Below are 72089 nucleotides of genomic sequence, written 5' to 3' on the forward strand. Positions count from 1 at the left end.
TAGTCATTACCACATTGGAAATGACAGTTATACCCTTATTGATTTTTTTTAATTATTTTATATTTAATTGATTATTTATAATATTAAAAACTAGAAATGGGCCCCACCCCCTTCACCCCATTCCATCAGATTTATCATGTCTTTCCCTCTCTCATTTCGGTGGAAGATCCCCCACGGAACAAACTTCCTCTTCCATGAAACCCACCTTCTCACCTTCATCTCCGATAACGACTTAACTAAAGAAATGCATATGGTCCCCTCTACTGAAATTGTCATATGCTCTCTCTCTCTTTCATGTATGTTTGAACCTCCATTGGAAACCAGAACCACTGTCAATTACCCTGCTCAAATCGATTAAACTGAAATCTCAAAACCAGAATCTGATGAAATACAAATCACAAAAACACAACAAATATGATGAAACATGAATCAAAACTCAAACAATGAATCAGGTGTTCCAGAATTCTAACCTGATGCGATAAAATCGCATAAAAACGTGATTTTGAGGTTGATTACTTAGGGTTATTGAGAAACAAACTTTTATATTAGTTCCAAACCACAATCATCCTAAATCTAATTAAATATAGAAGATGTTCTTCCATTTTTTTGTCACAATCAACCAGTAAACATAAATATTTTTTGCATCTGGTTTATTTGTAGGTAAGAGGAAAAAATGAGAGGAATGAAGGGAAGCTATAGAAACCCCATGAAGTGATGCTCCATGGATTTTTTATTTCAAATCCATCTTCAATGTAGTAACTGTTGCCGACGACGCTCTGACCATGAACCCTAACTGCCTCTCGTTCCAACCACAAACCCTAATCAGAATCAATCAGTGGAGATCCGACAGGGCAGTGGGGCAGAGAGAGGTTTTAAAACGGGAATCTCGAGCGGATAGGAGAGAAGAGGAGATGAGAGGGAAGAAATCTAACCTAGTTATTGGGTTGGCGTCAGTCACCGGAGGAGTGGTCATCGGAAAAGTGAGGAACTGAGCGAAAAAGAGAACCGGGTAAGGGTGAATGGGGTAAAAGTCAAAAAGTGAGGAGTGAGTTTTTTTTTTTCCTTTTTGATTTAAAAACGATAACAAAAAAATAGAAAATTAAAAAAGAAAAAAATATAAGGGTATAATAGTCTTTTTCCCATGTATGAAATTTTAAGGAAATGATGCATTTTTTAAGACCTACTCGACGAGTTAGAGGCCCCAACTCGACGTGTAGAAACTAAGAAGGCCGCATGATTTACAAAACCTATTCGACGAGTTGGAAGACCCAACTCGACGAGTTGAAGGCTGAACATGAAAACCCTAATTTTTAGGGTTTGCACCCTATTTAAACGATCTTATGTCCCATCACCGGCCTCCCTTATCACCCCTAGCCCAAAGAAACTGTATCGCTCTAAAAATTTCAAACAATTTAAACTTTTCAAAAACAACCCGGTTTCATAAAGTTATTACAAAAAGGTTTTCAATACAATTATTATCAGAGTCTTCCCAGAACCACATCATAAAACATAATCATGAGGAGCGGTACGATCACGCCTTTGCCTTTCCACGATCTCCTGAAGAACCTGAAAAACTTTAAATCACAACTATAAGCCCGAAAGCGTAGTGAGATACCCCCAAAATACCAACCACATATACCATACACGCACAACATGCCATGTCATAACAGAACACAGAACAGCCATGCACTTCGGGTCTACTGTGTGATTGATCCGCCACACCGGCCTTCAGTCCACCTGGTCCACCCTCCGAGTCTAGCCATATACATCGAGTCTACAGAGTGATTGGTCCGCCCGCACCGGGCCTTCAATCCACTTGGTCCACTCTTTGAGTCTACAGTATGACTGGTCCGCCCGCACTGGGCCTTCAGTCGTCCTGGTCCACTCTTCAAGCCTCGGCACGTCTGGTCTGCCCTCTTGGGACCTACAGCCTATCCGGACCGCTTGCTGGGCCTTCGGGATAACCGGTCCGCCCTGGGTATGTTGGCCTACAACACAAAGTAGGACCCGCCTCAACCTAACCCAGTCCAACAACCATGTGCACATAAACATTCAATCATATAACAATTCACATCCAATCAAAACGATCTAGAAGATCACATAGCATAACATCATCCTAACCAGGATACCGACCTAACCGGTCACTAGCATAGCATCATCCTAACCAGGATACCGACCTAACCGGTCACTAGCATAGCATCATCCTATATACCAGAATACCGGCCTTAGCCAGGTCTCTAACATATACCATCCTAACTACCAAGATGTAAACATAGCAAAGTATAACATAACAACGATACCCGGATTACAATCCGATAAAGGGCCCGCCTTGGTGCCTTAGATCCTGTTGATATAGTGAGGATAACTCACCTCGCAACTGCCGACTGAAAAGATAAGACCGAGATGCTCCGATCACTGACACGATCTCCACCACTGGCCAACACCAACACTGAACTCAAAACAAATGCCAACAATTACCAAAATGCCCCTGGAAGTCAACTGGTTAACCCTTGGTCAAAGTCAAAGTCAAAGCCAACCTCCTGACTGACTATACTCGTCGAGTCAAACCGATGACTCGTCGAGTCCCCATGCTTAGAACTTCCCCAATCCGTGACTCAACTCGCCGAGTCACCCCGAGACCCGCCGAGTCCAACAACTCTGAGTCCCCCCGCACTCAACTCACTAAGTCCTCCCCTGATTAATCGATTCACGGCTCAACTAGAAGAAGGTTAGGACCTCATGACCAGACTCGCCGAGTCCAAGAACAGACTCGCCGAGTCTAAGGCTATCTTCAACCAACTCGCGGAGTTGTTCTTCCAACTCGTCGAGTTCCTGCCCATCTTCAAGCAACTCGCCGAGTACACCCTTGTGACTCGCCGAGTACCCCTAGATCTTAATCCATACAGAAGCTTTCTAGGCCATGCAGATGATCCAAACCATAGATCTACTCTCCTAAAACCCATCCATCACATAAAGTGGCAAACTTTACGTGAATCCAAAGAGATCTAAGCATATAACACTCTAGGGTTAGGGTTTGGGACAAGATGGCTTCACCAATCTCTCAAGAACAGGGACTTCAATGCACTCTAGACCTTCTCCATTCCAAATCTGAGGTAGCAACCTCAGATCTAACCTCCAAACTCAAAACACCACATGCTATCTTTTCCAAAAACTCCAAAATGAAGAATAATAGCCCAAGCAACGAAATAATACCTCAAAGGAAAGCTCCAACAGAAGAGAAATCTGAATCCTAGCAAAGCCCCTTGCTCCAAGCCTCTTAACTCTCCAAGATCTCTTCCAAAATCTCTTCTCCAAGGTTCAAAAGCTCTTAAACCACTCACAAACGCGCCTTAGGGTTTTCTGGACTTCAAAAGAGGGTAAAGAGGCTAGGGAGAGGGTATAATGTCCTTTATATAGGGCTCATCCTCCGAAATTAGGGTTTTCTCCAATCAGCACCAACTCGTCGAGTCCAGCCGCCGACTCGCCGAGTTGGCCACTTAACACGCGACAAGAGTCGCGACCCTACTCGCCGAGTCCACCCATTGACTCGCCGAGTTGTTCTTTCACATTTACACTTTGAACCCTGAACTTGCACTCCTGAACTCGGGATGTTACAGAAACCCTAGTTCGAGCCTTATACCTTCTTGTGTGTGTATGAGAGAGACTTGGAGAGTGATATTGGTGTTGTTGTGAAGGAACTTGGAGCTTGAAGAGGTTTGAGTGAAGGGAAAAGTTGTAGATCTGGCATCTACTCTTTTTTGGCAACCATCTGGAGGTATAAAGCTGATACCTTGGCCATTTATTGCTTAGATCTCCTCTTATGAATGTATATTGTCATTTTTGGGGCACATTGGGGTCATTCTTGGATTTGAGCATGTTTTGATGTGAGCCTTCAGGTGTGGACACCTCTAAGCCTCCTTGGGCCCAAAGACTCAAGCTTTATCAAGCTTTGGCCATCCTCCATGCCCTAAACCCCTTATTAAGCTATATTTGAGTGTTTTAGCTCTTGGATACCATGCATGGACGTTAAGTTAGCAACTTTACGTGGTATGTTAACCCTATGGGACTAGATCTGTAGTTTGGGGCCTTAGATTTGACTAGAAGGGGCTGAATACGTTAAGACAGGAAAAATCGACAAATTGTCCTGACAACTTGACGAGTTGGATCGGGTTTTCCAGCTATCTGGATACTGAGTGAACTCGACGAGTTAGTGAGATAACTCGGTGAGTTGGCTAGGGTTTTCCCTGATTCTCTGAACACAGAAGGAACTTGACGAGTTGCTAGATGCACTCAATGAGTTGGGTCAACATGGACTGTTGACCTTGACTTTGACCATGGTTGACCAAATTTGACTTTTGAGGGTATTTTGGTAATTTGTGATTTTAATGGAATTAGTCATATGGTGGTTACAGGCAGTTGAGTTCGGAGCTGTGAGTTGGGATTAGATTTTATCGGTCCAGCACTACTTGTGAGGTAAGTTCTTCTCACTATACTAACATGGTCTAAGGCAAAAAGGTCGACTCTTATTGGATTGTATCCTGGTTTATTGTTTGATGATAAGTTTAGTGATTTGTTAGATATGTATCTTGGTATATAGGATGTTACGTTTAGTGATCTGTTAGATTTATATTCTGGTATATAGGATGATACTATGATTAGTGATCTGTATGACTGTATGTACATGCTAGTTAGCGTTTGATATCTATGTAATGATTGTGTTATTGTAGGTTGGTTGAGGCATACCTTCTTTGTGCTGGAGGCTAACAGACCCAGGGCGGCCCGGATAGACTAAAGGCCCAATGGGGCGTACCAGTTAGGCCGAAGGCCCGGAGGACGGTCCAGACATGCTGAAGGTTCTAAGAGTGGACCAAATAGGTTGAAGGCTGGTGAAGCGGTCCATTCATACTGAAGACTCTATATACATATTGTTTGTTATGATATTGTTCTGGTTGTATGGCATTGGTATTTTGGGGGAACTCACTAAGCTTCGGGCTTACAGTTTTGGATTTTGTTTCAGGTTCTTCGGATGACCGCGGGAAAGTGAAGGCTTGATCGTGTACCTCCTCACATTTTATATTATGATTTCTAGGAAAAATCTGATATTGGACTATTTTGAAAACAATTGTAAACAATGAATGGGTTTTTGAATATTTGCAAAGTTTAAAATTCTTGTGAAATTTATGGATGTTACACATTGGTATTAGAGCCTTGGTTTGAGTGAATTGGAGGAAGACTCGTGAGAATCCAGTCTCAAACTAAGGAAAATATTTTCAAAATGATTTTGAAAAGGTTTTCAAAATACTAAAGAAGGATGTGAAGTGTACGATCATCCGAAGCAAGTAAGTAGACCCTAAAATACCACGTTATTATTTGATATTGCGGTTTTTTAGAACAACATCATAGTGATAGGTTAAGGATCTTCAGGAATTGCATGATAGAATTTCCTGATTATATGATGCCTGATAGCCTAGGATCTTTACTTTTATGAAATTGAAATCGTTATTGTAGTTGCTTAGTGTATACATCATAGTAGTACATAATTAAGATCCTATAGCCTGAGAATGTTCGGTTTGGCCTTATTTCATGTTCTTGTTTGATGAAGGGCTTAGGGTAGGATTAGATATTCAAATGTCTATAGGGTCCTGCATTATGTATGGCTAGCACACACAAGTGTTGCAGGGTTGGTGGAAGTTTCATGGATGAGTCGTGCGGGGTCAGTCGACCTGTTGTCAGATGTTTAGCCTTCCTCTAGGAGTGAGGATTGAGCACTCACCTATACTTTTGTATACTGTTAGGGTGCTGTGATGATCCTTGAGATAAATTTTGGATATGCGTGGAAGAGTAGTATGGGCCCGTACTACTGAAAGCACAGGGGCATACGCGTAGCAAGGAAGTCACAACCCCTAGGGCTTTGTTGGGAGTTGTTTCCCCATTGTTATATGGAATGGATAATACCTTCCTGGTATATTTTCAGTATGGTGACTACGAGGCGATTTGAGACTGGATACGGGTCAAGATCAGGAGCTAACAGTCAGAGCGCGCTAGCATTACCAGGACCATTGGTCAGATGAGGTCCGATGAGTTGGATGCCAGGATTCGGGAGATCCTGCATGATGAGGTTGCTGCACTATTCCGAGCTCAGTTACCGGAGATGTTTGGGTCTATCAAGACCGTCGTTGTTGCGTACTTCAATGAGTGCTATGTAGCCATTACTGAGACAGCTGCCGCTGCAGCCTCTGCAGTCATAGTAGTTGTAGGTGGTGGGGCTGGTCGGTCTTTCCAGTACCGAGACTTCAATAACACGAATCCCCTGACTTTCGATGGGGTTCAGAATGCGATCATAGTCATGAGGTGGCTATCTGACGTTGAGGAATGCTTTTCCACATGTTTATGTCCTACTGAGCAAAAGGTAAGGTGCGCTCCAAACTTGGTGAGGTCCGGAGCGAAGGATTGGTGGAGATTGATGACGGGGTTCTATTCTTATGATCAAAGAGATACAGTCAATTGGGATCAGTTCAGGGAGATGTTCCGCACTCGCTACATTCCTTGGGTTAGGCGTGAGAGGTTGGCTCAGGAGTTTTTGGATTTGAGACAGGGTACGAAGTCGGTGACTGTTATCACCTGGTTGTTTACTGAGAGGGCGATGTTTTGCCTTGAGTTTGCTTCTGAGCAGGCTCAGATGACTCGTTATCTGAGCATTCTCAAGATGGACATCAGACAGTTCGTATCCACTCAGAGATGTGATACTTTGCTGGATTTACAGGAGGCCACTAGGCGGCATGAGCTGGAGATTGAGCTACAGTTGAGGGAGTAGAGACAAACCCCACCACAGGCTTAGCCGGTGCCGAAGCGGTTCAAGGCCGTTGATTCTAGGCCTGGAGGTCAGCATGGGCGCACTTGTAGGAAGTGCGGGAAGGTTCATGCCGGAGCTTGTCAATCTGGTGGTGTGTGCCGCAAGTGTGGCAGGGATGGGCACTTTGCGAGGGATTGCTGCTAGTTAGCCCCGGTTCAGGATATGAGGATTTGTTACCACTACAATTAGGTTGGTCGTGTGAAGACCAACTGTTTGTTGCTTGCCGCTAAGCCGACGCAGGCTCCCGCGCCAGCTCCGTTGAGGATCATCGATGAGTGCCAGGGTAGAGCGGAGCCCCAATGAGCTCGAGGACGCGCCTTCCAGCTCATAGCCGAGGAGGCCAGGACAGCACTAGATGTGGTAGTTGGTATGTTTCTATCCCTTATCTTATTGATTATATTTATTTTACGCTCATATGGTTGTACCTATGTTAGGTACGTTGTTAGTGAACTCTCTACCTGCTCTTGTATTGTTTGACTCGGGAGCAAGTCGGTCATTTGTCTCTCGGTCGTTTAGTAGGGAGTTCGATTTTTCCTTAGGAGAGCTAGAGTGTTCGTTACGAGTCTCCATCCCCAACAAACATGAGATTTCTACGTCTTCAGTATATCGGGGTTGCGTACTAGAGATCTTCGAGGTTTCCTTTCCAATTGACTTGATTCAGATGCCCATGGGGTATGTTTGTGTGATAGTGGGTATGGATTGGCTGAGTCGTTTCGGTGCCATGATCGACTGTGAGTGTTAGTTTGTGGTAGTTCGAACCCTAAGTGGGGGAGAACTAATTATCTATGGTGAGGGCACCAGGTTGGGTTTAGGGTTTTGCTTGGCAGCCAGGGCACGACAATATATTCAGCACGAATATGCGGGCTATTTGGCATATGTGGTAGATACGTGGGTCAGGGATCAAGTCTCGGTTTCTGATGTTCTAGTCGTTAGAGATTTTGCTGATGTATTTCCGGAGGAGTTACCCGGAGTGCCTCCGGAGAGGCATGTCGAGTTCAGGATCGACCTTGTGCCACGTGCGGAACCAATCGCCAAGGTTCCGTACCGATTGGCACCGCCTGAGATGCAGGAGTTGTCATCTCAGCTACAGGAGCTGCTAGGAAAGCCGTTCATTCATCCGAGAAGTTCTCTGTGGGGAGCATCGATTTTCTTCGTCAAGAAGAAGGATGGTTCACATCGGATGTGCATTGATAACCGGGAGTTGAACAAGTTGACGGTGAAGAATCGTTATCTAGTTCCACAAATTGATGATCTATTCGATCAGCTGCAGGGAGCATCTTGGTTCTCCAAGATAGACCTGAGATCCAGGTACCATCAGGTCAGGGTGAGGGAGGAGGACGTGGAGAAGACCGTGTTCTGGACTTGTTACGGGCATTACGAGTTCATGGTGATGCTGTTTGGGCTCACCAACGTGCCGACAGTATTCATGGACCTGATGAATGGGGTATGTAGACCGATGCTCGATCGCTCAGTTATTGTGTTTATAGATGATATCTTGGTGTATTCCAAGACCAGATAGCAACATGAGGAGCATCTCCGCGAGTTATTGGGAGTTTTGAGGCGAGAACGACTTTATGCCAAGTTCTCGAAATGTGAGTTATTGTTGCGAGAGGTTCAATTCCTTGGACATCTCGTTAGCCATGTGGGGATTTTGGTCGATCCGGCCAAGATCGAGGTAGTGATGTAGTGGGAGGTTCCGAAATCTCCCATGGATATAAGGAATTTTCTAGTATTGGCAGGGTACTACCGGAGATTCATTCAGGATTTCTCTAAGATTGCAGTACCCCTCACTCATTTGACGAGGAAGGGGGTGGATTTCCAGTGGGACCCTAAGCAAAAGACAGCATTTGAAACACTTCGACAGCGACTCTGCGAGGCGCCAGTTATGACACTCCCTGAGGGAGTTGAGGATTTCGTGGTTTTTTGGGATGCATCGATCATTAGATTGGGAGCAGTCCTCATGTAGAGATGATGGGTGAAAGCCTATGTATCACGACAGTTGAAGCCGCATGAGACGAGATATCCCACGCACGATCTTGAGTTGGGAGTTGTAGTGTTCGCTCTCAAGACCTAGAGGCATTACCTCTATGGGGTTCGTTGTACCATTTACATGGACCATGAGAGCTTGAGGCACATTATGTATCAGCCGTACCTGAACATGAGACAACGCAGGTGGCTGGACATAGTCAAGGATTATGACTGCAGGATCCTTTACCATCCTGGTAAAGCAAATGTTATGGTTGATGCCTTGAGCTGTAAAACGGTTGGATCTTCTGTTTCAGCGTCATGTATGAGGATATATGTGGATTCTCCACTTGTGAGATTGATCAGGGAAGCTCAGACTGAGGGTGTATGGCAGGGGAATTAGAAAATTGAGAGGATTAGGGGCGATATCACCAGATTCGTGCAAGATAGTCGGGGACTGTTAACCTGTTGCGGTCGGGTGTGGGTTCCGATTTCTGGTCGGGTTAGAAAGATTGTACTGGAGGAGGCTCATAAGTCTCTCTTCTCTATTCACCCAGGGGCCACCAAGAGGTACCGGGATCTGAGGTTGAGTTACTGGTGGTCGTGCATGAAGAGAGAGATCGCCTGGTACGTCGAGAGGTGCTTGACCTGCAGGATGGTCAAGGCTGAGCATCTGAGGCCGCATGGCAAGTTGTAGCCTCTGGAGGTTCCCATATGGAAATGGAAGCAAATCACGATGTATTTTATCACAAAGTTTCCGAGAACGGAAAAGGTTTTTGACGTGATATGGGTCATTGTGGATCGATGGACCAAGAACGCCCATTCTCTGGCGATTCAGGAGAGTTCGTCGGTCGAGAATTTGGTGGATGTGTATATCCGCAAGATCGTTGCTCGCCATGGGGTAACGGTCTCTATTGTCTCAGAACTTGACGTTATGTTCACCTCCCGTTTCTGGAAGAAGTTCCATGAGAAACTGGGCACGCGACTGCATTTCAGTACATCATATCATTCGCAGACCGACGTCCAGAGCGAGCGGACTATTCAGAACCTCGAGGATATGTTACGGGCCTATGTTATTGACTTTGGTGGGAGCTGTGACTCCTACCTACCCTTTGCAGGGTTCTCCTACAACAGCTTTCATTCCAACGTTCGTGCCCCACCTTTTGAGCTATTGTATGAACGGAGATGTCGTACTCCAGTCTGTTGGGGCAAGGTTGGTCACAGGGTGATGGGTCGGACTGAGGTGGTTTTGCAGAACACCAAGATGATTTAGCAGATCAGTCAATGTTTTCAGACTGCCCAAAGTCGGTAGGAGAGTTATTCCGACCGGCATCGATCTGAGTTGGAATTTCAGGTCGGTGACATGGTGTTGTTGAAGGTCTCACCCTGGAAGGGTGTAATCCACTTCAGGAAGAGGGGAAAGTTGGGTCCGTGATACATTGAGCCATTTCAGATTACTGCCAAGGTTGGCAAGGTGGTGTTTAGAATGGATCTCCTGGAAGAGCTCAGTCAGATCCATAGCACATTCCACGTTTTGTAGTTGTGAAAGTGTGTATTGACTGAGGATGTGATTGTATCATTGGACGACATTCAGATTGAAGAGTGCCTGAATTATGTTGAGAGGCCGGCGGCTGTCTTGGAGAAGAAGGTAAAGATTTTGCATAACAAGGAAATACCTTTGGTAAAGGTACAGTGGCAGTACCAGAGGGGATCTGAGTGGACCGGGGATCCGGATGCTGAGATGCAGGAGCATTATCCAGATATGTTCACTGTAGCAGGCTTCGAGGAAGAAGCCTAGTTCAAATGGGGAGAGTTGTAACATCCTGATTCCCAGGTATGAAATTTTAAGGAAATTATGCATTTCATAAGACCTACTCGACGAGTTGGAGGCCCCAACTCTTCGTGTAGAAACTAAGAAGGCCGCGTGATTTACAAAAGCTACTCGACGATTTGGAAGTCCTAACTCGACGAGTTGAAGGCTGAACATGAAAACCCTAATTTTTAGGGTTTGCACCCTATTTAAAGGATCTTATGTCCCATCACCGGCCTCCCTTATCACCCCCTAGCCCAGAGAAACCCAAGTTCAAGCCTAATACCTTCTTGTGTGTGTGTGAGAGCCTTGGAGAGTGATCTTGGTGATGTTGTGAAGGAACTTGGAGCTTGAAGAGGTTGGAGTGAAGGGAAAAGTTGTAGATCCGACATCTACTCTGTTTTGGAAACCATCTTGAGGTATAAAGCTGATACCATGGCCTTTTATTGCTTAGATCTCCTCTTATGAATGTATATTGTCATTTTTGGGGCACATTGGGGTCATTCTTGGATTTGAGCATGTTTGACGTGAGACTTCAGATCTGGATACCTTTAGGCCTCCTTGGGCCTAAAGACTCAAGCTTTGGCCATCCTCCATGCCCTAAACCCCTTATTAAGCTATATTTGAGTGTTTTAGCCCTTAGATACCATGCATAGACGTAAAGTTAACATCTTTACGTGGTATCTTAACCCTAGGGGACTAGATCTGTAGTTTGGGGCCTTAGATTCGACTGGAAGGGGATGTATACGTTAAGACAGGAAAACTCGACTAGTTGTCCTGACAACTTGACGAGTTGGATCGGGTTTTCCCGCTTTCTGGATACTTAGTGAACTCGACGAGTTGGTGAGATAACTCTGTGAGTTGGCTAGGGTTTTCCCCGATTCTTTGAACACTGAAGGAACTCGGCGAGTTGCTAGATGCACTCGACGAGTTGGGTCAACATGGACTGTTGACCTTGACTTTGACCATGGTTGACCAAGTTTGACTTCTGAGGGTATTTTGGTAATTTAAGATTTTAATGAAATTAGTCATATGGTGGTTACAGGCAATTGAGTTCGGAGCTGTGAGTTAGGATTTGATTTTATCGGTTCAGCACTACTTGCAAGGTAAGTTCTTCTCACTATACTAACAGGGTCTAAGGCACCAAGGCCGACCCCTATTACATTGTTTCCTGGTTTATCGTATGATGATATGTTTAGTGATATGTTAGATCTGTATCCTGGTATATAGGATGTTGCTATGTTTAGTGATCTGTTAGATTTGTATCCTGGTATATAGGATGATGCTATGATTAGTGATCTGTTAGATCTATATGACTGTCTGTACATGCTAGCTAGTGTTTGATATCTATGTGATGATTGTGTTCTTGTGGGTGGGTTGAGGCGAACCTGCTTCGTGTTGGAGGCTAACAGACCCAGGGCGACCCGGATAGACTAAAGGCCCAATGGGGCATACCAGTCAGGCCGAAGGCCCGGAGGACGGTCCAGACAGGCTGAAGGCCTGGTAGGGTGGTCCATACATGTTGAAGGTTCTGAGAGTGGGCCAGATAGGCTAAAGGCTGGTGAGGCGGTCCAGTCATACTAAAGACTCTGTATGCATACTGTTTGTTATGATATTGTTCTTGTTGTATGGCGTTGATATTTTGGGGGAACTCACTAAGCTTTGGGCTTAAGTTTTGGATTTTGTTTCAGGTACTTCGGATGACCGCGGGAAGGCGAAGGCTTGATCGTGCACCTCCTCATATTTTATATTATGATTTCTGGGAAAACTCTGATAATGGACTATTTTGAAAACAATTGTAAACAATGAATGGGTTTTTGAATATTTGAAAAGTTTAAAATTTTTGTGAAATTTATGATTTTTACACTTTTTACATTATTTAGGGACCAAAGACACAACAAAATCAAAACAAAAAAAAACCGTCCAAGTTAAAAAAAAAATTGGTAGGGACCATCCATACTGATTACCCTAAACCAGATGGACCATTTGTGCAATTTATCCTTTGTTGTTGGGGAGAATTTCATCTATATCCTTATACATTATTACGTGTATATCTTTGTAAAATTTTAAATTTTATATATATATATATATATATATATATATATATATATATATATATATATATATATATATATATATATATATATCCTTATAAAACCTATAAAATTACGTATATATCCAAATAATTAATTTAGTCCTATTTAATATATTAAAAAAACAATAAAAACACAATCTTTAAATTAATTTTTTTATTAAAAATATAATTATCTTGTAATATTACAATATTATTTTTGTCCCACGTTGCTATTCTAACATATTTACTTTATGAAGCTTTACAAAAATATTGAAACCTACATTGATTTTTTTTCTATTATTTACCTGTGTAGTTATAACTGAAAGAAGGGGAATAAAAAAAATTGTCACACCCCAAAACCGGAACGGCGGAAACGTTCTAAGGTGGATGACGTCATGTCTAGTATCATAACATATGAAGTATAGTAATCAATGTACAACAACCATTGCATTAATAGTAATAATTTTACATAGGTTACATTTTATAGCAACATCAAAGTAAATACATAACATAACATAGATGCAGCTCGGTACTAGGCTGTCTCCGCAAAAGCTCCCGGGATGTACCTGTCTAAAGATGACCTAAGAATACAAGTTATTTTGAACACAAGTATCAACATTTTTTATAATGCTGGTGAGTCCATAAGTATTTAGTGTCATTTGTATAAATACACATTTTTATTCAAAATAACTTTATGAAAGATAGTAGTCTAGAATTTACAGTGTATTAGCGTTCTTTCCAGAAAATCCTATATTTTCTAAATAAAATCACTCTTCTACCAAGACCCGACAGATTTACGTTTTAAGGAGAAATTTTCCCCAACATACTATCATTACCAAAATACAGTTTTGACTTTAACGGAATTATGAGAAAATCACAAGTAAAAATACTAGGGGAAAATAACATATACCTTAGCAGTAATACTGCTGACTAAGGCAAGGAAAACATAGACTCCAGGAGAGTATCGAAGAAATGATACGCCTGGCTTAGTCTAACACAAGGAAATACAGACTCCAGATGGTATCGAATGAACGATACAGCTAGCAAAGTCTAAAACAAGAAAATACAGAATCCACACAGTATCGAATGAACGATACACATATCAAAGTCTAAAACAAGAAAATACAGACTCCAGACAGTATCGAATGAACGATACAGCTAGAAAAGTCTAAAACAAGAAAATACAGACTCCAGACAGTATCGAATGAACGATACAGCTAGCAAAGTCTAAAACAAAGGGTGAATGTGAACTTGTATGTAACCATGCTGATCGACGATAGAGTATCCGATGACCCTCCAGGTCACGCGTAGAGTTAGTGGCATTATGTCACCCATGGGCCTTACCGGCGCGGACTGTAGCTAGCAGTCATGATGCGGGAGTGTCAGTCCCGTATAGATCTATACTCATGAAGTTCGCTGTCCCTCCAAGAGACTTTGGTTACACGGTGTTGGCGCGATGAAACGTCGTAGAAGGAGATAGGGTGTCACATTCTAAAGTATTATCATAATAGTATAGACTCGCAAATGAACTGACTCCCGAGTAAATCTTTGTACTAGAGAGAGAGAGATAGAGAGATAGAGAGAGAGAGAGAGAGATGGAATCTCCTAACTATTCCTATAATAGTTACTAATGTTTCAGGCATATGAATAATGAATGGAAGGATGCCGTTGCTACCCAAGGGAAATGAACTGGTTGATGGAAACCTTTATGTCTATACATGTATACATGATATATAACTAATATTTAAACGACCTTCGGACGGATAATCGATACCCACCAGACCACATCCCAACGAGGAAAAGGAAATAGGGTGAACTAGCCGTTCTAAGTCCTTTAAACATTATTTATATAACTATACATATATAGGCATGCATTTAACGAAATAAAAGCATAGAAGAAAACTTTGGTAAAACCTTTGGAAAATCTTTACAATTAAGAATTTACGACTTGATGTCATTTTATAAAACAAACGTTGAAAACCTTTGAAAAACCTTCGGAAAACCTTTCGAATACTTATGATAATCTAAAAGAGAAATTCATACTTTAACAAGAGTTGAAAGCGAGATTGGAAAACCTTTTGTTAGATGAAGCAGTTTAACATGTAAAAATCCATTTGCTATACAGTTATTAATCACATGTGATTTGTCTAATAACTGTATAGTTCAACTTGTATTCCCCCCCCCCCCATAAAAACAGTTAAAAATCATTTAAAAGGTTGATTTAGGGGTATGAACTCACCTGACATGGTTTATTCGGATGAACGGATGGTATAGGATGCTATGTATCAATTGAGGACTTGAACACACACTCGGATCCTATTTAACAAGTAGTGATAAATTTAAGTATCTAATTAGTCATTTAACAACCAATTATGCAAGTAAGGGTGTCCTAATACATGAAAACACTTTGCTACAAGTGCTAGGAGTACCAAGGGTTGCATATGAAGAGAGTATGGACTCACATTGGAGTTTACTCTTCAAATGATGGCCCTTAGGGGTGTTTACGGTTTTGGAACCATAACCCCCATGAGTTTATGGCCGTAAACTCATGGTTGTGGTGCCATTGGGTGTTTGAAGGTCTTATATCACTCAAGGAATTATGCTAGACTCGAATCAAGGGCTAAGGAAGTGATTGGGGCTCAAAATGGACACAATAGGGAGTTTACGGTCCTTGGACCACCCCCTTGGGTGTTTACGGTCATAAACACATGGGTTTACGGCCGTAAACCCATGTTTGTACATTTCTTTTGTGTTTTGGGTGGTTCTAACTCATGCATGCAAGAGTCTAGACACTTATACAAGCATTGAAAGGTGTTAAGGGCACTTTAACCCCCTTAGAAGGTGTTTATGGTTTTGGGAGACCTTCCCAAACCGTAAACTCATCTTTACGCTCTTAAATTCATGTTCTTGGGGTCCCTAGTTCATGCAAGTAAGGTTATACTCCATTACACAACCATTAGAAGGCATTATGGGCATCTAAACACCTTTTGGAGGTGTTTACGGTTTTTGGGATGATCTCCCCAAACCGTAAACTCATGTTTGCTTGGGAAATGGATGATTTTCGAGTGTTAAACTCATCAAGAAGGGATCTATGCTAGTTGTCAAGGGTTAGAATGAACCAAGGCACACTTTGGCACCCATTTTGGAGTTTACGGTCCAAGAACACCTTGGACCGTAAACACCTTGTTCTTGGTGTTCTTCAAGGTTTTGACATGCATTCTAAGCAAATAACTAGCTAGGAGAAGTATACTTACATATAGGAAGCTTGAATGATCGATTTTGGCGGATTTGACGGGATGAATTTATGATAGTTGAGAGAATCCTTGGGTGTTCTTGAGGTTGGAAGTTGGAAAATGAGAGGAAATGACTAAGTGTCATATTTATACTCTCGGAGGTTCTCGGTCAAAAAAAACTCCGAGTTTTCATCCGTAAATTCCAAATTTTGGAGTTCTGCGACTTACGCTAAACACGACAACTCTAAATTTATACTTCCTTATTTTTGGTTCGCTTGACGAATACTATATAAAATATTCCAACGGGATTAAATTCGGCCAAAAATATTTTGGGATAAATTTGGCTAATTTTTGATGTGCTTAATTACGGAGTTAAAACAAACGGAAATTTCGGGTTGTCACATCATCCCCCCGTTAGAGTGAATTTCGTCCGGAAATTAGAGTTTAGGCAAGGAAATAGGCATGAACAATAAAGTAAAGAGATGAGGGTACTTCCTATCCGGTTGGTCCTCGCGCTCCCAAGTGAACTCCGGTCTTTGCATTTGTGTTCCAGCGAACCTTCACTTAATGGGATGCGGATTCGTTATGCTCGTTTCATCTCTCGGTTCGCGATTGCTACAGGTTCCTCTACGAAGTTAGGGTTCCCAATGATTTCTATCAAGACAAGTGGGATTTATGCCGGGCAAGCACTTTTTCATGTCTAAGACGTGGATCGATTTAGGGTGAAACTTATGGAATTCTGAAAGTATTCGTGGTCTGACAATGGTTGGACCAATTCTTATAAAGAATCTTGGATGGTCCTAAGCTCTCGAAAAGATAGAGCTTTTCAGTACTTAGAACATAATAAATTCTATGGTGGGATCATCACTGGTGTGATCGTCATTTTGAAGTTCCAAACGTTCTCTCATATCGGGGGTGTAGTTCTTAGAAGGCTCGGGTTATCCTCAGATTCGTGTTTCCCGCCGATTGGCTTTCATAGGTTTTCTGGATCATCGGGTGTATTGGCAACACACTGGCATGTAATTGGTTTTGTGGCATCTATCTCGACCTAGTGCAAAATGGACCTGCACTTCTGATTCTTGAGGTGTTTCTAACGGAAACTCTCAAAGTTAGTGAGATAGGGTTTTACCAGACGATGTTTAGAAAGTTTTAATTTTTCATCATCGTCTAACAGATTCTTTCACAATATGATTCCTAACTGGAAAGAATCATGCTCTTACTCGCTTCGCTGTTTCATGGATATCAGTCTCTGATCAGGGCTAACCTAGCCTTTAAATATTTTTTGAAATGTTGGGCTATTTCAGGAGGTGATTCTACTATCTCTTGAGGGATAGTATTCTTTGGAACACCGAGTAGCCCAATGAATCTCTAAGACATGCCCTATTTTCTAAGGTGTCGGCTCCTTTCAGTTTGTGGGAAACGCATGTTCTTGTATAACCCTTCGACTAACACCTAGATTGGTGTTGAGTCTATAATCTCTTCGGGATCTGGGTTATAAGGCTTAACGCAATCTACTTTCGTACTTTATTCAGGTATTCTTGGTTGCGGAGGTTATCCTGTGGTTCTTGGCTTCCTAGTATTCACTTCGGAGAATGCAGTCTATCGTTTACAGGGCGACGGTGACTTCTCTCGCATGAGGAGATGGTGTGTCCTAGACACTACTCGTCGGTAATGGGATGGACGAAGTGTCTGAGTAGTGCGAGTATCCCTCGCAACTACTCTTTTGGTGATTCTGAGTTTTCTTGATCTAGATTAAATACAGAGAGTTTAGGGTTCCGTCGCTCAGAACTTTTAATTTCCTCATACACTCTTCTCAGAGTTCAACCTGTTACAGCTTCCAGGTTTTTTGGGAACTCTTCTGAGATGCTTAATTCGGGGGATTTAAGCGTGAATGGATGGTCGTAGTCAATGTTCTTGACTCTTACGACTTGAGTTACTTTTCCAACTGAGGGTGTTAGCTACTATGTTGGCTTAACCAGGATGACAACAAATTTCGGATTTATGGTCACTTTAGTAGCTTAACCCACAGTGGTTCTCTTCACTCCAATTCCTATTCTATGGGATAGGGTGAGGAATTTCACTTTAAGGTTCGTGGTAGAGCTCATACGTGGCTTAATCACTAATACTTGGTGTACGCAAGCCGTATATAATTGAGATTGACGGGATGTTCAGTTGTGTGGCCCCACCCTAGACCTACAACCCAACGAGGAACAGGGAGTAGGGAGGAAACCCACATCTTAAATCGTATTGATCTAAATTATATACCACTCTAATTCATGTACTCAGTAGTAGCAAGTTAATCCCCATGAGTTTCTTTTCTTGATTCTCGAATCTGATTGTGAGGCGCTAAGGGTCTTTCTGGGGGATCTACGGAGTAGTTTTCAGGTGGTTATCGTCTTCTGGAATACCTGAACTGTCTTTCGCTTTGGTTTCTATCTTTCCTAAGGAGAGGTTGGTTAACAACGCGCGATACCCTTCTCCTGGGTATTTCAGAGGGTTTTAGATAAGGGAGACGAATGACGGATTGCATTAGGTTTTATTATTAAGTTCGGAAGAACTTTTATTTGCCGAAATGGCCACGGTGAAAGTTCTTTTTACACAGCACTAGGAATTTACACATGGTTGTACTAAGTCGAACCATGATTGATAGAGGCGTCGAAGTTGGCATACATCGACATGATATAGAATGAGGGTCGATAGGGCCATGTGCTGAACGGGCACACAAGTTCTTGGCGTCTCGGGTTTCATCCATGGTATCACTGTCACGGATACTTGGACCGATAGAGTCGACGCGGAACTATAGAGGGTCCCGAGGTTTCGGGGTAATGTACTTTTCATGAATGGATTTCTCACGAGGCCTCTCTATAATCGCCTAGTATACACTAGTCATGTATAATTAAGGTGGAAAGGACTGTTGACTGAGCGACTCCGCCCTAAATCCACAACAGTGCAACTTTTAACAGAGTTACAGTACAAGATTTACTACAAGATTAATGTTGTGAACTAGGTATACTACAAAGGCAAGTATACGCAGTACGAGGGTCCTTTTACTAACGGGATCTCGCAAAAGATAAGACTCTGGCTGTACTAGTTTTAAACAGTTTACGAGTCTGATACAACAAACGCTTTAAATACTTTAACGAGGGTCTGGAGTAGTTTCTCCTGCAGCAGTGATCCTTAGTATCTTCCTGTCTACGCCGGAGTTCTTTATTATTGGACAGTCCTTTTTGAGGTGTCCTATCTCGCCGCATTGGTGACATGTCTGGTTCGTACTAGTATTGGTGGTGGGAGCGAGGTGTTTAGTCAGAGTTACGTGGACACGGGTGCCCTCCTCGTTCGTCCACTTTGAAAATTTCCTTTTAAAGAGTCTGGCTTTATCACCACCTTTGTGTGTAGGGTTGGTCCCGATGCCCGGGACTTGTGAAATGGGTCGTGCCGGTGCTAAAGGGGCAGGGGTTGCCGCTTGCTGCTGTTGCATGGCAAGTCTTTGGAGTCGTTGGCGCTCCTTTCGAGCTTGGCGTTTTCGTTTCCTCCTCTCGGTTATACAACTTTGCATGTCCGTGACTGTTGCCATTTGTTGGCTTCCTGGATCGGTACAACGATCAGAATTTTCCATTCCTTTGCCAGTCGTGATTGCATTGCTAGCGTTGAGGTTTGCAAGGACAACTGTCACGGCAGCTGTTACTGCGGCTTAGAAGGTGGCAGCGTCGATATGAAGGATAGGGGTTTCGTTGTTCGGCTGACTATTTCCGGATGACGACATGATTCTGTAACACGAAAGACAAGGGGTTCGTGAGTGACCAAGGTTGGCCCTAGATTATTTGATTTTGACTAAGAGATGAGTTATTATACATGAGAACTTAGCTTATACGTGTTATGATATAATCAAGACTGGGTGGATAGTAAAATGTGTGATTCTACTTTAGTTTCACATCCCGACGAGGAAAAGAAACTAAGTCAGCAACCTCACATTCTATTGTCTACCAGGTCTTCATTATATATAACTTGGGAACGTATGACCGAGGAAATCATACTAATAACCTTCTTACTAATCCTTCACAATTGAACTAGAGTTCCTAGTAAAGGCTATCTTTGGACCCAGATGTATTTCAATCATTCACCTATGGAGTAGAAGTATGTTCTCGAAGGTTTGACCTACATCCCTATGATGCAGTCCGGGTATCAAGGTAGGGGTAAGAGTATCGAAAAGCCATAAGATGGGGGTCATTCCTACTAATTTATCTTTATATTGGAGAGATCCGCTCTCCGGTTTTGGAAAGATTTGAGGACAGTTTGGAACGAAGATCACGGAAGAAAAGCTCATGAAAACTTATAGCTAAACACCCTCAATCGAGGTTTTGAAATCCGATCTAATCGTATTACTTGCGACGGGAAAAGGCGATTTACCTAACACATAGTGTGAGTAGTGTAATCACTAACTTACTAAATTGTATTATTACATGGGTGTATTAGCGCAGCGAATACGAGGAAAAGACACGACTCGGGTTCCATGTATTGTCTCCCTCTGTCTACCTCTTATCCCTAACTGGGACTGGCGTTGGTTTTCTTCGGGTAGTTACCTAGGGTTCTTTTCTCGTGTAGACATATTGAATTTCTACTCCGTCTTACTTCCGATCCTGACTCTGAGTGTCATCGCTGTCTTACTTCTGATCCTGCCCTTGAGTATCATTACTTCATGATGGATGGCTGGAAGTCTCGGAAGTTCAGGCGAAGTTCCCACCGATGTCCCTAAAAGGTACAGGCACTTGGTGGTTTCAATAGTCTCATCCTAGTTCATTTATTTCCGAACTGGAAATCTTCTCAATGAACTTCTTCTGGGTCTGAATCAACTCTTCTGTCGAACACTGAAGTGGATAAGGTTTTCTACATGGTTCATGCGAGAATGGAAATGTCTAAAGAATCCTAAGAGATTATTAAAACATTTCACTGGGTGATCCATATTGAGTCCGGCTACAATTACATAGCGTACACAAATTATATATAACATAGATCCGATAGGCCTTCAGATATGTGATACTACTCTATATCCACATCCCAACGAGGAAAAGGAAGTAGAGCGAAACCACACATTCTTAGTCTATGGGATCCTTATTATATATAACCTTGGAAGTATACCCTCTGTAATCATAGGTATATCAATAAGGATCTTTTTAGTTTTTCACACAAGGTTATCTATGGATCCTAAAATACCCCTATGGTATTTTAATTACTTGCTTGATTCTCAACTTCTGAATATGATTATGGGATTAATGTGAGTCTTTTAGTATTCCAAAATACTGCCATGGTATTTTAAACTTTATGTTTGGCTCTAGCATTCCTATTTGGTAAGTTTCAGATTCGTTGCAACACCACCGTCACTCCCAAGCACACGTTGGTCGCATCTCGAATAAATGTAGTTGATCATGTTACATTTATTCCAGCTTACGATTACATAACTGCCCAAGTTTGACGGTAATGGTCAACATCCAAAGACTTTTATTCTTGTTCTTCTTGTGATACTTTGTTCGGGTGTTTAGATTCTGGATGTTCTTATACTTTGGTAAAATATGGTTATATTTTAAAGTATAATTCTTAGTCAGAGTGTTTTATCCCAAAGTATTTATAGGCTGTATATCTTTTATGAATTGATGTACTGAGCTCACTATAAACAATGCTCTGATACCAATCTGTCACACCCCAAAACTGGAACGGCGGAAACGTTCTGGGGTGGATGACGTCATGTCTAGTATCACAACATATGTAGTATAGTAGTCAAAGTACAACAACCATTGCATTAATAGTAATAATTTTACATATGTCACATTTTATGGCAACATCAAAGTAAATACATAACATAACATAGATGCAGCACGGTACTAGGCTGTCTCCGCAAAAGCTCCTGGGATGTACCTGTCTATCGATGACTTGAGAATACAAGTTATTTTGAAAACAAGTATCAACATTTTTTATAATGCTGGTGAGTCCATAAGTATTTACTGTCATTTGTATAAATACACATTTTTATTCAAAATAACTTTATGAAAGATAGTAGTCTAGAATTTACAGTGTATTAGCGTTCTTTCCAGAAAATCCTATATTTTCTAAATAAAAGCACTCTTCTACCAAGACCCGACAGATTTACGTTTTAAGGAGAAATTTTCCCCAACATACTATCATTACCAAAATATAGTTTTGACTTTAACGGAATTATGAGAAAATCCCAAGTAAAAATACTAGGGGAAAATAACATGTACCTCAGCAGTAATACTGCTGACTAAGGCAAGGTAAACATAGACTCCAGGAGAGTCTCAAAGGAATGATACGCCTGGCTCAGTCTAACACAAGGAAATACAGACTCTAGACAGTATCGAATGAACGATACAGCTAGCAAAGTCTAAAACAAGAAAATACAGACTCCAGACAGTATCGAATGAACGATACAGCTAGCAAAGTCTAAAACAAGAAAATACAGACTCCAGACAGTATCGAATGAACGATACAGCTAGCAAAGTCTAAAACAAAGGGTGAATGTGAACTTGTATGTAACCATGCTGATCGACGATAGAGTATCCGATGACCCTCCAGGTCACGCGTAGAGTTAGTGGCATTATGTCACCCATGGGCCTTACCGGCGCGGACTGTAGCTAGCAGTCATGATGCGGGAGTGTCAGTTCCGTAAAGATCTATACACATAAAGTTCGCTCTCCCTCCAGGAGACTCTAGTTACATGGTATTGGCACAATGAAGCATCGTAGAAGGAGATAGGGTGTCACATTCTAAAGTATTATCATAATAGTATAGACTCGCAAATGAACTGACTCCTGAGCAAATCTTTGTACTAGAGAGAGAGAGAGATAGAGAGATAGAGAGAGAGAGAGAGAGAGATGGACTCTCCTAACTATTCCTATAATAGTTACTAATGTGTCAGGCATATGAATGTTGAATGGAAGGATGCCCTTGCTACCCAAGGGAAATGAACTGGTTGATGGAAACCTTTATGTCTATACATGTATACATGATATATAACTAATATTTAAACGACCTTCGGACGGATAACCGATACCCACCAGACCACATCCCAACGAGGAAAAGGAAATAGGGAGAACTAGCCGTTCTAAGTCCTTTAAACATTATTTATATAACTATACAAATATAGGCATGCATTTAACGAAATAAAAGCATAGAAGAAAACTTTGGTAAAACCTTTGGAAAATCTTTACAATTAAGAATTTACGACTTGATGTCATTTTATAAAACAAACGTTGAAAACCTTTGAAAAACCTTCGGAAAACCTTTCGAATACTTATGATAATCTAAAAGAGAAATTCATACTTTAACAAGAGTTGAAAGCGAGATTGGAAAACCTTTTGTTAGATGAAGCAGTTTAACATGTAAAAATCCATTTGCTATACAGTTATTAATCACATGTGATTTGTCTAATAACTGTATAGTTCAACTTGTATTCCCCCCCCCCCCCCCCATAAAAACAGTTAAAAATCATTTAAAAGGTTGATTTAGGGGTATGAACTCACCTGACATGGTTTATTCGGATGAACGGATGGTATAGGATGCTATGTATCAATTGAGGACTTGAACACACACTCGGATCCTATTTAACAAGTAGTGATAAATTTAAGTATCTAATTAGTCATTTAACAACCAATTATGCAAGTAAGGGTGTCCTAATACATAAAAACACTTTGCTACAAGTGCTAGGAGTACCAAGGGTTGCATATGAAGAGAGTATGGACTCACATTGGAGTTTACTCTTCAAATGATGGCCCTTAGGGGTGTTTACGGTTTTGGAACCATAACCCCCATGAGTTTATGGCCGTAAACTCATGGTTGTGGTGCCATTGGGTGTTTGAAGGTCTTATATCACTCAAGGAATTATGCTAGACTCGAATCAAGGGCTAAGGAAGTGATTGGGGCTCAAAATGGACACAATAGGGAGTTTACGGTCCTTGGACCACCCCCTTGGGTGTTTACGGTCGTAAACACATGGGTTTACGGCCGTAAACCCATGTTTGTACATTTCTTTTGTGTTTTGGGTGGTTCTAACTCATGCATGCAAGAGTCTAGACACTTATACAAGCATTGAAAGGTGTTAAGGGCACTTTAACCCCCTTAGAAGGTGTTTATGGTTTTGGGAGACCTTCCCAAACCGTAAACTCATCTTTACGCTCTTAAATTCATGTTCTTGGGGTCCCTAGTTCATGCAAGTAAGGTTATACTCCATTACACAACCATTAGAAGGCATTATGGGCATCTAAACACCTTTTGGAGGTGTTTACGGTTTTTGGGATGATCTCCCCAAACCGTAAACTCATGTTTGCTTGGGAAATGGATGATTTTCGAGTGTTAAACTCATCAAGAAGGGATCTATGCTAGTTGTCAAGGGTTAGAATGAACCAAGGCACACTTTGGCACCCATTTTGGAGTTTACGGTCCAAGAACACCTTGGACCGTAAACACCTTGTTCTTGGTGTTCTTCAAGGTTTTGACATGCATTCTAAGCAAATAACTAGCTAGGAGAAGTATACTTACATATAGGAAGCTTAAATGATCGATTTTGGCGGATTTGACGGGATGAATTTATGATAGTTGAGAGAATCCTTGGGTGTTCTTGAGGTTGGAAGTTGGAAAATGAGAGGAAATGACTAAGTGTCATATTTATACTCTCGGGGGTTTGCGGTAAAAAAAAACTCCGAGTTTCGTCCGTAAATTCCAAATTTTGGAGTTCCGCGACTTACGCTAAACACGACAATTCTAAATTTATACTTTCTTATTTTTGGTTCACTTGACGAATATTATATAAAATATTCCAACGGGATTAAATCCGGCCAAAAATATTTTGGGATAAATTTGGCTAATTTTTGACGTGCTTAATTACGGAGTTAAAACAAACGGAAATTTCGGGTTGTCACAAAAACTGTTTAGAAAAAGAATAATGGGTAAACGTCATTGAAGCCCAACCAATTATTAGGTTTTGTTCTAAATGGCCACTTATGTTTTTTTCTTGCAATTAAAGGGCATAAATTCATATTAACCTGTTTATTAAGGACCTAAGACTTGTTTTAACCGGTACTATGCCAAATCAGATGCCACGTATATAAAATTTAAGGCACCTTCACCTTCAATGCCAAATTACCATTCAATCGTCCCCATCCTAAGTTCTCCTTCATCAGTGATTTTTTTTTCTTTTCATCTGAATCACAATTTATCTATTCAATACATTGATTTCTCCGTGTCATTGATTCAAGAAATATTTTTGCTATATCACATTCTCATCTGATTCAATCATATGGATTTATTCACGATTTAGATGTTCTTCAACACATGTTTGTGGAATTCAAACTCCACCACCAACCATCTCCTACTACCAGTTCTCCATCATCATCCGCCTACCACCGATCATCATCATCGTTCACCTACATGGGATTTGAAAAATGATTTAAAGCACAACACGGTAACTCTTACAAGAGGAGTGATGCACACAAGAGAAGAGGTTGAAGGGAAGAGGTATAAGAACCATAGGTTGCAGATTTAAAGCAACGAACATAGATCAGACACATGTTCGACATCGCGGTCTGTCGTCTTCAAACCTAATATTTTTCCGAATTTCCAGATTTAGGTTGTGACGGAGCTGAGGAAATTCTGGGATTCTAGGAAGAGTCGTCGTCTTTAAACATCGTTAAACTGATGGGTTTCATTTCAAGCAAAATTGAAGAGGTTAACTAGATCTTCTCTATCAATTTTAGGGCTTCTAAAATGTCTTCTTCACAGATCAATTTGAGAACCCTACAAACTACAGAGCTCTACTAGGTCTGAGATATGGGATGAGACAAGAGGCAAATTACATGCTTTTGTTGCAACTGTAGGGACAGGTGGCACTGTAGCTGATGTTTCTTGATTTTTAAAGGAAAATAATGTAGGGATAAAGTGTTATCTTATGGATCCTCTTGGTTCTAGCTTGTTTAACAAAGTAACAAGATTAGTGATGTACATAAGAGAAGAGGCTAAAGGGAAGAGGTTAAAGAACCCATTTGACACGGTCAATGAAGGAATAGGGATCAACAGATTGACTGAGAATTTCAAAATGACTTAACTTGATGGAGAGTTCTAATATTTTTGTTCCTTTTATTAGATTCCTTCTAAGGAATGATGGACAATTTATTAGTTCTTCAATAATGAAATGTGTTGGTCGTATATCGTATGTTGCTGGTGGTGGTACTGTTCGTGATGCGAATAGTACAACCCACTACTATTGGTGTTATTGTGACTTTTATTTAGTTTGAAACACAAGCTTCACATACATAATCAGATAGTTACACAGTAGATGTTAAAAGTCAATGAGCACGTAGGCAAAATAAGAGAGTGTATGGCATCATTAGACCATATGTGGAACATAAACCGGATAAAAAAGGTAAAAGTGCCCAAATTGGCCGGTAATAATCAAGTTCATGCCCTTATAATGCAAAAAATTTAGACGAGGGACCTTTTAAACCAAATCATGTTATTTTATAGGGTTATAATGACATTTACCCAAGAATAATTGTAGTTTTCGTAAATCAATTAAAGAAGATGAACTATATTGTTTAACAATTTTAATATGGAATCATTGAGTTTTTCTAATCGGTTATGTGTAGATAACCATATCGTGATTAAGATGATTGATTATAAAAGAGATTGCAAATAAGTATTTTGGTAATTTAGTTATAATTTAATTTAAAAGTAATAAATTAAATATGATTAAATTAACTATTTGGATATATATATATATATATATATATATATATATATATATATATATATATATATATATATATATATATATATATATATATATATATATATATATATATATATATATATATATATATATATATATATATATATATATATGCAATTTAAAATTTTACAAGGATAATTATGAAATTTTATAAAGATATAAATGAAATTTTCGCTTAGTTAATTTTTAATGTTTTGCAAAACAACCAGAGACTTGTTAATTGGTTTTCACACGATGAGTACCGATGGAATCTGAAACTTAGAAGTCTTTATTTTATTAATGTTTATGCCAATGATGTTACAACTTACAAGTATAAATGGAATATACGCAAGTAGCAATATAAAACCTGGACCCTTAAATTATTCACAAGTGAAAACATATAAATTTGGTTGTTGTGATCCATTTGTTCATATTATATTAAATTCATGCTTTATTAATTCATTTAAAAAATACAGAAATAGTTTGAATATGTTTACATTGTAAAATATAATTTCCAATTAAGACTTGAAGAAAACTAAATTACATTTTCTAAAAGGACGAAATGATTATCAAGTTAGTCAATTTGACGAGTGACGAATCTTCTGGTACGTTCTTGTGAAAAAATATACCAAATAATGTTTATTTTAATCGCATGCGTATCGTAACACATTTACGATTTTAAAAGGTTAAATATTTATTACCTAAAACTCAATCATATAAGCATCCTAAAAATCACTTGAGTTTTTAGTAATTCTAAAATCTAACATCAGCAAGTTTTAATCTCTAACAAATGTTATATAAATATAATTACCACCCTATAAAAACTTTAGTATCCGAATTTCATGATAAACCAACAAAGATTATAACAAAAATATTAAAAACAACATCAAATAATTTTCATTCTCAATAATTATAAATATATACCAAATGCAAGTTTTCGTCTGTGAGACAAACTTACTGTAGTAACATTTACAACGCACATTGTACAACAACTTCTTCCGTCCCTTCTTTCTGTCAGGGATGAACAATGGAACTAGGTACCCGCTTTCGGAATCGGAACCGCCTCATAACTGCAAGTTTTGAAACTGAAACCGTCTTAGACGGTTTCGGTTCCTAAAGTTATGGAACCGTCATAAGTGATTCCGATTCCGGTTCTCAGTTTTTTCGGAACCACTACCTGACTGAACCAGTTTATATATATATATATATATATATATATATATATATATATATATATATATATATATATGTGTGTGTGTGTGTGTGTGTGTGTATGTGTGTGTGTATTAGTATTTCATATGCATATGTGTGTTATTTAGACTCGTTTAAAATTTATTGGTTTGATTTTGTCCAAATTGATTCAATTTGGACCGAACTGGATTGTGGTTTTATTAACAAAAATTTAAAAAAGATTCATGTAACCGGGTAATCCGTTCTTGGAACCGGAACCGCCAGTTCCAAAAAATTAAGAAATGCCTATATTGGTTCCAATTTTGGTTCTAACTTTTTAGGAACCGTCGGTTCCGGTTCCGGTTCTCGCCAAATGAGGCGGATACCCATCTATGTTCGTCCTAACTTTTTGTATTGAAAGCCTGATCATGGCACTTTCATTTCATTTCCCATCTTATTTCTCATATTCACGTGCTCTCTCTCCGTCGTTCACAGTGTAAACCCCAACAACGCTTCTTCCGTTTACTCATTCACATCAGTCTCCTACATCTTATCCGGTAGCTTCTCATACACTTCTCTACCTATTACATTATTCCAAAACCCTATATTTCATCTTCCATGGCTGCCTTCTACACCATAATTTGCCCATATTTCTATCAACGAACACCTGCCACCACCACACTTAGCCACCTTCGCCCCCATCAAGAAAGCTCTATACTAGCGTTTCCGCTACCACTCATCGCATCCCCTGCCACATATTTCCATTTCTCTTTCCATCAAATCGTTTCATCGCACCAGTTAACTCCCATTCCGACCAGAATGAAACGACCTTGCTTACCACAACTGCTGGCCACCACTAACGTCTACCATCACATCATTGATAGTCCAAAACCTCACACTTCTATTTAAAATGATGGAAGAACATGTTAGAATTTCTTTCTCCCGTGTTTTATATTCACATATATAACATACACAATGAAGAAACATAGAACATATTAGAATTTCTTTCTCTCGTGTTTTATATCCATGTTGCATACACCTACACCCTCCTATTATCCCTCATGCGCCCCCACTTACACCGTTATACCCTTTACACCACCCCTATGTAAGCCTATGCCAACCCATTACATATAATTCTCTTTTTCTTCCTTTAATTTTTTATAAAGCCAATTTTTTTTGCTTTATATATTATATGAAAATTTAAGAAACAATCACATGTTTGACCAGGTAAGAGTTTCGTAAATTAAACTTTGAAGTAATTGAAAAGTTAATTAAATGATTTTTTTTCTTTTTAATGAAAATAAGAAAATCTTCAAAAAAGGATCCTTGTGTTTTCCAAAAAAAAAAAAAAGTCGAGTTCAGTCTTAACTTTTTTGATCATCAACGTTGGTACCTATGGTTTTAAAACTTTTAAAGAATGGTCCTTAACCCTAATTATGTTAGTTTTTTTCTATTAAGTCTAATAAGGTAATGGTATAATTGTCTTTTCCATACCACATGGATAATCTTTGAACAGTTTTCGATTTTATTATATATATATATATATATATATATATATATATATATATATATATATATATATATATATATATATATATATATATATATATATATATCCCTGTGGTATGAAAAAGACTATTTTGTCCTCATCTAAATGGACTTAATAAAAAACTAACATAGTTAAGATTATTTTTTTAAAAGTTTTGAAACCAGGGGCACCAACATTAATAACTTAAAAAGTTAAAGACTGAATTCAATTTTTTTAGAAACCTCGGTGTCTATTTTAAATTTTTGTGTTAATAATTAGTATTAAATCAACAAAAATCGACTAAAGAGCATTTGTGTCGTATACTCATATTACATAATTTAATTGTCAAAATTCCTTTCACAAATATACAAATCAAAAAATTTTGCCATGTTTTTCAATATGCCAATAAAGAATTTTAAAATATATCATTTTATTAATTAAGATACATTTGTTAGAATATATTATATTAATAAAAATACATGTGTTTTTTAGAAAGAAACTTCATGGATGTTGATCGTAGGTCAATTAACTAATGTTAAGTATAAACTTACAAAGGGAAAATTTTCTATTTAAAGGCATCAGACTGCTCGGCATATCATCCCAAGTCCCAACGCTCTTTTCTTTCCTAATAAAATCTATAGATATTAGCAACTAAGCAAGTATCTAACTACTTTTTTCTTATCAACCAAAAACCATGGCAAATGTTTCAGAATTTGTCTCCAGGTAACCCTATATTTTATTGAATTAATATATAGATGTCCAATCTTAGTATATTATTGTTATTTTTACTTTTATTATTATTATTATTATTATTATTATTATTATTATTATTATTATTATATACATGCACACATATACGTAATACCTACACATATAAATAAATATGAGCATATGTGCACAATTTAATTCCCCATATTTTTGGATATATGATACATATAGTCCTTCTACCGGTTAAAAAAAAAAACAAAAAAAAGACAAACTAACTGTTCCTGAGTAAAATATAAAATCTAATTTGCAAAATTTCAATCTAAAACAATTACAAAATTCTACTCTCCGTTTCCCAAGTTCAATTAAGAGAAAAAAAAAAATGGGTGTAAGTGAAAAGAATGTAAAAAAATTGAAATTTCGGAGTTTCATTGAAAGAAGAAAATGGAATAATTATTTTTCCGCCTAACATTCTTTCTGATTCGAAAGGATTTAGAGAAAAAGAAAAAAATATTTAATTTTCCTTCCATTTCTCTCCGATTCAGATACCCAAATGACAAATTTATTTTCCTTTTCCTTGTCTTCTTTTTCTTTTCTCTGCTACTCAGGATTATTTTTTCGAATTTTGATATAATACTACGCTTCATCAGGTATTTTCATTGCAAATTAAAGACTTATTATTGATATTCTACACATAGCAATTAAACTTAATTAAACAATAAATAAACCGAATATAGTATGTAAGATCAAAAAACAAAATTAGTGACCCAAAATTTATAAATATTTTTAACATAACAGATAGAACTACGTTCTTTTATAAATATCTTTAGATTTCACAATGAAAATAATGTAGAATAAAGTTCGATATATGGGATTTCTAAATCTTTTTTAAGTTTAAATTTAAAATAAAAATACAAGTAGAATCATTCAAATTTCATGTTACGGTTGTTTAGATGGCTTTCAAGATATAATTGGACGTATGGTTTTCATTATACAAAATTTCGATGTATAGTAGGAAGCATCAAAACTATGTTGTAATATGTTATTTGGATGCTTATTGTTCGTTTATATGTTTCATTTCACACTTTAAAATAATTAAAATAAGGTTCGGAGTAATTGATGAACAATTCCTGTAACCCTATTCCTATTTTGTCTTTAGGTTGTCAATGAAAGTAGCAATTATCACTGGTGGAGCTCAAGGAATCGGTGAGGCAACGGCAAGACTATTCATAAAACATGGAGCCAAAGTCGTAATTGCTGATATCCAAGACGACTTAGGTCAAGCAGTTTGTAAAGATATTGGTCTTGACAACGCTTTGTTTGTCCATTGTGACGTGACTGTTGAATCTGATGTTGAAAATGTCATCAACATCACACTTGCCAAATATGGTAGGTTGGACATAATGGTCAACAATGCAGCCATTGTAGATGATGGAAAACTCAGTATTCTCGATAATGATATGTTAGATTTTGAAAGGGTTATGAGAGTAAACGTTACCGGCGTGTTCCTAGGCACCAAGCACGCAGCTCGAGCCATGATCCCAGCTCGTAGAGGTAGCATTATTATGTTGGGAAGTGTGTCTGGGAGCATTGGAGGAATCATTTCTCATGCTTATTCGAGTTCAAAACATGCGCTTGTGGGTCTCACTAAGAATACAGCTGCCGAGCTTGGCCAATATGGGATTCGTGTTAATTGCTTATCACCTCATTTTATCCCTTCACCTATGGCTACAAATTATGTACAAGATCACCCTGATAAATACTCCAAAGTTTATACAAACCTCAAAGGGATCTTGCTGCGTATAGAAGATGTGGCAGAAGCTGCTCTTTTTCTAGCAAGCGATGAGGCCCGGTACATGAGCGGGCATAATCTAGTACTTGATGGAGGTTTTACTGTTATTAATCCAGCTTTTGGTCTATTTGCTCGAGCTTCCCCTATCGAGTAACTTTGATATCTGTACAATTGTTCTATTTTGATTTGGTTTTAAAAAGTCATGTTTGAACTTGTAAGGCTTCTACTGTGGTACTGTGGCGCATTCCTCCTATATAAAATACAATAATTACCTATGGAAATGCTCTAAATAAATGGAACATATCTGTATAGTAAGTTCTCTATGGAAATTAATTATGTGCATGCCTTTCGTTTATTTGGTGTAGCTGCTCAATGTCTAAGGATTTATTTAATTTGTATTTTGTAACACTTGGTGTCTTATGTCGACTAATATAATCACATGTTCAATATATTAATACTTTATTTAAAGATAGTTTTTTCTTCTTATTAGTTATTTGATACTCATTCAAAATAATATTTTTTACCATAAAAATAAAAAAATTTCAATCTTACTTAAGTAATGATATCTTTGTTATTCAAAATAGAGTAAATTACACGAATGGTCCTTATGGTTTAGGGTAATTTACGCGTTTGGTTCATAATTTATTTTTTTTAACTCAGAATGTCCCTACTGTTTGTTTTTGTTACGCGTTTGGTCCCTGTCTTAGCTAAAAAGACTATTTTGCCCTTGATTTTATTTATTTATTTAGATAAACACATCCCCAACCCCACCCCTCACCTTACCTTACCAAACCTCACCATTTTTTCCTATTTAAATAATAGTATTTTTAGGTAAGAAAGAGACAAAACGCGTAACAAAAACAAACAGTAGGGACCAAACACGTAATAAAAGCAAACAGTAAGGACCTTCCGAGTTAAAAAAAATAAGTTAAGGACCAAACTTGCAAATTATCCCAAACCTTAGGGACCATTCGTGTAATTTACTCTTCAAAATAAATAGCTTCTAGTCGAGAGGAGTGATACGGAAGATGGAATTTATTGAGAATCAAGTACCTGAAACTATAGAGTACTCTTCGTCACAAGTTCCGGCTAAAAGTCTGACTCCTTTGTATTTTGTACACCTTGCTTCATACTTATTCCACTCTTCTCGGCCTTTGATGATGGACAATATAATGTAATATGACTATATATTTTACAGTTGAAACATCCTCGTCCCCTTTCGCATATGTTGGCACAGTACATTATTTCTAAACATTTGTGACAAGTGACCTCTTCGGATAGTTTACTTTTCTCTTGTACTCTTCCCTTTTATGATGATACTTATTTTTCCCTCGTATTCACTTTCTTGCACTTGCTACTTTGTCATGCATGTCTTTTTGTTGTATTTGCTTGCACCTTCCGGTTATTTCTCATGCCTTGGAGCTCCTTCTCTATGGGAAAAAATATAGCCACATAACCATAATCTTCACAAATAAACATTTTGTCTCATTAGTACACAAGTTGAAGTCATGTCCCTTCTCTCCACACTTGAAACAAATAATGTCTTTGTTTTATCATAAGTCACTTCCATCATTTCTCTTGTTGCATTGGTTACTTTGCTCATCTTTGTCTCTATTTTCCAAGGTCTTCTTATATCTCCTAAATTTTCCATTAGATCGAGTTGAAGTAGTCAATTCATCATTCGCTAATTGGAAACCCCTAACTAACTCATCAATAAATTTATCTACTTTTGTTTTTCATTTGGAATTAGTCTTTTCGCAAGACTTGTGAGTTTGAGTAACTTTGTGTTATATTCCACAATCGCCATCCCTTTTCCTTTTGTATGAGAAGATCTTCCTTTAATCTGAAATTTTCTCTCTCTAAATTTTTCCTTCAGATTTTCCAAAAGTTGTTTCATGTTAACACTATCTGTGATGTAGGTACTTGTGGTTTTTTTGAGTTCACTCCACCATTTTGATGCCTGGAATATTCAAGTTTAGTTACTGCGAACTTTACTTTTTGGTCATCCTTACCATGACATGCGCAAAAATGCATCTCCATTTCCCTAATCCATCTGTGTATTTCGATTGGATCAATGGCCTCGTCACAGGCCGGCCGCCGGTGCATGACAATGGTTGAAATCTTTATATACACATAATTTTTCTAAATTTTTTAGAAATATCCTTTGGGTGGCTATTCATTCTTTGTATTTTCCGAGGATAACCCGAAATTCTTTTCACTTGTCTCGTTCATCTTCGAAGTTAAATTTTCCTTAATTATCCTCTCCATTTCTTCATCTTTATTTCTTACATATTTAGCATTTATTTAAATATTTCTTACATCTCCTTTCCTTCACGAACAATTATACCTTGTAGTTTTCCAAACATATTTTCTTCTTGTTTTCAATCAATAAAACATGAATCTTCTCCAACATAGTTGGTTCAGATTGTACTTTCACAGTCTCTTCAATGTCGTTCTCCTCTACAATTGAAGCTTGACTTTTAGTTCTAACCATTCTAAAATATCTACATGTTAGTTCTTATATGATAATTAAAAAAATTAGAATTCTAGACACATAAAATCTCACTTTGGAATTTTTGACAAACAATTACCTCAAACTTGTAAATCCATATAGACAACTATAGTTTAAGTACAAGAACAATTCCTACTACCTATAGTTCACTTAAGCACATGCTCTGATATCAATTGTAACACCCAATGTTAAGGTAGTTTTAAAAAATAATTATAAAAACATGTGGCTTTATTTTAAAAAGGTTTAGAAACCAAAATATGTGGAAAATACGATCCCAATGTAGTTCAAAATACTTTAATAAAATTTGTGCGAAATTAGGCCCCAAAGTCCCAAAACTATGTAATTTGTTTAAAAGAGCAAGTAAGTAATCAATTTAATATCATCACATAGTTCAAATGTAACCATGGCCTTCGGAATATCCTTGCTACCTTCTAAGCTACACTGAGTTTTTAATCTGGGCACAAATCAAAATAAGTTAGGCAATTGAATGCATAGTGAAATACCTGAGGTTAACTCATTTTAAGTATATAGTGATGACAATCATTACACTCGAAATAAACTTCCAAAATCAATATAAAACCAACAAAATACCATAGGTTTTAATAAACCAAAGTGTATAGTACTAAAGACTCAAATATCCAAGATCTAGTAATAATCAGAATCATTTCTATATCTGTGTTCATGTTAAGGTTTAGGATGTAGATGTGTTTTTTGGTCTCTTAGGTCCCTTATGCTAGAAGCTTTTGAGTTTTGAAGAACTCCATAGCATTAGACTTTTCATTTTTGGACTTCTGGACATTTCTAAGACCTTTTGAGTGCATGTTTCGGGTTCCTTTGGAGCCATGCAAGAAAGAAAGTCTTTTTAGAACTCATTTTGAGTTAGGGTTTAATATTTGTGTAACATACACGTTCAGTTATCGTGTATTGTAAAATATAAAAGATAATAGTATTATGTGAAATTGAGTGTTGAATTCTAACAGATAGTTTTTACTAATAATGAAGTAAAACTGTGTTTAGAATCACTCAAAAAATATTGGAAGTCTTATGAGATTTCAATTAAAAGTCAAGTAGTGAAATTTAGCGAAAATATAAAATTTTAAATAAGTAAAATTTTATTATTGAAAGTTGTAAATAATCTCGTTAGAAATGTTTAGGCGAAAACCTCGTCGAAATCGAAGTTATAACGAAGAAGTTATGACAAATCGAAGATCCGCGACAAAACCGGCACGGCGCCGAATGACGTAAAAAGTGAGTGTTTGATAAACTACTTTTTAGCCTTAGTAATCTAAATGAAATTCGTAGTATTCATTAAACCGAGAAGTTCTATAAAAAGAACGCTAAAATCTGACTTCGTAAGAGGAAGTTATGATTTTTCTAAGTTTCGGATTAGCAGTAGACAGCTAAAAACTCGAATTTTAGAGCGAGCGATATTCAGCCGATACAATCTAAACGAGAATTGAAGATCTCGTCATTTGTAGTACAACGGTAAAAAGTCTGACGAAAACGGACGTCGGATGAAGAAGTAATGAATTTTTAACGGACTTTTCCTGTCCCGGTCTGTTAAAAATATAATAATAATAATAATGAAGTCAAAATTAGTCGATAAAGTCTAAACGAAAGTTGTAGAGTATATTCTCACCTACGCGTGCATATAAAGAACGTCAAAAACGGAGTTCATATGTGAAAGATATGAATTTTTGAAGTTATTAGATAAAAATAAATGAAAAATCAAAGTATTATCCGGAGCCGTACCCCCCGCGTACACGAGGTTACGCCCAGCGTACCTCGCACGTATCCGGTCCAAAGTCAGCCACGTCTACCGTCTTCGCATGGTCGCCACATAGAAGCCACGTCCGAGGCCCAAAGTCCGAGCTGGTGACACCTCGCGTACGCCCAGCATACCGATGATGTACGCCCAGCGTAGTAAGGTGCTTCGCACCCTATATAAGGGATGTGAAGGTCTCCGGAAATGTTTGCTCATTTTCACTCTTTTACACCCTCTTTCACCCATTTAACCCACTTTCAACCCCTCGAAATCCCGGTATCATCCCCGACATCTGAAGCAAGCCCCGACGCCCCGAAGTTCCCGAGAAAATCTTATTTTCAAGTCGAAACTCTGCCCGAGTAAAGTCCGGTTTTCAACTAAAAACCCCGGTTTCGCCCCAGAAAGTCGTATTTAGAGATGAAGTGCTGCTCAAATTACTATTTTAACCCCCGATTATTTTAAGGTGAGTTCAATATATAGGAACAATTGTATGTTATGTGTTATATGTGCTATGTGCTTTTCAGTGTTATTATTCCGAGTTATTTTCCTGTGTTATTTTATTCGCTATTTTTAATAGCAAAGTTATACCTTTGACCATGTGATCAGTGAAAGGACTTAGATTCACGGTGGTACTGGTATGTAGCCTCTGGCCATGTAGAACATGTCTCGTAAGAGAATGACTTCTATTCTATGGCATTGACAGAATGTTAGATAGGAATGGTATGTAGCCTCTAACCATGTAGAGCATGACTCCGTAAGAGAATGAACGCTATTCTATGGTATTGGAAAATGGTTAGACAGGGCTATAAGCCTGAAATCTACCAAAATGTTAATCAGAAATTATATGTCTTCTGTGCCATTTGGGCCAAATCTTTATTGATGCATATCAAGTATTCAAATCGTTATGTCTCATTGATCGTAAATCTTTGAATCAAATCTTGAGTTGATATTGAAAGCCTGACATATGATACGCATATGCTATTGTTGTTCTTGTTCCCTGTTGCTTCTGTCATATTGGTATATATAAGGCATAAGATTATATTGTATCTATTTATTGAATTCACTAAGCGTTATCGCTTATCCCTCTCAATATTTATCAATTGCAGGTGATGAGTATCCAATATAGTTTTATATTGCTGAAAGATTTAGAATAGTTAATACTATTTCTCTGTATTTTAATGTTCATGTATGTATATGAATAATAGATTCCTGGGTAGATATGAAATGTAATAAAACTTAGTCGGTTTGTATCCAATCTTTTGTAAATCACTTTATCAATATAAAATATTGTTTTATAAATATGCATGTAGCATGTTTTGAGGAAGTAACTTAAGGATAATGTCGGAATAGTATGAAATTTTGGGTCTTTCATAAATACGAAAGTTGGGGTCTTTCAATTTGTTTTGATTTAGGCAGTGGCATGGATAAAGTTGGAAACTTTATCCATTAAGACCTTCATATGTTTAAGATATAAGAATTCTTGATCTTGGCTGAAGGGATTAAGGATTTAACGACTGACTTCGATCATCCGAGAATCATGGAGTGGCCTTTTGGATGGTCGTGACATGCATATGGAAGGATTCATGACTATTTTGTCTCCTTGTGGTAGTGGCACGACCAAGAGTTGGTGGTGATGCGTCAACCTGTTTCACCGTTGACTTTGACTTGACCATTAACTTTTTAACAAGTTTGACGTTTGGTCAAACTTTGATGGATTTTAGTAATTGACTAAGGATTGGTATTAGGTGTTTCATACCGCCTGTTTCATTCTAGAGGTTGCTTTTGAGATTCTACTAATTGATTCAAGTAAGTTCTCTCATTATGTTATTTATGGCATTGTATGTATATATAATGTGGTAAGTTGGTTGAGTACTATTAGAGTATAGTTTTGTGTTTAGTTTGGTTATTCCATTTGCTTGGAATGTATTGATTGTAAGGGATGACGGGCACATGCCTACAAGTCCACTAGAGTGGTAGCTAGAAGTTCAACAGGTCTTTGGCATTATGTACTTATACCTATAGCCCCTCTGAGTTGTTGACTATAAGCTGAATCACGGTTGAAAGTTCAATAGGTCTTTTGGATGATGGTCTTGTGCCTATAGTCCTTCTAAGGTGTTGATTATGAACCGATTACGATTAGAAGTTCTTCAGGCCTTTGGGATGATGGCTATAAGCCTACAGGCCCACTTTTGACTATGAGCCTACATATGTATGAATTATATATGTGATGTGATATGTAGTATATTAGGGAACTCACTAAGATTTATGCTTACTGAAGGTTTGTATAGATCTGATACACTCAAGTATGAATAAGAAAGAACAAACAAACAAAGCAAAGATTAAACAAAAAATGGAAGAACACATATGATCACAAAGGTAATTTCACTAAGAAATTAAGGGTTCTCACAAAGAGAACGATGTCACAAAGACGACACAAAAGCTCTATTAGGGTTTAACCCTAATAGTACATTATATACAATTACAATAATGAAGATCCCACTACTTAGGGGATGTATACTAATCTACGTAAAGGTTTGATCCTAATCACTAAGATTATGGATTAGACATCTATCCTATATATACAATTTATAACTGCCTAATATACATATGATCACCAAGATCATGTAGTTCACACTAGCGTTGATCATTCTGGAGCTGGCACTGGTGCTGGTGGTCAGCATGTAGTGTTTGACTCATCAGATCATAAGGTGTGACCTTACACTCACCCCTATCTGATAATACCAAAATTAATCTTCAACAAGTTCTTTAGCATTTTCTCCCCTTGAAGATGAGAACTTCCTTTCTTGTATCTTATGGCAAAGTCTATTCTTCACTTAGATATATTTTCCTAGAAAATATCTCCCCCTGAGAAAATGAAGGGTATCGGTATCTCCCTCCCTCTGAGAATATGAATATGTCATGAAAGTATATTTCCCCCTTTTTGACATAACAACATTGTAGTACTAGCGGAAGCGATCATCGTATCAGAGTTACTCTATCAGCGGATCAAGGATATAGCTGATAATCAAGTAGATTGTGAAGTCTCTTGATAGCATCGGTTTGAACTATCATTCACTAACATAGTATTGCGAGGTTTCACCAGCGTATGGTTTTATATGAATCATCAACTTCTTTTATTAGATTAATGAAAGGCAAGAATGGAATAATGCGTGTAATACATTTCGGTATGAAATGTACCCATCGGAAAAGAGTGTCGAAGTTTTGTCAGTGTATGGAAAATACAATGAATCATTAACTTCTTTAATAGAAGATTTGTTGGGAGAGAATGGGTAGGTGGGTGTAATACATCACGGGACGTGATATACCCATCAGCATGGAGTTTTTGAATTCTCATCAGCATCTGGTTTCATATGCTGAATCATAGAATTCTAAAGAAGAATGTATGGCGAGAATGGATTGGTGCGTGTGATAAGCTATGGTACATAACCTAACCATTGGCATAGATTTTTCAAGCTCTCATCATCGTATGGTCTCTTACGTTGAATCATAAAGCTTTTAAGAATAATTTAAGGGAAAAAAGGATTAGTGTATATGTGTGTGATGACCTATGGTACATAGACTAACCATCGACATAAAACTTTTATCAGTGTGTGGTATATCATAATGAATCGTTAAGTTTTATGAATAATGCATTAAAGGAGAGAATGGAATGTTTCAATCATGTTGAGGCGGAATCAGCGTGAATCATAAGCAGTGTAAACTTATCAATGAGAGGTGGTTTATCTTCTATATTATTAAGTTAAGTTTCATTCTAGAATTTATAATCCATCATCAATTCATTTAGTATGGTACATGAAAAAAATGGTAAGAGGGTAATAGCGTAAGATATGGTCAACGGATGAATAGTTTAAAAAGGAATTTACATCTTTTTTAGAGGAGCTGTACGTAGCCTTTTTCAGGAGAATTATAAAACGGATGCTAGAAAATCTTTTGATTTAAAAGCTCATGAATTTGTTTCCTTTCTTCGAGATATCTCCCCCTCAACACTGTTTATAAAAGAGTACACAAGCAAGAACAAACACATCAATATAAAACACAATTCACAACAAACCAAGAGAGAAGATACCTTTACAAGCTTCATGTTCACTAAGAATAAGAGAAGAACAAGAACCAATCTTTGTAACCAACAAGTTAATGAGCTTTAATCTATGTAACCATTGAGTTGAAAGGATCAACATGAGCGCACTCGAGGTTTTATCAGATTATGAGTCAGTAGATGAAAGTAAGACTTATTGTATTGATGGTGACTTTTTGCATCCATAATTGTGAGTGGAGGAGAAAGAAGGTATTGTTAACAAGAAGAAGAGATGATGAGAACATTCTACTCATCAATCGGAGCAATCAAAACATTCTGCATGGCCCCAACTCTTTCTAACTCCAAAGGGAAGATATACAGATCAACTATAGATAAAAGATTGATAAACTTGAAAGAGAGAATAGAGAGAAAGGAAAGCACTTGTAAACAATAGATATAAAACTTAATCAAACTATGTAAACTTCTTGGATAAGAACGGGATAAATAAAGCACTTGTGTTTGTGTGTTTGTGTTTTAAGAAAGCAAATAAAAGCAAAGTTTTTCAAAGCAGGCTAGAAGAAAATTAAGTCACTGAAAGCATGCCAAGATCAACAATCAATTTATCCAATGCCTTAGACAAAATATCAGCTAGTTGATCAGTGGATGGAATGTAGAACAATTCCATTTTTCCCTTTTCAACTATGTCCCTGATAAAGTGAGGACGAATGTCAATGTGCTTGGCCTTAGAATGTTGCACCGGATTTTGTATCATATGAATGGCACTGGTGTTGTCACAACAAATGGGAGTCTTTGAGAAGTTGAAATCATAGTCTAAGAGTTGATTCTGAATCCAAATAATCTGAGCACAACATCTTCCAGGGGCTACATATTCAACTTCAGTGGTAGAACAAGCCATTGATGTCTGCTTCTTGCTAGACCAACTCACCAATCTATTTCCTAGCATTTGAGACCTTCCTGAAGTACTTTTTCAATCAATAACATATCCACCATGATCTGAGTCAGTGTATCCCACCAACTTGATTTTAGAATCATGAGGTTGCCATAACCCAAGATTGGGTGTATGTTTCAAGTAACAAAATATCCTTTTTACAGCGAAAAGATGAGATTCCTTGGGATAGACTTGATATCGAGCACACAATATGGTGGAGAACATAATGTCAGCGTGACTGGTAGTAAGATAGAGCAGCGGTCCTATCATTCCTCGATACATGGTTGCATTCACATCAGCGCCAATTAGATCAACGAAGATAGACTTGTATGAAGACATTGGAGTCTTCGTTGGTTTGTTTTCAGAAAAGTCAAACTTCTTCAATATGTATGCAATGTATTTATCTTGGTAGAAAAATATTCCATCAGTTAGTTGTTTAACATACAAACCTAGAAAGAAAGTTAGTTCACTCATCATGCCTATTTCAAATTTCTTAGCCATAACCTCGGCGAACTCATAACTCAGCTTCTCATCAGTGGATCTAAAAATGATATCATCAACATACACTTGAAAAACGATAATCTTGAATGCTTAATGATCAAAGTGTTGTCAACTTTGAAGTTCTTGAATGAAGCAAAAGCAAGGAACAAACGGATTGCTTCAAGTCTAGCAACAGGGGCGAAGGTTTCTTCATAATTTAAACCTTTTCCAATTCACAAAATCCTTGAGCCACAAGTCTTGACTTGTTTTTAAAAACAATTCCATCTTCATCCATCTTGTTCCTAAACACCCAGCGAGTACCAATAATGGTTTTTCCTTGAGGCTTGGGAACTAGAGTGCACACTCATTCATCTGATCTTGCATAGCTTTGATCCAGTAAACTTCCTTGAGGGTATCAACAACATTATTTGATTCGATCATCGAGACAAAATTCATAAACATGTAGAAGTTTCTGCTGCCTTTGCTACGAGTGAGTATCCCAGAATTGACATCTCCAATGATTTGAGATCCAGGATGATCTCGAAGAATTCTAAGATGGGTACTTTCATTCAAATTATTTGGGACTGAATCTTCCTGATTTGAGGAGTTGGATGGCTCAGCTTATTCATAGACAACAACTTGATCTTCAAAGTTAGAATGAGAATTGACAATTTGATCAATATTAGGAACAAAAGGCCCAATAACATTTGGAAATAAGCTCGGAAACAGATTCTGATGGACTGAAGGTAAGCTCACTCAAAATGGAATAAGGATCATCAATTTGATCATGGATGAATGAGTCTTCATTGAACGTGACATGAGCAATTTCCTCAATAGTTTACCTTAAAAGATTGAATACCCTAAAAGCCTTGGATACACTAGAGTATCCCAGAAACACTCCTTCATCATATTTAGCTTTGATCTTTGAGCGTTGATCTCTTTGATTCAAAATGTAGTAGACATATCCAAACACATGAAAGTAAGAAATGTCAGGTTTTCTCCCCTTAGGCAGCTGATAGGCAGCTTTCCAATGACGCTTTACAATAATGGAACAATTTTTAGAGTAACAAGTTGTGTTGATAGCTTCATCTCAAAAGGATAGAGGAAGGCTAACTTCAACAACCATATTTGGCTCAGCTTCAAGGAGAGTTCAATTTCCTCTTTTAGCAATGTCGTTTTGTTGGGAGGTTCTAACAGTAGAGAAGTTTTGAGAGATTCCTGAATTTGAGAAAAAATCTCTAAGGAGGAATTTATGAATTCAGTGTAATGATCGCTACGTAATTTACTAACTTTATGATCATAAAGAACTTCCCATTTGATTTCATCGGCAGCATGAATTTTCTTTCTCAAAAAGATCACCATGCAAATCTTGAATATTCATCAATGATGACAAGGGTGAACTTTTTCCCAAATTCAGACTTAATTGGGACCGGTCTAAAAAGGTCCATATGGTGGAAATGAAAGTGTTTGGTGATGGAGGAACAGGACCTTGGCTTGAATGATGACTTGGTTTTCTTTCCCTTTTCACACGTTGAACATAGTTTATCTTTAACAAACTGCATCTTAGGAATTCCTTGCATAAGCTGATTCCCAGAAATATTTGATATGTTCTTGAAGTTCAAGTGAGATAGTCTCTTGTGCCACATGCAATTCATATGAGACTGAGAATGAGAGAAGAACCAACATCAAAGAGAGTTGTTAGCAGAAAACATGTCCAGAACATAGATGTCATTAGATTTGAAAACCCTTGTTTTAGTTCTGGATCGAGGAGTGTCATCGATGGTGTGCTCAAATGATGTTTTTTCATGGGACACAGATGAAATGGAAGAATCATCTGAAATAATGAGCTTTAATTGACCTCCAGATTCAATGTTCCTAATAGATCAATGAGGAAACATGCTGAGAATTTCGTTTATGGAATGAACTTCACCACTAGAAATGGGAAATTTCAACAAGATCTTAGTAAAGGGAAAAAACATACTCGTGTGAGGAGGTTGATGAGAAGCATCAAAAGCAGATAAACGAGATACACATTTGGTATTGCCATTAGAGTCAGTAGTACAATGTGTATTAATCGGAGTCTAATTTATGTAATAGGTACTGACAAATCTAGTTTTAAAATCTTTGTAGAGACTATCAGTGTTATCAAAAGTTTGTTTAGGCCCAACCTTTTTGATTAAGGAAACATCACCTTCAACATCACCACCAAGGATTTTCTCATGTTGATTAGGAATTTGATCATTGATAGTTCTTGTGACATTACAGTGAGAAGAAGCCCAATTATTTAAAGTAAGTTGAATGCTTCTTGCACGGTCGACAACTTTTTCTTTTTCAGCATGAAGAAAATAATTGGTGAGTGAGATTCTAGAGTTTTTATTAGAGAGAAAGGGAGTTCTAAGAAAAAGAGAGTTTTTCTTTAAGATTTTTTAACTCTATATTGAGATAAGATTTTTCTTTATTGCAGACAGAAAAATCAAAACGTAAATGATCAAGCATGTTAGTTTTTCAATAGATGAGTAGTTAACGAAATTCTTTACCTAATACATTGAGGCTAAGTCCCAGTCCTGAGACTTAGAGTCTGTAGCAGCTTGAGAAAGGTCAGTGTCAAAAGTATTGATGTTGTCCCTTGGTAATTCAACATGAAACTTGATGATTTGAGCCATGAGACACTTACCTTTTGTAACGTCATCGTTAGAAAGTCCTTCTTGGTAAAAAGTGGTTGATAAGGTGTTCATCATCTCTTGTAAAGTTGAGCAGTTTTGAACCAAACGATAGACATGATATGGAAGAGAGTTTCCAATATCAATCATCGCCTACACATCGAGGTTTAGAACTCTTTTCTCTTCCTTATTGTATCCCGACACATACTCATGCATTAGTCAACTACGGGATGTGTATCCCGACACATACTTCTGCCTTAGTCCACTATTGGATGCATTGTCATTGGAGAATCGATGCATAGAGATGAGAATCGATGCATAGAGACGATAGGACCCTTGTTAATGACATCAGGCATGTCATAATACATGATCTCGACAACATCCATAGCCTTTGATTTCCATATAGAAAAGTTGAGATCATCGAAAGGATGGATCTTGCCAACAGATATGATTTGGGATTATAGGAGCTTGACATGATAACTTTAGTGTATCGTACACCCACTCTGATACCAATTGAAGGATTGTATCGATCGGATACACTAAAGTATGAATAACAAAGAACAAACAAACAAAGAAAAGATTAAATGGAAAACGGAAGAGCATGTATGATCACAAAGATACTTTCACTAAGAAAGAGGGTTCTCACAAAGAAAAAGAGGTTACAAAGACGGCACAAAAGCTTTATAAGGGTTTGGCCATAATAGTATATTATATAAGATTACAATAATGAAGATCCCACTATTTAGGGGATGTATACTAATTTATGTAAAGGTTTGATCCTAATGACTAATATTACAGATCAGACATCTATCCTATATATATAACCCAAACTGCCTAATATACATATGATCACCAAGATCATATAGTTCACGTTGACGCTGATCATTCTGGAGTTGGCATTGGCGCTGGTGGCCAGCATGTAGTGTTTGAATCATCTGATCATAAGGTGTGACCTTACACTTACAATTGTTGATTAAATGTTTTTCTAGGTTAATATGCTTTTATAATGAAGGCCTTAGCTTGACTGTACCACACGCATATCACTGTTGACTTATGAATTAAACTTTTGTTGATTTTCTGATACTACTCAATTTCGGAAAATACGTTTACAATGACTACAAAAATTAATTTTTATATTACTTTTGGGAATACAATTTGACAATATATTATATTCTAAAAATTTAAAATTTTTGTTTGAAATTTGGGACGTTATAATAGTTTTGACATCCACCACCTTACCCCTTTTCAATGGGATTCATGGGGAATGTGGTTTTTTCTATTGTATTTGTTGTTGTAAAAACAAAGCATTGAATGGTGACCAGTTAGCACACCTCTCATCTATTATCTATTATATAAAACTATATAATGGGGACCATCATAAAAAGCCACATAAGTGGTAGCAAACCTCGCTTGTGCACGTGAGGATTTCTAGAATCCTACTCACAACCCACATCGTGGTTATTCAATAAAACAAGGGATCATAAAGTTTTGTGGCCACTCAAGTCAACCTAATACTAGATGCATGCACAAATAGGATTCCTCGATAACTTTCAAAACTATGCATAAATGTGATCAAAACATTAGATATCTCATAACATATTTCATGAATGTAGATAAATACCATTGGTACATAAATAGCAAGGAAGATCATATTAAGTGATTTCAAACAAAATATGAAATTAAAAAAATAAATCAACATCAAAATAAGTATAAGGACTTGTAATTGCGATAAACTCACCTCAAAGATCTTACTTAAGTGATATTTTAATACATTTCGACATCACTAGTGTTTTGGTCAAAAATTAATAGACTAATTTCATAACCAAATTAGTAAGTGTGGTGTGATGTTTGAAATAAGATGTATAAAATCGAAGTGCTTAAGATCTTCAAATGTGCTAAAGATCTTGGATGTGTCCAAGATCATAGGAAGAAAATAATGATATTCAGGAAACTGTTGATTAAAAGTGTATTATTTTGGTTATGTAAATAAGCATAATTGAAGTGTTCGGGACAAAAATAGTGTTAAAGTAAGTTAAAAAATGAAGTTGTATAATAAATCTCAATATACTAAAAAAGATACCAAGATACCACAAAATATCTTAGTAGTTTTGACAATGAAAACCGATTAACAATCAAGTGAACTAGAGTATATGTTGTTATCAATCAAACAACAATAAATAAATGAAAGTAAGTTCAATAAAAAAACGATGTACAAGGAAATCCCTTAATCATTTTGGATCTCCGGAATGAAACCTCGGGAGGAGATGAAATAATCTGCCTTCAAACTTATATTAATCGAAATAAAATTAAAAGTGCTAGTTGATATTTTAGTAGATGTAAATGTGATCAGGTGTCGAGAAAATTAGAAGGAGAGTGCAAGTGAGAACGTGTGTGTGAATGATGATCAGGTAGGCTTTTATACATAGTGATATAACAAATATTCTGACATTCTAGGAATCTTCCTTGATTCATGCTTAGCCCCAATTTTCTCGATAGTCTTCAACGTTCACAAGACTTTGACCACGTTCTTTTGACCCGGTATGTTGCTTTCTATTCAAGTTTATGGTTATTGCATAACATATTACAAGAAACACGATGGCAGTCGAAGATATTGATTAAATCTAAGATCTTGGGCTTGCCCGAGATGTTAGTATAAGTTCAAGGTAAAATTAGTAAGGTGAAAATTCTACCCATAACAACTAGTTAATCTACAAGTCATAATAATACAATATAAGACTTATAAAATCTCTTCTCAAAGCATTCCTAAGCTTTTAATATTAACACGGGTCGTACAGCCGTACGTTACAATTATCCATTTGTACACTCTTGGTGTAAAAGTGTACACTTATTGCGCATAATTGTACCATTTTAAACAAAATACCCTAAAAACAATACACAACTTCACAATAGTGGCCCCAATGTTACATGAGTACACCTATTTTGCACATATCTATAAGTCACACAGTATATTTTTATCAAAATTCACAACAAGAAAACACACATACAAAACGATGTGTACAGTTGTACAAATCGAGTTGATGAAATTACTTCATGAAATTGGAGTGTGTTATGCCTTATCACAATTCTCGGATAATCTCTAACTGTAGATGTATGTTGTAAAAGTCGAATAGTGTGTATTGTAATGATTCGCATTTGTATGTTATTTTACTAAGTCAATTTTGTATGCGAAGTGAAGTATGCGAAGTGTCAATGTATAGACTTAGTATATTTTTTGTATGCTCCCTATAAATAGGGACTTAGGCTTAAAGTAGATAGAAGATATCGAAACACAATATCTCTCTTCAGCTTACTTTGTAATCAGTCTTAATAAAAACGAGATCTGATTAATATTTACTCTGTGTGTTCATCATCTTTCATCATTCAAATCCATTGTTTCTTTTCTTAATTCTCGATAACAATTCACATCAATTGGTATCAGAGCAGGATTCAAATTGCTTAGATCTGATTTTCGTATAAGAATCATTTGCTTTTTGAGTTGCAAAATTTACTCAAAATTTTCCGCGCAATTTTGGTTTTGAAAATCACTTTTGATCTTCAGATTTGAATTTTCTGTATTTGAATTGTTAAGTCGAGTAATCGATTAGTGATTTGTGATCAATTCGTTTGATCGAATTCTGAAATTCATCGAGTTCTCAAGTCTTCAGATATTTTTCTGAGTTCATCAATGGCGAACTTCAACATGAATACAATGACTTCTTTCTCTCATTTGCTTGGTTCTTCAACCAAAATTCCGATGTTGATTCCAGAATACTATGATCAGTGGGCTGATAGACTGGAAGATTACTTAAATGGAATTAATGAAGAACTTTGGAATTGTATCGATGGAACAGTACAAGCTCCTGCTAATGTTCAACAAATTGGATCATCCACTGGATCTCCTGATGTTGAAGATCAAAGAAAACGACTGAAGGATAATGAAAAGAGGTGCATGAGGGAACTAAGAGGTGCTCTACCTCCTGTGGTTTACAATTACATTCGTAGTTGTAAAATAGCCAAAGACATCTGGAATACTCTAAAAGAAAAGTATCAAGGTAGCGAAAAGACGAAGATCAATTCTGTGAAGCAATGTCTGATTGAACTGAAGGAATTCAGACAAAAGGATGCAGAAACTCTCGAAAGTTACTATGATCGTCTGAATGAGCTTATGTTTCGCTGCAATAGGTATGGTATCACTAGATCTATCATGGAATTCAATTTAACTTTCATTATGGGTCTTCGCAAGGAATGGCGAAGTGTGAGCATGATGATTAAGAATCAACAAATTTTTGATACAACTAAATTGAATGATCTCTACAATCAACTGAAAGCACATGAAAATGAGGTCTCAGAAATGTATGAAGAATCAAAACTAGCTATTGGTGGTCCTTTGGCTCTAGTTTCAAAGGTATCAGAAACTGATGAAAAAGATGGTTCAGATGATGAAGGATTTTTGATGAACTCCGATGATGAAGCTGTAGCATTCTATTCAAACAACAGAGTTAAAAAGTTTTTCAAAAAGCCTTTTAATCCAAAAGGAAAGATTAATGATGCGAAAAATGTTGTCACAAGGACTGGAGGGGATGAGAGGAAGAAAATGGAGAAAATTGATGAAAAACAGAAAAATGCGAATGAAGAGAAAAAGTTGAAAGGTGATTCAGGAATTTATTGTCATTATTGCAATGGTGCGAATCATTTCGCAGCTGACTGCATGTTGCGAAAGAAAGAAGAGAAGAAAGAAAAATTCAAAGTTGAAGCATACTACTCCGAGAAGATTGAAGAATTACGTGCTAAGACCAAAGGAGTGTCATTGGTTGCTAAGGGAGAAACTGCTGAAGAAGAGAGTGGAACTTATCAGATATGGTCTTCAGGATCTGATGATGAAGAAATGAGGCATCCCACACATGGAGCAATGTTCTCAAGTTTTGAGGATTGCGAAGAGAACATTTCAGGGAGATGTTTTGTGTCTAAATCCACTGACAAGTCACCCATGACAACCAAGGTACGTGCAATTCTTGAATCTTTTAATATTCCTTTATCTGCTTATGATGCTAAAATTGTTTCATTTGATGATACTGTGGCTTATTTTGATTCTGTTATTGTGTCTGCTAGTAATGAAGCTAAGAAATTAAATGTGCAACTTAGTGAGACACGAAGAGATTTAGAAATAAAGAAGAGCAGAGTTGAAAAATTGGAAATGCAAGTCAAAAATATGGATTGTGATAGGAATAATCTTACTAACAATGTTAGGTTATTACTAGCACAGAGAAACATATATTGTAATTCTGCAAAACGTTTGTATGCAAATTAACAGTTTTACATCATTCTTCTGATATTAGCAAAGAACAACATAGGAAACTTTTACCTTTTCTTGAGTATGAACGTGAAAAAGTTGATGTTGTTTCTTATGATTGCGAAAGCACAATTGCTCAATTTGACAAAATACCTGATGATAGATATTCATATGGTATTGTCAAAATTGATGAATTTCTGAATGCTGATGAGTTGGTTAACATTGTCAATGAAAGTTTGACAAAGAGTGAACAAGTGAAAATCATAAAGAAAACTGAAAATTCAACTCTTGCCTCACAGTTGAATTATGTTGATATTGATGAAAATTCTGATAATGTAAGTGAAATCAGTGAAATAGAAGAGAAAGAAGAGGCTGATTGCTCTCAATTGTCAATCATTAATATCACATCTAAGATCAAAGGTAAAGAAATAATAGTTGATTCAATAGTAGAGGATGAAATTGATAAACCTTCAACTTTGCAACATTGTATGTTTGATAATGTGGAAGTTGAAAGCTGGAAATCCGATGACACAGATGTAAATAAAGAAGAAAAGAAAGTTTCAACTGAAACACCTCAAAGGGTTGTAGTTGATCAAGTGTTTGAAAATACAAAAGAATTTGATAAAATTTTAAATGATAAAGGCGCACATTATTTGGAAACCAACACTGTGGTATATCCAAATTTTGTATGTATTGATAAAACCATTTTTCCAAATCAAGTTTTTGTCACAACTGGAAATGCTGAGAAAGTTCTTCCTGAGTTTAATAAAATGATTGAAAAAGATAATCAAAAGTCCACGATTGAAGGTTTTTTCGCAAATCAAAACACAAAAGAAAATAATTTAACCAAAAATCCTTATGTGTTTCAAAAACAAAAATCAGCACAAAAATGGGTGGTTAAAGGTGAAAAATCAAACAAAATTTTTGAAAAAGATGAAAAACCAAAGGTTGAAGTGAAACTAAATTCTCATGAATTCAAATTGATGGTTGGAAACTATTCAACAGAAAATAATGTTTCAAAAAGAAAAGCAAGAAAAGCAATTTTCTGGCAAGTTGTGTCTAATGAAAAATCAAGAGATGAAAAAGAACAAATGTCAAAAACATCATCAATTGATAAAAAATACAAAAACATATTCAAGTTTTCATAAACAAATAAACTCTGTTGACAAGGTTCCATATGTTCGCAAATATGACAACAATCGAAAATTTGAGAATTCGCAAAAATTTGCAAATAATCAAAAGTTTCAAAATGTTGGCAAATTCACGAATACTTCATCAAGTTTGAAGAACTAAACTCAAGTCAAAATGAAATTTTCACCAAAACAACCAAATTTTCCAAATCCTTCAATATCAAAACCAACAAAAGTTTCATATACAAAAGGACAATCTGATGTTAGTACGATCAATCATTGGTTTGAAGGGAAAGGAAAGAAATATCAAAGTGGAAAATTTTCAGAAGAACAAATCAAAAATGCATTTGATAAGTTCACAAATAATTCTTCAATTGAAATTGCATCATCTCATAATTCGCAAGTTCCAGTTCAAAAATGGAAACCAGTTATCAAAAATGCGAATGTTGTGAAGGATAAGATTACAATTAATGGAAATCCAAAATTATTGAATGGTTATATTTCAAAATCTAGAACTGGTGATGTTGATATAATGGATTCTGTTACAAACAAAGTGAAAACATGGTTTTTAAAATTCCAAAAATTTGTTTCATTCTACTAATGATGGACCCAAAAAGACTTGGGTTCCTAAATTTTTTTAGTAAATGCAGGTGATATGTGACGAGCAATATGATATGAAATGGTACATTGATAGTGGTTGCTCTCGTCACATGACTGGAAGAAAAGAAAATTTACGAGATTACAGAAGCTTGGAAAATGCTGGAGTTGTCAAATTTGGAAATAATCACAAGTGTCAAGTGAAAGGATATGGGAAAGTCACAAATGGAAACTTCACAGTAAACAGAGTGGCCTATGTTGAAGGACTTCAACATAATTTGATAAGCGTATCACAACTTATTGTGGGTACTGGAAATCAAGTTGTATTCAATGAAGAAGGAAGTATCATTTCAAATGTCAAGACGAATGAAATACTCCTCAAATCCAAAAGATATGGTGATATGTTTACACTGGACATCAAACCGATTGTGGGAAAACCAGCTGTGTGTTTACTATCAAAAGCATCCAATGATCTTAGTTGGCTTTGGCATAGAAGATTGTCACACTTGAACTTTCGAAATATAAATAAACTTGTAACTGAAGATTTAGTTCGAGGGTTACCAGTACTAAAATTTGACAATGATTCTTTGTGTGCAACTTGCGAACAAGGAAAACAACATCGAAAGGGTCATTCGATTGTGATAGATTCAAAAATAGTAGATCCATTGGAACTTCTTCACATTGATCTATGTGGACCATCAACTGTTGCAACAATAAACAAAAAGCGGTATATTTTAGTTGTTGTAGATGATTTCTCTAGATTTACGTGGGTGTTTTTTCTCAGGTTGAAATCTGAAGTTGCTCAGACGATGATTGATTTTATCAAAAAGATTGAAGTTAGTCTGAAGAAGAATGTACGAAAAATTAAAAGTGATAATGGTTCTGAGTTTAAAAATCAAACTCTTGACAGTTTTCTCAAAAGCACAGGCATTTCGCATAATTTTTCATCACCATATACACCACAACAGAATGGTGTAGTTGAAAGAAGAAATCGATCTCTATGTGAAGCTGCCAGAACCATGTTGACATATGCGAATCTACCTCAATATCTTTGGGCAGAAGCTGTGTCCACAGCATGTTTTACTCAGAATCGATCATACATTCATCGAAGATTTAATGTTACTCCATATGAAATAATCAATAATCGGAAACCTAATGTAAAATTCTTTCATGTTTTTGGTTGCAGGTGCTTTATCATGAATCTAAAAGATAATTTGTCCAAGTTTCAAGCTAAAACTGATGAAGGCATCTTTTTAGGATATTCACAGAATTCAGTTGCATACAGAGTGCTAAATAAACGAACAAGAAAAATTGAAGAAACTTTCAATTTAACATTTGATGATTACTATCTTAAACAAATTGATAGTAAATTTGATAATAAACCAATACTTGTAGATTCAAATACTCCAATTGATAATTCTGAAATCAATGATTTTGATTATGACTTAATTTTTGGAATTCCTGACAGGGCCATTGATGCAGAAAATAATGCTCCTGATAATCAAACATCAGAATCCTCAAAACATACTGATGAATCAACGATAACTTGTGAAAGCACACCAGATGTTCATAGGGAACAAGAACATCAAGTTGAGGGGGAGCCTTCGCAAAATCAACAAGAACATCAAGTTGAGGGGGAGCCTTCGCAAAATCAACAAGAACATCAAGTTGAGGGGGAGCCTTCGCAAAATCAACAAGAATATCAAGATGCAGATCATGTTGAGGGGGAGCATGATGAAACAGAGACAATTAATCTTGATAATAATGAAGAATTTCATGAAGTTAATGATAACTTTTCTGTTGCAGGATCTGAAAATGAAGATATGTATGAAGATGCACCATTAGAATTTGATCCAAATTTTCCACCACTCGAGAAATGGACACGAAATCATCCAAAAGAACAGGTAATTGGTAATCTACAAGAAGGTGTGTTGACTAGAGCTCAAATTCGTGCGAAAAATGAGGTACTGAATGCAAACCAAGAACTTTGTTTGTTTAATGTTTTTATTTCGAAAATAGAGCCAAAAACTGTAAAGAATGCTATGGAACACTCAGATTGGGTTGTTGCTATGCAATCTGAATTGGCTGAATTTGAACGAAACAAGGTTTGGAGATTAGTTTCTAAACCTTCTGATGTTTCAATTGTTGGATTAAAATGGATTTTTAAAAACAAAACCGACAAAGATGGCAATATTATTCGAAATAAAGCAAGACTAGTGGTAAAAGGTTATTTGCAACAAGAAGGCATTGACTATGAAGAAACATTTGCACCTGTTGCAAGACTTGAAGCAGTTCGCATATTTTTAGCCTATGCAGCTCACAAAGACTTTGATGTTTATCAAATGGATGTTAAATGTGCATTCTTAAATGGAAAACTCAAAGAAACAGTGTATGTTGAACAACCACCAGGATTTGTAAATAGTGAGTATCCTGATCATGTGTATGTCCTTGACAAAGCTGTATATGGGTTAAAACAAGCACCAAGGGCCTGGTATGCAACACTTACAAATTTCTTGAAACAATCTAAATTTAAACAAGGATCAGTTGACCCCACATTATTTTGCAAGAAAGTTGGGTGTCATCTAATGCTTGTTCAAATTTATGTTGATGATATTATCTTTGGTTCAACTGATCCAGCATTGTCAATTGAATTTGAAAATTTAATGAAAAGTCAGTTTGAAATGAGCATGATGGGAAAAATTAATAATTTTCTTGGTTTAAATATAAGACAGAACAGAGAAGGAATCTTAATCAATCAAGAAAAATATACGAAGAACTTGCTTGAAAAGTTTGGAATGCTAAATAGCACAAAGCTCAGAGTACCTATGGCAGTAGGAACAAGACTAACTCCTTCGTTAGATGCTCCTGCTGTTGATCTGATACTGTATCGTAGCATGATAGGGTCTTTATTGTACTTAACTGCAAGTAGACCTGATATTATGTTTTCGGTTTGTTGTTGTGCTAGATATCAAGCTAATCCAAGAGAGCCTCATTTGACTGCAGTGAAAAATATTTTTCGCTATCTAAAGGGAACTGTTTCTTTAGGACTTTGGTATCCTGCGAAAACAGGATTCTTCATTCAAGCTTTTTCAGATTCCGATCTAGGAGGATGTACTTTGGATAGAAAAAGTACGACTGGTGGATGTCAACTATTGGATGGAAAGTTAGTGAGCTGGCAATCAAAGAAACAGACTTGTGTGGCTATATCAACCGCTGAGGCAGAATACATATCTGCGGCTGCTTGTACTTCGCAAATTATTTAGATTCAGAGTCAACTTCGTGATTATGCAATAAACATGAAAAAGATTCCTTTGTATTGTGATTCACAAAGTGCAATTCGCATTTGTCACAATCCAGTGCAACATTCAAAGACAAAACACATTGCTCTTCGATATCATTTTATTAAAGATCATGTGGAAGATGGGAATATTGAAATTCATTTTGTCAAAACAACTGAACAACTTGCTGATATTTTTACAAAACCTCTTGATGAAAAATTATTTGTTCGAATTTTAGCAGGTTTGGGGATGATTAATGCGAATTCCCTTTCGTCAACACAAGAATAAAATTTTTGTTCAGCAGCTAACAGTCAAAATCATTCAGAGGTTACTGTTCATTCAGAGGCTTCGCATGGCTTCGCAACCACATCTTTTCGCATCTGAGCTCATAATCACTACGGTAATGTTTACACATACTGCTTTATTTTTGAAAAATCCAAAATCCAAAAAGATTTTATTTTTGTTCTTTATTTTTGAAAAATCAAAAATTCAAAAAGATTTTATTTTTGTTCTTTAATTTTGAAAAATCAAAAATCCAAAAAGATTTTATTTGTTTTGTTATTTCATTTTGAAAAATTCAAAAATCACAAAAATATTTTTGTTTTCTTTGTTCTTTACACTGTGTGTTGAGAATTTAATACAGGGCAACAATGCGAAGAGGTCATACATTTGTGTTTCTATGGGAAGGTATTAAATTTCTTTTATAAACTACTTAGGATGTCCCTAGAAGCATGCTGCTGTATGTAGACCTCAAGCCTCGAATGATTCTATGTGTGAGAAATGAAAGCCTTGATGAAATTATCTCATGAACATTTCTACCCAACAAGGCTTGTATTCGCATAAATCAACAAGAGCTACCTTACTCTTCTCAAAAGAGTTAAGAGTTTTCTGTTTTGTCCAAATATAACAGAGGTACACTTCGATTCTTAACCAATCTTTTTAAACCAAACAGTTCTTACACTCCAAAATTTTTTTTTGAAAAGATTTGTCCTTGAGGTCTTTGGTCAAACCAATCAAAACCTAGACAAATCACAACTCTGTGTTTAAGATCTAACATCATGAGTCCGTGATGAAAGTGAAACCCAAAATTCATACACCTATAAGGAATTGACGAGGAACTTTGTTCCAGATTTTTACGAAACCTTTGTTTCAGTATCAAACATTTCGAAACTTCAAATCATATTCAATTCGCATGTGTGGTCTTCATCAAATATTTGCAACCAAGAATTTTTGTTACCCAACAAGATCCAAAACAAATTTTCTTTTGAATATGATTTCAGTGTAAGTTTCATTCGCAAATTCTTGTCATGATAAATATTTTCACAAGCCAACTTGTCACTGACTACACTGGTCAAACAAGTAATTTCATTTACAATTTCTCACCTTATGTTAAGGCTGATATGTAATGAAATTTCAAACCAACCCAAAATGCTTTTTAAAAGAAGCCCTTTGATACTTCTTTACAAGTATTCGATTGTAATTCACGGGAAACTACACAAGCTGTTGATTATCTCTCTTGATGATTAACGAAGCAACCTGTGCCTGGGGTTTTTCTGCATTCATGTCAAATTAACTTTTTGACATCACAACATTCCAAAATTTCTTGATTCTTATCTTATTCCATTGGCACAATGCACACACGAAATCCTTGATGTTCTGAGTAAAACCAACTCAGACTGATGATTTCGCAAGTCTGGCATATGATTCACTTTAAATCCCAAAAGTGAAAGAGCTTTGCTTCCATGTGAAGGGTTTTACCGGTTCGGATTCTATAACGGATACTTGACAGGCTGTATACTCAAAATGGTTGGTATTCTATCCGGTTTTCGAGGAGATGTGACAGTTACTTTTTGAAGCATAGTAATCTTTTACAGTCATGATCCGAGATTCAAGGTGCCACATCGGATAACATTAAATGTATCCCGCTTTAATTTCAAATCAATTTTGAGTAACCTATAAAAGGGGGATCAAGAACACTGTGTACGGTTACGCAAACAAGAATTCTCACAAAACTTCAAAGCTTTCATCTTGATCCAAAATTCAAATTTCTTTTAAACCCTAACAATGGCAGCCACAAATTCCAACACTGATGAGGTCCTTTCTCAATCACTTATGAAGATTCAAAGCACCAATTATCAAGTTGATCCAAACGTCTCTGCGTATCCAGAAGATCTGAAGATGCTTATTGTGGCTTTGAAACGATCACCGTTATCAACTGCCATGTTCAGATCATTCCCAGTACCAATGGTGTGGCTATCTCGTGCTGCTTCCACGGCTTCATACAATCACACGGCGGATGCGATTACTTTCAATCTTATCAACAACAAAAGGGTCAAACTGTCAAAGAATTTGTTCGTGGAGTTCTTGCAGATTCCAAACAACCCTCCCTTTGTTAAACCTGTAAACTCCCAGATCATTCACATGTTCAATGAGATGGGACATCAACCGGAGTTGGAGAAGATCAGTGACTTCAGGAAGTCGGGATTGCCATGCATCTGGAATTTTCTTTTTGGCATTTTCCTACGGTGCCTTACTGGAAGATCAGTCGGCTTGGATAGAGGAAGAGTCGAAGTTTATGCCATGGTAATGGGCATATACTATGACATAAATGTTGATTACGCGACTCAGCTGTGGAAGGAATTTGTGAAAAGCCTGGAAAACACAAATTCGGAGAAGGGGATCTCTTGTGCAAGATACTGGAGTTTAATTTTGGAGAAAGTATACGAGAAAGAAGCAATTCCAATCATGACAGATGTTGAAGTTGCTGAATTTTCCTTTTACCAATTTCCAAAAGTGGTTGAAGATGATGAAGCAATTTTTACACGTGTTGCTCGCATTCCGGATGCGATGCTTCGCAAAGTTTCTCCCACTCACAAAGTTTTGGTGAGATATTTGCAAAACATTGATACAGCTAATCAGACCGGTGTATTACCCGATGTTGTTACTCTGTCGAAGAAGAAGGTGAGCAAGAAAAGAGCGAAGGGTTCATCCTCACCCATTGTACAAGATGAAGTTGTTCCAACCGCGGAAACTTTATTTAAATCGAAGAAGGAAATTTTACCTTCCAAGTCTGGGGTTTTAAAACAAATTCGCAAAGCGGAAGTGAGTAGTAAAGGAGTTACTATTCACAGTATTCCCGCCCCAGTGTCTCCAGGGAAGAAACGCCAACGGGCAGAAGATGTTGCGAAAAACATGCAACGAACGCTAGTTAAGAAGAGGAAGATGGTGATTCGCAATGAATCATCAAATGAAGAAGTTGTCCCAGAAACTCCACCTGTCACAACTATGGTAAATGTCTCTTTACCAATCATTTCAACTTCGCAAATTTCTACTACCATTTCCAAACCACTCGAAATAGTTCTTACCAAGTCAGTTTCTGAGGAGGTACCTATTTCGGATATGGTTGTCAACGTATCTGATACGAGGGCACCTATCCCGAGTGTTGCATCCACACTACAAACATCCTTACCTATTACCACTTTATCAACCACTTCATCCATCTTTGATCATGCCCTTCAAAACCCATTCACCACACTTTTTCCATCCCAATCACCTGAAAATCCTCCACCTTCGCAACAAATGTCTGATCCTGAAGTCGAAGAAGGTGCTTTTGGAGGAATACTAGACGACATTCCTTTTGATTCAGACGAAGAAGACATTCCTGATCATATGCTGATGACAGGAAAGCAGTTTAAAATACTGAATCAAAAGTTGAAGGCTATTATCCAATCGCAAGCCGATTCCGGGAGAATGTCTTCGATCTCAGCAATGGAGGTGGATGTCATGATTAAAGGAGCTGAGAAAAGAATCATGGAGAAAGTAGATCAATCTGGTAAAAATAATGAACTCAGAGTGCAAGCACAAGGGAATAATTTTACGTCTGCAGTTCAAGATCTTAAAGCTGCTACAAAAGAACGACACATTCTTTTTGTACAAGACGTCAAGAAAGTTCGTGAGGATGTCAACTTCAAAATTCAGGAATTGAAGTCTGAACTTGCGAAGGATCTTCAAGATGTGCATACGAGACAAGAAGATCTTCAAAAGCAAATTGTGGAAATTTCTTCTCAACTCCACGAACTCAATAATATTCCTGTTATTGAAGATCAGAAAGCTGCCACAATGGAGAAGTTTGATCACTTGATCAAATTAGTCACTGAGCTTAAATCAGCCGTTTCGCATTCATCCTCTTCGCAAATCATTACTCCTGAATTCTTGACTCTAAAGATTAAAACTTTAGAACAAGCTATTCAAAAGGCTCTTGCTCCGCTTTCAAATTTCACTTCTTTACTTCCGAAGAATGCTCCACCTGTTTTCACAGGGGTGCAAGGGGGAGAGAAAAGTCGAAGCAAAGAAGATGAGGCTAAAACAGTGGGAAAAGTGATTTCGACTCAACTGGTTGCAACTCTTCCAATTCCTCCAAAACCGATTTCTTCAACAACAATAACCATAAAAACAATTTCCAAGGGAATTGTTATTGGAGAAAACGAAGGAGGTTCTAGCTCAAAACCTCAGAAAGATGTAACAGGAAAAGGAAAAGGCATCTTGTACGAAAATTCGAAGGAGGAGTTAAAAGCTGATGCTGAGGCTGAATTGGAAAGGATGAGACAAGTTCAGAGCATCATGAGACAAAGGGCAAGTGATCCTCCCTCCATGAACAAAGGAGATCCTGCGAAACTTTACTCTTACGAAACTATAGAGTCGAAATTTGTAGGAAGGGAGATGTATGAGTTCGAGAAGAAGCCTAAAAGAAGTTACGATATTGCGAACTCAGATCACTGTCAGTTGGACTTCCCAGTTAATGAAATGTTGTTTATTACGGCTCAATACAAGATCAGTGAGAAATTTGATAATCCGGATGATTATACTCATATGAAAATCAGATTTCGTGCTGTTCTTGGGAAGAATCCTGATGAAGTTTGGTCCCTGATGAAGATCAAGAAGGTGCTTACAATAAAGAAGGATGTTCTGTTTGAAGACTTGCTTCAAAATTTTCGATATTTTGTTATCAGAGCTGACAACAAACAATACGACTTCACAGTAGCTCTTATTCTGAAGCATATGGAAGAAAACAAACTCAAAGGCTCGGAAATAGATGTGTTTAAAGTTGGATTCGCACATGTGAAGACGTTTATCGACAACTATTTCAATTGTCTGGCACTTACTGATGAAGAGTTAGAAAATGTGCTAGGAAGAGAAGCTAAAGTTCCATGGGAAGATACTTTGACACAATCTGCTCTGTCGAAGTATGTTGTGGGTGAGATATGCCTCAAACCTTTTGGCATGGTGTTTTCAGGAAGAGACACTAAAGGAAAACCGAAGAAATTTCTATTCAAAGCTTCAGAGATTGAAAGATACAATTCTTCGCAATATACGCACTTCATTGTACGTATGAACAATTGCAAGAAAAATAACGAAGTTGACAAGAGAGATTTGAAGAAGGTGATCTCCTGGTATGGAGAAGTGCGAAGAACAATTCATTCTACAATTCAAAAGCTTTTGAGTTGAATTGCATCGACTGTTTACAAAGGGGGAGAATGTAGATGTATGTTGTAAAAGTCGAATAGTGTGTATTGTAATGATTCGCATTTGTATGTTATTTTACTAAGTCAATTTTGTGTGCGAAGTGTCAATGTATAGACTTAGTATATTTTTTGTATGCTCCCTATAAATAGGGACTTAGGCTTGAAGTAGATAGAAGATATCGAAACACAATATCTCTCTTTAGCTTACTTTGTAATCAGTCTTAATAAAAATGAGATCTGATTAATATTTACTCCGTGTGTTCATCATCTTTCATCATTCAAATCCATTGTTTCTTTTCTTAATTCTCGATAACAATTCACATCACTAACAATCATATTTGCTTCATTATAGCTTAATGGACATCATAGATCCTTCCCAATCATAAATCATACATGTATTATATTCCAAATCTAGACCTCAACTCATGATTCCATTCCTTTTTATGTGATTCCAATCTCAAAAATGTAATTGACAGGCATAGATTCATCATTAATGTATATGAGCTCAAAAACTTCATAATAATTATAAATCCATTTCCATTACTTCCATTTGAATAGATAAGCACATTTTCACTTGGAAAGCATTTCATTTCATTCCAATGGTGATTAACCATTGAAATCATTACTTAAGCTCATAACACCAAATAATTAAATGAAATCACCATAAAAGAATAGCATACTCTAACCCTAAAACCAATATTCTAATATTAACAAGTATTAAAGCTTAAGTACAAGTTATCATTTCTAGAGTACACATCATCATCAATCAAGGTTCAAATTCCTTAATTTCATTACTAGAAATGGAATCAAACACTTCAATGGTTAAGTGTTAATACATTAATGTTTTGTTACAATTTTCTAGCTTAAAGACACACCTAAAGTATAAATCAAATCATAAAACTTGATTTCCATCATAAAACCCGGGTTTATGACTTCATCAAGTTCTTCACTTTAAATTAACCATTATAATGGAGATTGGAGTTTAGATTAAAGAACTAACAGATGAATCAAGATAGGAATTCTATTTTAACATAATTAATCTAAATATTTTAGGATTTGGATTGAATAACTAAACCTTAGATTAATCTATACAGTTAGATTGAATAGATTTATACATCTTAAGGCCTAATCTTTTTATGATTTTAAATAAGATAGTTTAATACATATCGATTGAAGGCAAACGGGTAACAAGTTACACCGCTAGCCCTTTTTGGATGAAAAAACCAATTCTTTTGAAAACAAAATTTGTGGATCTAGGAGATATGACATTAGAATGCATGACCCATTGGACGCTATTGAGGAGCTCCATCGCCTCTGGTGCGAGAAAACCAAATGTATCGAATACAAAAGATACAAATAATGTTGATTTTCTATACATGCATTCTCGTGCTTTACCACTTTTCACGCAGCGGCTTTCAAAGTGGCATGCCCTACTGTGAAACCCCCTCTCCCCAAACCAACGAGAGGAGAGACCCCAGTAAGATCCATGCGCGCATACTTCCCTCCTATCCATCCAAAGACCAAAATGTCAGCCGGTCTAAGTGTGCACCTTCCATCCTACGGGTCCGTCAAAAAGTTCATTGGTGCTTTTTTCTTCACAGAAATACCAAAATGCCGACAAGCATCAAAGAGAACATCCCGAACCATATCATGTTTGTACTTGAAACTAGGGAGCTCTCTACAATGAACCGTGTGTTCCCCAATGGTATCCAAACATGCCTTGCGGCAAACTGGGGATATCTCATCAATTGGGAATAGGGGAATCATGAGGCGGTAGCGAAGGATAGTTCAGTACTCCACAGGAGACATATGCTGGCCAAGACCATCAATAGGGATAGTCAGCAGAAAATCCTGAGCATGAGGTGTCCGCAGACACTCAAAGACTGCTTTCTGTCTGACAGTCATGTCGAAGTCGACTTCCATATCTTGGACAATTTTGCTAAAAGGGCACACGCCTAATTGACGAATCCCAAAGTCCAGTTCTTCAATCTCCTTCTAAAACTCTCACTGCTCACTAAATTCTCTTCAAAATCACCATTTACTTCTTCTCTATCTCAAAAGACAAAAGCACGATCTGAAACCAAAAGGGGGGAGAGACTAGCGAGTTATTCTAATACTTTGAGCAACTTGACAAAATGAACCCCCTAAACTATAATGCCCCATTTCTGGTATGCAATTTAAATAAAGAATTTTCATTTCTTAAGAGGTACTCGATGAGTCATTAGCCCAACTTGTCGAGAAGAGGCGGGAATTGCACGCGTTTTTTAGCGGGCGACTTGACGAGTCTATATTCCGGACTCGGCGAGTCCGCCTATCTGGAAGACACCCTAAATATCAGGGTTTGTACTGTATTTAAACTTCATTATAGCCTCCCGTCCCAGCCTCCAGCACCTCTAGAGCATTTCTCTGTAAACCCTAGTCCCCATTGTTGAGCTTGAATGTTTTGTTCTAGCTTGGAAGTTGTAGAAGATAATGAAGGAAAGAAGACCAATAGAAGAGAAATGAGATCCAGAATCTAGCTTCTATTTGCTACATATTCTGGTAATAAAGTTATCACCATGCCCATTCTTCCATTTAACCCTCATTTATGCTTGTTTATGTTTCTCTTGGAACTTTATATGATTCAAACTCGATAATTGAACTCTCCTTAGGATGGAAACCATAGATTTGGATGTTATTGAACTCTAGGACCTCAATGTAGCTACCTTTATGCAAATATAGCCTTGTTCCAAATCCTGAGTGCTTATTGTTGGATGATTTTGGTGTTTTAGCCCCATTCTCTTATGCATGCACGTAAAGTTGGAAACTTTACGTGTAAAACCAGCCCTAGAAGCCCAGATCTATGGATTGGATGCACTGGAATCGACTAGAATCGACTGTATATAGTAATGGCATGCATGAGACTCGATGAGTCGTCCTTAAGACTCAGCGAGTCCAAGGCAATCTTCTTGCCTCAAGAACAGACTCGACAAGTTGTTCATACAACTCGGCGAGTCACAGAATGGACGAGTTCATATGATGAAGGAGAACTCAACGAGTTGTTCATACAACTCAGTGAGTCGGATGAAGTTAGACTCGATGTTAGTATCGAAGAAGAACTCATCGAGTATTTGCCAAACTCGACGAGCAGAAGCGGGTAGAGGATCAGAAAGAATGAAAGGGACACGGCGAGTTGGCGTCCCAACTCGGCGAGTCCGGTCAACTGAAAGATGACTTTGACCACTTTGACCAGGGGTGAAATAGTTTTTTTTCCTGAGGTTAGTTATCGGTATTTAATTTAGTGTTTGTGGGAATTGTAGTCGGGGAGTTCCGGAGCAGCAGTCAGGCAATTTCAAACTTAGCATCTCAGCAGGCAGCGTTACGAGGTGAGTTTTCCTTCTAGTAGGAACGGGTCTACGGCCACAATGCCAGCCCGTTTAGTTAGCAGTAGTTCCGGACCTCAGTTTGATCCAGTAGCTCAGTGTGCTTGATGTCTTTGTGATTCAAGCATGTCCTTGTGTTATGCGTTCCAGACTTCGGTCCGATGCAATATGCAATATATGTGTTTATGCTAGTAGTTATGATTATGTTATGCTATGTTCAGTCAGTTCTGAACTTCGGTCTAATGCAGAGGGCAAGGCCCTGGTTAGTTCCGGACTTCGGTCTGATGTAGTTTCTGGACTACGGTCTGATGCAGAGGGCAAGGCCCTGGATAGTTCCGAATTTCGGTCCGATGCAGTTTCCAGACTTCGGTTCGATGCAGAGGGCAAGGCCCTAGTTAGTTCCGGACTTCGGTCTGATGCAGTTTCCGGACTTTGGTCCGATGCAGTAGGCAAGGCCCAGTAGTTGCTTTATGTGTTATTGTATGGTATGTGGTAGTTTGGGGGAGCTCACTAAGCTTTGTGCTTACAGTTTCAGTTTTTGATTTTAGGTACTACAGCTAGCAAAGGGAAGGGCTCGGGATGATGGCATGGCACACACCACAGTTTAGCCTGGGAGATAGACTCTGATATTCTAGTATGATTTTGACACTAGTTTCGATTTGATAAACTTATTATGACATTTTGAGATACATGAGTCATGGTTTTTATCTTTTGATGAGTGATATTATGGTTTAGTAAAGTTTTCAAACAAAAATTTTTGGGTGGTATTTTTGGGATGTTTCATAAACTCTCAATCTCTCATTTAAACCACTAACTTGATTAACCTTTTGTTTTAACTTTCAAAATTATGACTAAATTCACATAATATAAATATTCATTAAATTGTACTCTATTGACTAGTTTAAGGCTTGAAATGGAAAGTTTCGCCATTTTAGTGTTTCTAACCCTACTCTCAAATTTATTATTTAAGTCTAAATAATATTTAGGTTTTTTATTAATCTTTTTTATGTTTTTAATTAAATAATTATGTAATAATTATACTCTTTATATATATATATATATATATATATATATATATATATATATATATATATATATATATATATATATATATATATTATTTACTAAAATTCAAGTTTTATTTTCACAAAAAAAAAAATTCCAGCCCTAAAATACAGATATTACATTATGGATGTACATCATATCCCTAATAAGATAATGATGCAAATGCCCACTTCTCGTGAACAATGTTGTTTTTCAGTTACATTGGTTTATCTTTGTATGTGTTGTTCTCGTTATTATACATTTTATCGCTTTTCGCATCCTATGTAGTTTATCTATTTTGTTGTTAGGTATTTCTTTAAATGTATTTTTTGGGTTACTCGAGTTACTACTTAAATCTACCATATGATCCGCAACATTTAGTAATCATGCATGTATTTTTTTTTCTTGAAAATTAAAAGATACAGCTATTATGATACTATGTATAATCTTATTAAGCTTGCAATAAAAATGTATACAGGCGCATCTCATTTGTAACTAGGGTCTTAGATTTCCTTTTGAAAGCCCTAAAATCCGCTACACATCAGTTTCTCCCAAATCTCTTCTGTCTCCCTCCTTACTCTCTTCAATATCTGGCAGGCCTCTATAATCACCTTCCTCTTGACGCCGACCTCTACCGATGCCCCTCTATCGCCCTAGTTACACTTCTTTCCACACTACTATCGCACCAGTTGCACACCAGTACCCACTCTTCACCTTCACATCACGAACTGCATATGACCGCCATCTCCACCTGTTCTCTTCCCTCGCAAATGGAAGTATTAATAATAAATCCAAATGGGATAAGGTAAGTATGTGTTCATTTTTGAACATTCAATGAAGGAAAACATAGTAACGACGAGGTTGTGTTCTCCCAGTCCCTTCATTTCCTAACCGCCATATGTACCCATTTCGGCTACTCTCTTTTTCCCCCTCCTGTCTCGACCTAATTAGCAACCTCCACAACTGAATCGTAGGCTGATCGTTTCAACCGTCGGACTACTTCCCCTTCTTCTTTTTTTTTTTTTTTAATTTCATCCATAGCCTCCTTATCTGGATCAACCCACCATCCTCTATATTGATGGGGTGTGATTCATGAATTCAGTCAGACATTGAATTAATGGATCTCTAAGAACCATGGACCGTTCCTAAGTAATATCGAAGGGGAAAGCCTACGTCGTGTTCCTACGTTCCACTTAAGGAGAGAAATGGGAGGATACGGAGGGAAAGTGAGGGGTGTCGAAGGAAAATCGTGTTCCCAGGTTTCATTAATGGAAGGAAAGTGAGGGGAGGGGAAGGATTTTGGAGTCATATTTTCCTTCCAAATTTTCCTCCCAAATTGGGCGGATTTGGGAAGAAAGTGAGGGGAAGGAAAATTTTAAGTTTTATATTCTTTTTCCTCCTAACTCGGGAACACAAAAACTAAAAATTTTCCTTTCCTTTCTGTTCATTTCCTTCGAACTCGGGAACACAGAATAATGAATATTTTCTTCACCTCCCTTTCTTTCTGGCAAAATTTTCATTTCCTTTCCTTTAATGAATTTACAAAAAAAACTCGGGAACAAGGCGCTAGGGGTGTTCATTCTCAGTTTGTAAAGATTCTTAATAAATACTCGATCTTCTTCTGATTCTTTTAATTTCAATATATTCATTTTAACACTCCTAATCTAATTATATTTTATGTCATAGATATCTATGTAATTTGAAGAAATTTGAAGATGTCAGCCTCCTCCCCGGCTAATAATTGCAGCAGTAGCACCTTTTGTTGTCTTCCTCATTATATCTCAACCATGGTTTCATCCACTCAAGTCCCCTCTAAGGTTTCGATTCATGTCTCCCTATCACATTTTGTGACTCTTCCTCCTCCTCCTCCTCCCCCCCCCCCCCCCCAATTGTGATGAAACATGGGCTATAGAAAAATAAATAGCCATTGAATATTGATTTAGTATATTAATACTACATGTTTGTAAAGGTAGGACATTAAGGAGCTAAAGAGGAAAGTTGCTTGTGAAATTATTAGTGATGTATAGGAAAATATCAAAATAAAGAAGAATGATATTCCTTTTATCCTATTTTGTATGGCTATAAAAGCTTCAAGATGCGAAAAACCCTAGGGAAGATTGATTGGCTTAAGATAATGATCATGTTCTTTTTTATATTTGTTACTAGCTTGTATTTTGTTACATTTTTAAATCTACCAATTGCTTTAGGTGATTCATACAAAAGAAAGATGAAGAAGCGTTGTGTGAAGACCTTCCCATCCAATCTTAAGCATACAACAACTTGCATTTATTTAGATTGAGTTACCCTTCACAAAGTAAATCAATAATGGGGTTGTTGAATTTTATTAACGTAGGTTCTGTATTCAACAAAGGGAGAAGATCCATCAAGTTTTTGCCAAGTGTGGCTAATTCACTTGATATTGGAGTTCCTTAGATCATGTGTCAGTGGTATGATGCTTCACAACCAATTATTGTTAATAGTTTTTCCTAAACTTTATTATTAAAATTTGTAATATAATTATTTTAGTTTTAAAAACTGATTTGTTCCTCATTAATATTTTGAGTGTAGATGTAGCTAGCTAGGAGCATATTGCACTTGAGAAAGATTGAACTAAGATCCTCAAGTTTAAGTATGATGTTGTTGTCACCAAGTTTGAAGGTACCAAACTACCAATAGTCTTATCCCTTTTATTTTTTCTCTAACATTTTTGTTAGGAAGGAAATTTTCAGCCTCCTTTATATGACATAGAGTCAATTTGAGTTGAAAACACAAAAATGAAGTTGGGCTAATGCTTTTAAATTTGTTAGTATCCTGATAGGTTAAATATGTAAGCTTGGCTTTCTAATACATTGATTATATTATACAATGGGTTATTGATACATATAAGTTATTAGTCAACTTAATTGTTCCCGTTTAATCTCTCTCGGTGTTTTGGTATTATGGCCTTTTTAATCTCTACTAATATTTTGGTATTCAAACCCATACTCATGAAATAAAGGTGAACATGCACACTCCCTTTCATGTATTAGGCTCCTTTTTATTATCTAATCAAGGGTTTCTTTGCATATTTGAATTAATTTTGATTGTGGTCTTATGTTTTCATTTTTCTTACTCTTTATATGTTGAACAAGGTCAAGCTATTATTACATAGATATCATGTGATGATTCATCATCAAAACCGGCACAGGTGAAGGAATCTACCTTGGTTGTTACTCATTTTTTGCATCCAGCAACTTCTTTTGATCTTCTGTTTTTTCATTCCTACCAAACTATTTGTTAAGTTTATGTTTGTATATAGTTCCATATTTAATGAGTTGGCATTGTTTTAGTGTAACATCCCAAGGTCAGAATCAAGAGTTCAGGGGAGTAAAGTGTAAGTTTGGAAAAGAGGAACTCGGCGAGTAGGAGCTGCAACTCGTCGAGTCTAAGTGTGTCGGGCACATGTTGAGTGAACGGACTCGCCGAGTCGGAGGCTGGACTCGACGAGTCTGTGCTGGAATGAGAAACCCTAATTTCTAGGGTTTGCACCCTATTTAAGGAGCCTTAAGCCCCCATTTCGGCCCCTTATTACCCCTCTGAGGACCAGAAGCCCTAAAATCATAAGAGAAGAGCCTTGGGAGCATTTTGGAGCTTGGATAAGTGATTAAGAAGGAAATCTTCAAGACTAAGGAGCTTGGATCAAGGAGGCTTGATGAGATTTGGTTTACTCTTCAGTTGGAGGTTGTTTTGAGGTAAGGATTTGTCATCTTGGCTTTATTCCTTCTAGATCCACCTTTTTGGAGCTTTAGGGTTTGTTTGGAAGAATTTTTGTTAAGATCTTGATGCATGAGTTAGATCTGGAGTTGAAACTCCAAATCTGAGTTCCATATGGATTCTATGTGAAGAAAGCCCTTTGATGAGCCATGTAAAAGCCAACCCTAATGAGTTAAGTTCCATTTTAACTTGGTTTTTGATGAATGGGTCATGGAAGCACGTAAAGGTAGCAACTTTATGTTGCTAATGAACCATAGGGACCCTGATCTAGTGTTTGGAGTAAAGGAGTGGCTCTGTGACTCGAGATTATGGAACTTCACGTTGGACTCGGTGAGTCTGGAAGATGACTCGGCGAGTCGGACTAGAGATTTGGCATGAGTTGCGTAGTAACTCGGCGAGTCACATAGGTGTACTCGACGAGTTGCATGAAGATAGGCAGGAACTCGATGAGTTGGAAGAACAAATCGGCGAGTCTGTTGAAGATTGTCTTGGACTCGGCGAGTCTGTTCTTGGACTCGACGAGTCTAGTCGTGGAGTCCTAACCTTTTCTGGTAAACGGTGAATCGGTGAGTCGAGGGATGACTCGGTGAGTTGAGCGAGAAGGGACTCAGAATTGTGGGACTCGGCGAGTCGACGGGGCAACTCGGGGAGTAGGGTCACACAGGAAAGTGGACTTTGACTGAGGACTTTGACCTTGACCAAGAGTTGACCAGTTGACTTCCAAGGGTATTTTGGTAATTATTGGTATTTATTGAGTTCAGTCATTTGGTATTGATCAGTGGTGGAGTTCGTGTCGGAGGTTGGAGCAGCGTGATCTCATCTCTTTAGTTAGCAGTTGTGAGGTGAGTTATCCTCACTATATCGACAGGGTCTAAGGCACCAAGGTCGGCCCTTTATCAGATGGAAATCCGGGTAGTTGTTATGTTATTGCTTTGCTATATGTTTGCATCCTGGTAGTTAGGATGGTATATGTTAGAGACCTGGTTAAGGTCGGAATCCTGGTATATAAGATGATGTTATGTTAGTGACCGGTTAGGTTGGTATCCTGGTTAGAGTGTGCTATGTATGTGATCTGCTAGATCGGTTGATTAGTGATGAATTGCTATATGATTATATGTTTATGTGCACATGGTTGATTGACTGGGGTTGGGTTGAGGTGGCACCTACTTTGTGTTGTACGCCAACATACCCAGGGAGGACTGGATATCCCGAAGGCCCAGCGAGCGGTCCGGATAGACTGTTGGCCCTACGAGGGTGGACCAGACGTGCCGAGGCTCGAAGAGTGGACCAGGACGACTGAAGGCCCGGTGCGGGCGGACCAATCATACGATAGACTCAAAGAGTGGACCAGGTGGGTTGAAGGCCTGGTGCGGGGGGACCAACCACACTGCAGACTCGATGTATATGGCTAGACTCGGAGGGTGGACCAGGTGGACTGAAGGCCCGGTGCGGCAAACCAGTCACGCAGTAGACCCGAAGTACATGGCTGTTCTGTTTATGATATGATATGTTATGAGTATGGTATATGTGGTTGGTATTTTGGGGGTAACTCACTAAGCTTTCGGGCTTACAGTTTTCAATGTATTGTTTCAGGTACTTCAGGAGATCGTGGCAAGGCGAAGGCGTGATCGTACCACTCCTCATGTTTTATGTATTTATGATCTGGTTGTGGGAAATACTCTGATAATAAATGAATTGAAAACCTTTTTGTAATGAATTAATGAATATGGGTTGTTTTTGAAAATTTTAAATTGGTTGAAAATTTTTGGATGTTACATTTAGAGGTTGGGATGAAGACATTAAAGAGGGGAATGTTGGTATAATAATCTTGAGTGTGTCAAAGTGTAGGGGAAAATAAATGCAATGAAAGGAAAGGGGCAAATGGTACATATTTGATCAATATTAAAAGTGATGGTCTTGATTATGCTATGTGGGTTTTTCAAAGGATTCAAAAGGCTAAAAGGAGATGGATTATGGGGTTCGACAATGTTATTAAGGGAATAAGTGCAAGTATGTTTGCTATTTTTTCATTTAACTATTTTATAAATGACTAATAATGACCATGTAAATTAAAGGGAAGAGTGTATACTTTTATGTGTATGTGTATATATAGAGGCAAAATACAGGCATGTGTTAATATGCTAATAATTTCCATCATTTATAGCTTTAGCAACTGCATTTGAATTTGTTCTTACAGCTGATTGAACTCTGGTTGTGATTTCTTTCGGAAAGATTAGAATACCAAAGTTACTCATTCATCAGTTTTTGTGGTTTCATTTGATTGAGACAAAACTGTAAATGTGTTGCTATTATGAGTAAACAGTTGTAAGTGTGTTGCTATAATATAGCAACCAGTCGGTATTGATTAGGTGGTTATCAACTTCAATTGTTATACATGAAAGTAACAAACTAATGTATTATTTTTGCAACACTAAACTGTGATCTCCTTATTATAAGTTCACACGTTTTTTCTAGATACTAAAAAGACTAATACTAAGAAGCCACAAAAGTTTTTGAAATGTCATGAGTACAATATATTTTTTTACAAGAAGGTTCGTTAATCACATTACTTTACTATCTTCTACATAAATGTTCAAGTAACCTTACTCCATGAAGAGAATCATGCATTTGATGTTATATGAAAGTCTTCAAATACAAATATTTATTAAGTGTGTATTGTATTGAGGGGTTAAAAGTGAACCAACTAAAAATACAAACATGAAGAAATTATATGGGGTTTGTGCTTATTGTTTTACGCATAAAAAGAATCAACACAAATTTGATTAGCTAAAAAATAAAAATAATTTGTTTAGCTAAAAAAATAATATTTTCTGAAAGCTATTATGAAAATCTAATGGAAAGCCAATATGTCATTGACATTCTTCAATAATCAATCTTTTATTTAAATCTTTTAATAAATTTTCTACCCAACAAACTCAACCCAAACGTTTTATATCCATTATTATAACAATTATACTTTAAAAAATTACATTTTTAATCCTTGAATATAGCTAATTTTTTCAAATTTGTTAAACTTACTTATATTTATAACCTATAAAATAAATAAATAAATAAATAATAAAAAAACACTTATATTTTGACAAAAAATGCCAATGTATCATTTTTAACCCAAAAACATTAAAAGATGGCAACGTACTTGTGCTAAACTAAAACAATGGCATCATACTTTTGTTAACCCATAGTTTGTCCCAAAACAAGAAAATATTTGCTCTTAACCTAAAACATCAACATATTAATTGTCAAACTAAACCAATCAAAGTCCAAACAATAGCAATATGTATTTGATTTGTGCTGCTTGAAATATAATACGCTTTCGAATAGAATTAATTCTCGAAATAAACTATTCGCCGCCCGTCGCATTAATTGCACGGGTAGTAGTCTCTAACAACATTTTGATCTCTAACTTTCAGGGTAACAATGAAGAAGGAAGAGTTACAACCCTTAGGAATGGAAGAATAACAGTGAAAATAAGAAACAAATGCCTACCATCGGGAATTAGATCCTAGTAACATTTGAAGAAATTGAAAGAAAATCCATCGTAAAGGGCGTAATTTTAATGTTAATAGTAATGCATATGATGTTACAAATATGAATATAATATACACTAGTAGCGATATAATATTTGAGACCAAAAAAGTATTCGCAAGTGAATATATAAATTTGGTTGTTTTGATTTATTTGTTATTTGTTTAATAAATGTCGTATAAAATAAGAAAAGTACATAAATAGATGAAAAATAATTATTTTTATAAAATATAGTTGCTAACTAAAAGTCTTAAAAATATATAC

At 37.1% G+C, this 72089-nt stretch overlaps 1 protein-coding gene across 1 annotated transcript; it reads left to right on the forward strand.

The window, feature by feature from the left end:
* The first annotated feature begins 29997 nt into the window (after window positions 1-29997).
* Window positions 29998-32176, forward strand: LOC111885481 (secoisolariciresinol dehydrogenase). The gene is made up of 2 exons (XM_023881736.3): window positions 29998-30127; window positions 31269-32176. The coding sequence occupies exons 1-2, from the start codon at window positions 30099-30101 to the stop codon at window positions 32053-32055; spliced, it is 816 nt and encodes a 271-aa protein (XP_023737504.1). The 5' UTR covers window positions 29998-30098; the 3' UTR covers window positions 32056-32176.
* The last annotated feature ends 39913 nt before the right edge of the window (window positions 32177-72089 follow it).

Source organism: Lactuca sativa, chromosome 4, assembly GCF_002870075.4.
Source record: "Lactuca sativa cultivar Salinas chromosome 4, Lsat_Salinas_v11, whole genome shotgun sequence".
In the NCBI taxonomy this organism is placed as follows: domain Eukaryota; kingdom Viridiplantae; phylum Streptophyta; class Magnoliopsida; order Asterales; family Asteraceae; genus Lactuca; species Lactuca sativa.

Excerpts from the sequence above, each read along its gene's own strand:
- LOC111885481 (XM_023881736.3), top strand. The coding sequence starts at position 30,099 with ATGGCAAATGTTTCAGAATTTGTCTCCAG. Across the intron at positions 30,128-31,268 it reads GTTTCAGAATTTGTCTCCAG|GTTGTCAATGAAAGTAGCAA; the intron begins GTAACCCTATAT and ends TTTTGTCTTTAG.